This window comes from Azolla caroliniana, unplaced genomic scaffold (genome assembly GCF_043228905.1).
Source record: "Azolla caroliniana isolate FFs.n. ecotype wild unplaced genomic scaffold, voAzoCaro1.0.p SCAF_4, whole genome shotgun sequence".
Classification (NCBI taxonomy): domain Eukaryota; kingdom Viridiplantae; phylum Streptophyta; class Polypodiopsida; order Salviniales; family Salviniaceae; genus Azolla; species Azolla caroliniana.
In genome coordinates, this window is record NW_028230439.1 from 4377952 (window position 1) to 4450040 (window position 72089).

At 41.6% G+C, this 72089-nt stretch overlaps 20 non-coding genes across 20 annotated transcripts; all 20 read right to left on the reverse strand.

Annotated features, from left to right (window-relative positions):
* Positions 1-21174: 21174 nt before the first annotated feature.
* TRNAS-AGA (transfer RNA serine (anticodon AGA)) lies at positions 21175-21255 on the reverse strand. Its single transcript has one exon. It is a non-coding gene; the product is annotated as a tRNA-Ser (tRNA).
* Positions 21256-23087: 1832 nt separating this feature from the next.
* On the reverse strand, positions 23088-23168 carry TRNAS-AGA (transfer RNA serine (anticodon AGA)). Its single transcript has one exon. It is a non-coding gene; the product is annotated as a tRNA-Ser (tRNA).
* A 320-nt stretch (positions 23169-23488) lies between these two features.
* On the reverse strand, positions 23489-23569 carry TRNAS-AGA (transfer RNA serine (anticodon AGA)). Its single transcript has one exon. It is a non-coding gene; the product is annotated as a tRNA-Ser (tRNA).
* Positions 23570-24181: 612 nt separating this feature from the next.
* Positions 24182-24262, reverse strand: TRNAS-AGA (transfer RNA serine (anticodon AGA)). The gene has a single exon. It is a non-coding gene; the product is annotated as a tRNA-Ser (tRNA).
* A 389-nt stretch (positions 24263-24651) lies between these two features.
* On the reverse strand, positions 24652-24732 carry TRNAS-AGA (transfer RNA serine (anticodon AGA)). Its single transcript has one exon. It is a non-coding gene; the product is annotated as a tRNA-Ser (tRNA).
* A 1009-nt stretch (positions 24733-25741) lies between these two features.
* Positions 25742-25822, reverse strand: TRNAS-AGA (transfer RNA serine (anticodon AGA)). Its single transcript has one exon. It is a non-coding gene; the product is annotated as a tRNA-Ser (tRNA).
* A 411-nt stretch (positions 25823-26233) lies between these two features.
* TRNAS-AGA (transfer RNA serine (anticodon AGA)) lies at positions 26234-26314 on the reverse strand. The gene has a single exon. It is a non-coding gene; the product is annotated as a tRNA-Ser (tRNA).
* A 950-nt stretch (positions 26315-27264) lies between these two features.
* Positions 27265-27345, reverse strand: TRNAS-AGA (transfer RNA serine (anticodon AGA)). Its single transcript has one exon. It is a non-coding gene; the product is annotated as a tRNA-Ser (tRNA).
* Positions 27346-28022: 677 nt separating this feature from the next.
* Positions 28023-28103, reverse strand: TRNAS-AGA (transfer RNA serine (anticodon AGA)). The gene has a single exon. It is a non-coding gene; the product is annotated as a tRNA-Ser (tRNA).
* Positions 28104-28540: 437 nt separating this feature from the next.
* On the reverse strand, positions 28541-28621 carry TRNAS-AGA (transfer RNA serine (anticodon AGA)). The gene has a single exon. It is a non-coding gene; the product is annotated as a tRNA-Ser (tRNA).
* A 641-nt stretch (positions 28622-29262) lies between these two features.
* Positions 29263-29343, reverse strand: TRNAS-AGA (transfer RNA serine (anticodon AGA)). The gene has a single exon. It is a non-coding gene; the product is annotated as a tRNA-Ser (tRNA).
* Positions 29344-29750: 407 nt separating this feature from the next.
* Positions 29751-29831, reverse strand: TRNAS-AGA (transfer RNA serine (anticodon AGA)). Its single transcript has one exon. It is a non-coding gene; the product is annotated as a tRNA-Ser (tRNA).
* A 1817-nt stretch (positions 29832-31648) lies between these two features.
* On the reverse strand, positions 31649-31729 carry TRNAS-AGA (transfer RNA serine (anticodon AGA)). The gene has a single exon. It is a non-coding gene; the product is annotated as a tRNA-Ser (tRNA).
* Positions 31730-39237: 7508 nt separating this feature from the next.
* On the reverse strand, positions 39238-39318 carry TRNAS-AGA (transfer RNA serine (anticodon AGA)). The gene has a single exon. It is a non-coding gene; the product is annotated as a tRNA-Ser (tRNA).
* Positions 39319-39630: 312 nt separating this feature from the next.
* TRNAS-AGA (transfer RNA serine (anticodon AGA)) lies at positions 39631-39711 on the reverse strand. The gene has a single exon. It is a non-coding gene; the product is annotated as a tRNA-Ser (tRNA).
* Positions 39712-47411: 7700 nt separating this feature from the next.
* Positions 47412-47492, reverse strand: TRNAS-AGA (transfer RNA serine (anticodon AGA)). Its single transcript has one exon. It is a non-coding gene; the product is annotated as a tRNA-Ser (tRNA).
* A 1429-nt stretch (positions 47493-48921) lies between these two features.
* On the reverse strand, positions 48922-49002 carry TRNAS-AGA (transfer RNA serine (anticodon AGA)). The gene has a single exon. It is a non-coding gene; the product is annotated as a tRNA-Ser (tRNA).
* A 1330-nt stretch (positions 49003-50332) lies between these two features.
* TRNAS-AGA (transfer RNA serine (anticodon AGA)) lies at positions 50333-50413 on the reverse strand. The gene has a single exon. It is a non-coding gene; the product is annotated as a tRNA-Ser (tRNA).
* A 387-nt stretch (positions 50414-50800) lies between these two features.
* TRNAS-AGA (transfer RNA serine (anticodon AGA)) lies at positions 50801-50881 on the reverse strand. Its single transcript has one exon. It is a non-coding gene; the product is annotated as a tRNA-Ser (tRNA).
* A 413-nt stretch (positions 50882-51294) lies between these two features.
* TRNAS-AGA (transfer RNA serine (anticodon AGA)) lies at positions 51295-51375 on the reverse strand. Its single transcript has one exon. It is a non-coding gene; the product is annotated as a tRNA-Ser (tRNA).
* Positions 51376-72089: the final 20714 nt, after the last annotated feature.

Below are 72089 nucleotides of genomic sequence, written 5' to 3' on the forward strand. Positions count from 1 at the left end.
CTTGCTCCAATCCGGAGGCTGCACGACGGGTGCTTGCGACAAAAGTACCTTCAGGGCATTGTATGCCTTATCCTCCGTATCCGTCCATTGGAACGGTGTCTGATGTACCGCGGCGTGTAATGGTGTAGCCAAGTGACGGAGCATCCGGCTGTGCCACCGGATCTGCCCTAAGAATCGGCTTAGTGCTTTGGCTGTTTTCGGCGCCGGTGCCCCTAGTATGGCGTTTACTTTGTCCGGGTCGACCGCAATGCCCTCCTTACTTACAATGTGTCCCAGCAATATTCCACTTGAAACCCCAAAGATGCATTTTGCTGGGTTTAAGCTTAGCCGGTATAACCTACACTTTTCAAGGCATAACCGTAGGTGCTGCAAATGGTCTTTTCCCCGGCTATAGACTGCAAAATCATCCAGGAAAACTTGCATGAAGGCAGGAATGTATTCGCCGAAGATCTCCATGATGATTCGCTGGAACGTTGCTGGTGCCGTTTTTAGGCCGAACATCATGACTTCGGCCACAAACACCCCCCATTCGGTGACGAACGCGGTCTTCTCCTGGTCGTCCGGGTGCATCCGGATTTGATTGTACCCGCTGAACCCGTCTAGAAAGCTATAAACTTCATGACCGGCGACGGCATCCAGTACTCTGTCCGTGAACGGAAGAGGGAATGCATCCGTAATTGTGGCGGCATTTAGTTTCCTGTAATCAACACACACACGGATTTTACCGTTCTTCTTGGGGACGACGACGATGGGGCTCAGCCACGTCGCTTTCTTTACCGGCCGGATGAAGCCCACTCTTAGGAGTTTGTCGATTTCCTCCTTCACTTTGGCGGCGTAGTTGGGGTTCATTCGGTAACGTCGTTGCGCCACTGGTTTCGCGTCCTTGCCTAAGTGGATCTGATGCTGATATAATTGAGGGTCCAGCCCTCGCATGTCCTCGTATGACCAGGCGAATACGTCGCGAAACTCCGTGAGGAGTTTGATCATCACCGCTTTATCTTCCGGCTTCATTTCTTTGGCGATGTGAACCGGCTTTGATTCGTCCTTGTTTCCTAGGTTCACTTCGTCGAGCTGGGATGCTTTTACCCGTTGGGAAACGGCCATTTCCCGTTCCAATGCTTCCTGTGCTTATTCGCTTAGCCGGACAAGGCCTAACACAAGGTGTCACGGAGACACTTCACCAAAGGGTGATTACGGCATAGGATTAAGATTCAACGATTACACCGACTTACGTAGGTTACACGATTAGATTGCTTTGGTTAATTACACGCGTAAGATATAACAGTGATTACAGAACGGAAATCAAGACAGAAGTATAAACATCATAAGCTCTATTAATTATCCGCTGTGATTACAATGGGGTCCGGGCCTTTAAATAGGTTTCCGGCCCGTAGTACAAAACGGTGCCTCTCGCACCTATTCGGAATCCGTCCGGATCTGGAACGGCATACCGTTTCCAGTCCGTCCGTCCACACTATGCTTATTACAACCATACTTAATTAGTTCCTTCACTCCGTATTTTGGACTCCTTGCCGGCCGGTAACACATGGCACGCCCGTGGGACAGTACCTTGTACGTCGAACCCTTCTCGGCCCCTTCATTGTTCACCCAAATTGTCCAAAATACTTTGTTCAAGAATTTCCCCTTGTTCTTCCGGTTGTGGTTGCTGCGGCTGTGCTTGCTGCTGCTGCTGTGGTTGCGGTTGGGACTGAGGCTGCTCCGGCTGCTCTGCTTGCTGCTGCTGCTCCGTTTGTTTCGCTGACTCCGGCTGCTCCGTTTGTCTCTCTGGCTCCGGCATCTCCGTTTGACTGCTTCCGGTCCGGTCTCCTTCCAGTAACGGTTCCTCATCACTGAGGTTGACCGTAACTGGTTCTCGTTCTTTCTCTCCCCGGATCCGGGACCTCTCGTAGCTTTCAAACTAGATCTGCGCCTCCAGCCTGTCGTCGTCCAGCTGAGCTACAAGTTGCCGGACTTGCTCTAGTTGGTCCTCTGCCAAGGCTTGAAAGTCTTCGGCCAGCTCATCTCTTATGCCGGTGAAGTCTTCGGAATTCAGCATATAGCAATCATCTCCCTCCTTCCGCCGGTTCTCTACGTCAGCCCGGAGCAATTGGAGTTCCGCCGCGTTCGTGGCCCACTTGGTCCACCATTTGACGGACCCGTTGTCAATCAAGCTCTTGGTCTGGTTCAACCAGGCCCGCATTATATCCTGGATGCGACTTGCTCCCATTTGCGCTCTGCTTTCCACCACTTGTCGCTCCTCCTTCAACTGCTTGATTGTACCCGCTGAACCCGTCTAGAAAGCTATAAACTTCATGACCGGCGACGGCATCCAGTACTCCGTCCGTGAATGAAAGAGGGAATGCATCCGTAATTGTGGCGGCATTTAGTTTCCTGTAATCAACACACACACGGATTTTACCGTTCTTCTTGGGGACGACGACGATGGGGCTCAGCCACGTCGCTTTCTTTACCGGCCGGATGAAGCCCACTCTTAGGAGTTTGTCGATTTCCTCCTTCACTTTGGCGGCGTAGTTGGGGTTCATTCGGTAACGTCGTTGCGCCACTGGTTTCACGTCCTTGCCTAAGTGGATCTGATGCTGATATAATTGAGGGTCCAGCCCTCGCATGTCCTCGTATGACCAGGCGAATACGTCGCGAAACTCCGTGAGAAGTTTGATCATCGCCGCTTTATCTTCCGGCTTCATTTCTTTGGCGATGTGAACCGGCTTTGATTCGTCCTTGTTTCCTAGGTTCACTTCGTCGAGCTGGGATGCTTTTACCCGTTGGGAAACGGCCATTTCCCGTTCCAATGCTTCCTGTGCTTGCCGTAATTCCCGAATCGCATCTTTGTCTGGTTCGGCTTCGGTGTCGTCCCGCTGCGGCAAGTATGGCGCTACGGCTTCAGCTACGTCAATCTCGAAGAGTGGTACGATCTTCGGGTGTTCCTCCAAGTACTGGGCTTCTTCGTCGTCTGCCAATCCTTCAAGCATGTTCACACATTCCGCATACAACGGTGTGCATTCCTTACCGTTGCTCGTCCGTGGTTGTGTCGGAACCCGGACCTTGGCTTTTCCGCGCCGGAAGGTAATCATATTTTTCCGCCAATTTTGCTTGATGTGTGTTGTTTTCAACCATGGTCTGCCCAGCAACAGTGGGTACGCGCCTTGCGCCTGTAGCTGCAGCACTACAGCCGAGATGTGAAATGTGTGGCCTCCTATGGTGACTTCCAATTTCCGTATTAAGCCCGTCGGCCGTACAGAGCTCGTATCCGCCATCCGTAGCCAGAACGGACATGGCTCCCATTCATGTATACCCAAGGCATCACACGTGCGGAGGCTTATTACGTTCACTCCGGAACCTCCATCGATTACTGTGCCGGGAAGTTCGTGCCCTTTGACAATAGCTGTGATCACCGGACTACTAGTGTCCACCACCGTCGGTCCCTCCTCCGGATTCGAGAAGAGGACTGGTGCCGGTTGGGCTATACCGTCTGTCATGACCGTTTTTAGTCCTTCTGTGAATCGCGGCACGAGCTGCAAGAGTCTTCCTAATGGTAACGTGATCTGACATTCTTGCAGTGCTTGCCATGTCTCGTTTTCTGGGTGGCTACCGCCGGCACTCCCTATGGTATTCGCCTTTTGCCGTTCCGCGTCCGCGACGTTCCTTTCGTTGGCTTCCTTCACCCATTCCGTCGCCTGCTTTCGTATGGCCTCTTGTGTTTCCCACTCTTTGGCTATGCCTTTCGACCGTGTGGTTACTTGCTGTAAATCCGCCACTTCCAGAACCACCATATTAACTGCTGGTCGTTTCTCGTAGCTCTTTACCGGGCATTGGTTACTGTAGTGGCCTTCCTGCCTGCAGTAGTAGCAGTACTCTTTACGGGTATTACTGGATTCAGCATTGCTGGTAGCCGGAGTCGGTCCCGTAGCGAGTGGTGCGTTCTGTGCCGGTTGGCTCCTTGGGGTTCCATGTTCCGGGTCCCTCGGGTGACCACCTTTCTTGAAATTACGTTTCTTATTATTCTTATGTTTATTTCGGTAGTCCGGTCGTGGTGGATCGTAAAATCGGCCGTAGTCCTCCTGGTGCCTTCGGTAACCAGGGGAATGGTCTCTGTCGTATTGCTCGTGTCGCCTGTTGGGCTCCCGATAACGGTCCGATCGCTCATACCGGTCGTAGTTATCACGCCGATTCCCGTACCGGCCATCATTCTCTTGCCTGTCTCCGTACCGGACATCCTGTGCCGGTCGGTACCGGTTCATTTTTTGCCAACGATCTTCATCTTCGTCTTGGTTGCTTCTTGGCTCGATCCGTCGGACGGGTGGTGCTTGTCGGTTTAACAGGTTATACTCGCACCGGTCCGTTGTATGACTCTTGGATTGACAAATCACACACTGAGTGCGCATGGTGCACTCTACTGCCGAGTGTCCGGCATTCAAGCAGATTGTGCATTGAATTGCCTGCCGGAACCGGAGATCTTCCTCGGTGGGTAACGCCCGTTGCAGTGTTCCCAGCGTAAGCCATGAGCTTGTCTTTTCCATTTCTCTGACCCGGTCAATGACCTGATCGATGGTGCATCCTCGAAAGTCGATCACCGTACACACCGTGCGTAACGGTTCCCGGAGTGCGTTTAAAAATATCGTCCGTAATTCCTCCTCCAGGGGTGCACGGGCAAGCTGGCTATGCATTCGTTGGAAACGGATGACGAATTGGGGAATGCTTTCCCCTGCCTCCTGTCGGATCGTATAAAACAGGCCCACCATTGTCGTCTGGTCGACCTCCTTGTGGAAAAAATGCAAGAATTTTGCTTTTAATTCTGCAAATGTTGTGATGGTCGCCGGGTCCTGCGACCGCCGCCATCGTGTTGCTGGTCCCTCCAACGTGACTCCGAATTCCGCTATCTTCGAGCGTTCTTCTTCCTCCGGTGTCATTCGCTGGGACGTGTGATTTGCTTCCCATGTCTGCTCGAAGTCATCAACATGCGCTTCCGCGTCCGGATCATCGCGATACTTTGAGTATTGGAACGGCATGTCGTCGTCCAGTATTAGGCCGCGGTTTAGTGGCGTTTGTTGATATCTTTCCGGTTTTCTCGCCGGTTCCACTTCCGGTTCTTGTGCCGCCGCTTTTTCCGGTTCCTTTGCCGGCTCTTTCGTTGGTGTCGGTGGCTTTGCTTCTTCCACTTCCGGTGTTGGTGGGTTGACGGCTTCCGTTTGTGGTTCCGGATAGCCCTGGTTGAGCGGTTCCAGTTCTGGAGTCGGCACGTTATCCGACCCGTCGTCCTCCGGGCCGCCGGGGGTATCGTTGCTGCTCCGGTAGTTCGTGTGTACGTTGTATCCCCCTTCGGAATCCGATTCGTAGGCTGAAAAGGCTTCTGCCTCGTTTTCTCCGCTTGCCAGCGCCTCTAGCAGGCGTTCGGTTTCCCGGAGACTACTTAGACTGCTTCCGTCGTCCTGGTCGCGAGTTTGCCGTAACCGAAGAGATTCCTCCGCGACTCTCCGGATCTCGTTGGAGAACGAACGATCCGAGCGAATTGCTTGCGCTGCTTCTTGGAAGGTCTCCCGCCGTCTTTGCCGTTCGGCGAGGCGTCGAGCTCGGTCTGTAACTAAGTCGTGCGTTGGTCTAGTCATCCATTACCGTCGTTCGCTGCGAGAAAGCAGGAATCGTGGTCGCCAAAACTGGGTTATTCGCTTAGCCGGACAAGGCCTAACACAAGGTGTCACGGAGACACTTCACCAAAGGGTGATTACGGCATAGGATTAAGATTCAACGATTACACCGACTTACGTAGGTTACACGATTAGATTGCTTTGGTTAATTACACGCGTAAGATATAACAATGATTACAGAACGGAAATCAAGACAGAAGTATAAACATCATAAGCTCTATTAATTATCCGCTGTGATTACAATGGGGTCCGGGCCTTTAAATAGGTTTCCGGCCCGTAGTACAAAACGGTGCCTCTCGCACCTATTCGGAATCCGTCCGGATCTGGAACGGCATACCGTTTCCAGTCCGTCCGTCCACACTATGCTTATTACAACCATACTTAATTAGTTCCTTCACTCCGTATTTTGGACTCCTTGCCGGCCGGTAACAACTCTCTCCCGTTCGCTAAACTTACCCACTCCCCCCGTGGTCTCAAGACATACGCGATCCCCAAATTCCTCCCTCCTCGCTTTCTTGATTCCTTGGTTCGAGACCCATGTGGTCTTGCCCGACTCCACGCATCCGTGAGGATAACCTCGACAACGCGCGGGCAGAAGTATTGATAAGGAGTACATAATTAGTGTTAGGATTTCGGTCCCTCTAGATGGGATATGAGTACCCGGCAAAGAAGACCCGGTGTGAACTGGATGACCAGGCCCAGTGAGAACCTCTCACCGGATGAAGGGACATATATGTAAATATGCTCCTGTTAGCCCATCGTGGCTATATTTGTAAATAGCCCGAAAGTCATATTAGTATAAATATGAGGTCTAGGGCAAACAAAGTTGTGTGCATGGTTATCATTGTATAGAGTTATTGGTGTAACTGTTGTATAGAGAGTAACAGAGAGAGAGATATCTCTGAATAGTCTCTGTTGTATCCGCTTATTGGCCAAGATTGAGAGCATGAGGTCGTTGCCTCTGTGCTCCTCCTGTTGTATTCTTTTAGACATAGTGATAGCTTAGAGCTAGTGTGCTGCCGTGGTTTTTACCGTTTAGGATTTTCCACGAAAACATCCTGTGCACTCTCTCTTGCTCCATTGTCTGTGTGTATACGCGCATTTCTTCCTATTCCCATCTTTCTGTGGTTAATTCTAAGACTCGGTTGTGGCCGAGCAATATTCCGCACATATTCTCGACAATCTGGTATCAGAGTGAAACGACACAAAAAATGGAAGAATCCTACGGCGGCATGTTCAAGCTCACCAGCTCCAACTACTTAGTGTGGAAGTCCAAGATGAGGGACATGCTCGTGGTGAAAGATCTTTGGTTGCCGGTTCAGTTCGGGGACAAGAGACCGGACAAGATCGACGCGATGGTGTGGGAGGTGATGCACATGAAGACAACGACGTACATACGGTGCTTCATTAACATGAGCCTGTACAACAACTTTAATGAGGAGAGTAAGGCACATGAGCTCTGGGAGAAGATTGGCATTATGTTTCAGAACAAAAATGTTGTTAATTGCGTTTCAGTATTCCGGAAGCTAGTGAGGCTCCGGTACCAAGATGGCTCCACCATGGCGGAGCACATGAATGCCTTCCAGGGGCAGATTCACCAGGCAACATCATTGGAAGTACCTCTCGCCGATGAGGTACTTGCTCTACTCCTGCTCGGTTCCCTCCCGGACAGCTAGGAGACGTTAGTTGTCACATTGGGCAATGCCGGGCCGGAAGGAAAACATTTATCCAGGCTACCAAGAGTCAAGTTGAGCTTGCTAGATGAGGAGGCACGTCGGAAAGACAAGGATACGAGCTCCGACGCCAAAGCACTCCTTACCGAATCGGAACGCAGAAGACAAAGGAACTGTAGTCCCCAGAATTGGGAAAAGTCGGGGACACGGTCAAAGTCAAGGGGGAGGCCCATTTGCTTCTATTGCGGCAAGCCGGGGCACTTCCAGAAGAACTGTCGGCCTTTCCGGAAAGAGAAGGAAACCAACAGTATTGATTCGAAGTGGTTACCGGACCGGAACGGTAAAGACTGGAGGGGACTGGACCGGAAAGGAACAACGACAATCGCGGCAACTGAAGAGGAGTTGATGCTCATCACCGAGGAGAGTGAGTTGAGCCTTGCCAGCGACGAGACAACGTGGGTTGTCGATTCCGGAGCGTTGTTCCACCTGACCCGGACCGGAAATGCTTCTCATCCTATACCGCCGGTGAGCACGGCTGTGTCCGGATGGGGAATGAAGGTATGTGCCGAATTATCGGCATAGGAGACGTGTGGTTGACAAGATGTTGCTGAAGGATGTCCAACGCATTCCGGAGGTTCGACTGAACCTGATATCAGCCGATCGGCTAGATGACGAAGGCTACACGGGTAGCATCCGGAACGGTGTTATGAAGTTCAGCAAAGGGAGCCTCATAGTGGCTAGGGCCCGGAAACTCAACACATTGTACCAGGTCCTAATGAATGCCCGGTTATGCTTGGAAGAAGTGAACGTGGCGTCTGACACTGCCGGTGAGTTGTGGCACAGGAGACTGTGTCACATGAGCGAGAAGGAGATGAAGAGGCTTGCCGATGACAACCTCATTCCGGTGAAGAACGTGCATCTTGAGAGGTGCACCGACTGCCTAGCCAGTAAGCAAAACCGGACCTCCTTTTGCTCAAGGCCACCGATGAGACGTAATGCACCACTAGAGTTGGTGCATACCGATGTGTGTCAAGTGGACACGAAGTCACATGCCGGATTGCAGTACTTCGTGACGTTAATAGACGACAACAACCGGAAGCTGTGGGCCACACCGTTGAAGACGAAGGATCAGGTGTTATCCGTTTTCAAGGAGCTCCACGCGAGAGTGGAAAGAGAAGTGGCCAGAAGCTGAAGGCGGTTCGAGCAGATAAAGGAGGCGAATACTAGGGGCAGTTCGAGGAGTACTGCCGCTCGAAGGGAATCCAACTCGAATTTACCATGCCGAAGACGCCGAAACTAAACGGGCTGGCCGAGAGGATGAACCAGACCATAATGGAGAGGGTCTGGAGTATGCTGCACATGCAAAGCTACCCAAGACGTTTTGGGTTGAGGCGTTGTCGACAGCGACGTATGTGATAAACAGATCACCCTCAGTGCCCTTGGACGGAGACACGCTGCAAAGAGTGTGGACCGGTAAGGAAGTGTCTTACTAGCATCTGAAGGTGTTCGGGTGTCTCGCTTACGTGCATGTTGCAAAGGACTGGAGAGAAAAGTTGGATCCAAAGTCCTAGCCTTGCATATTCCTCGGATACGGCGATGATGAGTTCAACTACTAAGTGTGGGACCCCGTCGACAAGAAGGTTTTCCAGAGTCGAGATATTATCTTCATGGAGGGCAAGACCCTTGCTGACTGGGAGTCGGAGAAGAAGATAATGAGCTTCGAGTCGACCGGTAAGGTTCGGTTCAATGAGATACGGACCTACCCGGCTAAGAGCCGGTTGACACTCGAAGAACCGGCCGGTTACAATGAGGATACCGAACTGGCAAAAGGAGAGGAAGCTAAAATCAGAACCGGACAAGACCCCGAATCGGATTTGGATGAAGAACAAACACAGGAACCGGTTACCTAAAACAGAGAATGGAGATATCGTCTCCGGGAAAGAAGAGCCCCCCGGAGATTTCCGGATGCAGAGCATGTGTTGCTGACCGATGAGGGGGAGTCGAAGAGCTTCGAAGAAGCAAGGGAGGACACCAATAGCCGCAAGTGGTTGAGTGCCATGCAGGACGACATGGATTCCCTGCATGAGAACCACACATATGAATTGGTAGAGTTGCCAAAAGGAAAGCGGGCACTTCGAAACAAGTGGGTGTACAAGCTGAAACCGGGAGATGCCGGCAACCCCTCGACATACAAAGCCAGGATCGTGGTGAAGGGGTTCCAACAGAAGAAGGGGGTGGACTTTAAGGAGATATTTGCCCCAGTAGGAAAGATAACTTCCATCCAGACGGTGTTGAGCATAGCCACAAGCATGGACCTCGAGGTAGAGCAGTTAGACGTGAAGACGACATTCCTCGACAACGACCTTGAAGAGGAGATCTACATGCAGCAACCGGAGGGATTTGTGAAGAAAGGGAAGGAGCACCTGGTTTTCCGGTTGATGAAGAGCCTCTACGGTTTGAAGCAGGCTCCCCGGCAGTGGTACTGGAAGTTCGACTCCTTCATGACCGATCAAGGGTACCACAAGACACAGGCCGATCACTGCGTATTTGTGAAGAAGTTCAAAGGGGAAGACTTCCTGATACTCCTCCTGTACGTAGATGACATGTTGATCGTCGGACGAGACCAAGTCAAGATACAGATGCTGAAGAAGGCTTTGAACCGGACCTTCTCAATGAAAGACTTGGGCCCGCAAGACAGATAATGGGGATGCATATCATCGGAAACCCGTTAAAGAAGCAATTATGGCTATCACAGGAGAGGTACGTGACAAAGGTGCTTCAGCAGTTCAACATGTCAGATGCGAAACTGGTCGGATCAACACTCCCGGCAAACTACAGGTTATCCGGTAAGCAAAGCCCGAAGTCGAAGGCAGAGAAGGCGGATATGATGAAGATACCATATGCCTCTATCGTCGGGAGCTTAATGTACGCAATAGTGTGTACCCAACCAGATATCGAATACACAGTCGGAGTGGTGAACCGGTTTATGAGCAATCCCGGCAAGGAGCACTGGAATGCGGTAAAATGGATACTTCGGTACTTGAAAGGAACCTCAACTATGTGTCTCCAATTCGGCTCCGGTATACCCCCAACTTGACGGTTTCACCGATTCGAATATGTCGGCTGATGCGGATACTAGCCGGTCAACATCCGGATATGTCATGACATATGTAGGGGGAGCTGTTTCGTGGCAGTCGAGGTTGCAGAAGATGGTTGTGTTGTAAACCACGGAGGCGGAGTCTATGGCAGTTGTGGAAGCTGACAAGGAAATATTATGGATGAAGGATTTCATCAGAGAGCTTGGGATCCGGCAAGAGGAATACCGGCTCTATTGCAACAGTCAAAGTGCCATCCACCTTGAGAAGAATGTGGCATATCATTCCAGGACGAAGCACATCCAACGGAGGTACCACTGGATCCGTGAGAGAGTTGAAGATCGAGAGTTCGTGGTGACGAAGATCCACACGAAGGAGAATGGGTCGGATATGCTGACCAAAGTGTTAACACCTAACAAGTTGGACGCATGCCGGAAGCGGATCGTATTGACGAGGCATCCCATGTCGGAGTGAAGGGGGAGTTTGTTAGGATTTCGGTCCGCCTGGATGGGATATGAGTACCCGGCAAGGAAGACCTGGTGTGAACCGGATGACGTAGGCCTGGTGAGAACCTCTCACTGGATGAAGGGACATATATGTAAATATGCTCCTGTTAACCCATCATGGCTACATTTCTAAATAGCCCGAAAGTCATATTAGTATAAACATGACCTAGGGCAAACAGAGTTGTGTGCGTGGTTATCATTGTATAGAGTTATTGGTGTAACTGTTGTATAGAGTGTAACAGAGTGAGAGAGAGAGAGAGAGAGAGAGAGATCTGAATCGTCTCTCTTGTACCCGCCTGTTGGCGAAGATTGAGAGCACGAGGTCGTTGCCTCTGTGCTCCTCCTGTTGTATTCTTCTAGACATAGTGATAGCTTGGAGTTAGCGGGCTCCCGTGGTTCTTCCCGTTTAGGGTTTTCCACGTAAACATCCTGTGCACTCTCTCTTGCTCCATTGTCTATGTGTATACGTGCATTTCTTCCTATTCTCATCTTTCTGTGGTTGATTCTAAGACTCGGTTGTGGCCGAGCAATATTCTGCACATATTCTCGACAATTAGAAATAGATAGGCTGATGAAAATATACTAGGTAGTACAGATTTATTAGCTAGGAAATCGATGTGTATCTCTGTCCGAAGGGACAGAGAATAAAGATGAAGTATTCGGGATGTGACGACCCTCCTCGGCGGCCTAAAAAAGGACAGGGGAGATTGTTAAAAGGGGTATCGCGTTTTGGCGAGGACGAGGTGTTGTCGGACTGGGAACCGAGCTCTCTCCTCTATCGTTGTTCTCTATGGGTTTTGGGTCCATTGCCTCCGCTTTGAGGAAAGCCCTAGTGCTTCTGGCAAAGGATCCACTGTGTGTGTGTGTGGGTGTGTTTTCACTTGTGTTGGGTCTGTTACTAGCTTGCCAGTTGTAATCTTGTAATCGTTGTAATTATTATTATTGTTGGAATAGATTCTCCTATTTTCCGTCTCTTGGTGTTTTCCTGCGTGATTCCCTTGCATTATCGGGTGCACGTGCATCTCTCTTTGTTCTGCATACGCGGTAGTGTTGCATTCAGCCGGTAAGTGCTGCTTGCCGGAATGGGTATTCACCGGCCGGACTCTCTCTCTTCGATCTCTTGCACTCCTTTGTCCAAGGCCCATGTGATCCCGCCCTAGTTTCTCACGTGTAAGCGAAACAACATGACATATATTTGGTGACCCCGACATGAAGCAAGGCGGCAGAGGAGTCCAAGATGAGGGGATCGGAGCTTGCCGAAGCCATGGCGGCAGCCGTTGATCGCATAGTAAGTGCTCGTGAGGGCACAAGCACCCTCGATAGGGCCATTGCAGTGATTGTCTGCACAATAGGCTGATCCGGTGGGAAGGACGCCACGAGCTACTTGGAGGCCTACAAAGCCGAGATGGTGATGAGGGACATTCGGGAGGATAGGCGTTTGGATGGGTTCCCTCGGGTGGCGACACCGGGCATCTACGCATAGGTGCTCAAGGTACAGGCTGGATGTCGGACCTAGGGGGATTTCGAAGCGCGGCTCCTTGAAAGGTACGAGCTTGATGACGTGCTTCAGTTATCGAAGTGGGACTTCATGGAGTGGGTGGAGACTCCCGGAAAGGGGAGGAACGGGTCGGTGCTCCTCCGAGAGTTCGAAGAACGCTTCGCACGGCTCTCGGCATTAGACATGACCATGTTAGACATGAGCCGTGTCTTGTTGTTCGTCAAAGCGGTGGACGTGTGGGATCAGGATCAAGTGGGTCTCTTGCTAAAGACAGATGATGAGTTTACGAGTGACTGGGCCATGGTTAAAAGAGTCTGCAGCCGTTTCGACAAGCGGCGTGAGTGGGACGACGAAGGTTCGTCGGCAGCGAGACCCGTTACGGCAAGGAAGGTCGAGGAAGCTTCGTCGGCATGAAAGGAGGAGACCCAGGATTGGCTCGAGATGGGCTTGACCTCGACCGACGTTGTCAAGGGCCCATCCAGAGGAGCGGCTCTAGAAGAGCTAACGCAAATGGTGCGTGATCTCCAGATCGCGTAGGCCCGAAGAGACAACGGCGAACAGTCCCGTGACCGGAGGCCTCCGGTTCGGCAACAGTGCATGTGGTGTGATGCGGTCGGCTACGCCCAGAAAGAGTGCGTGGATTTTGCAGACACACTTGGAAGCAATGTGGTATACCTGTGGAACGGGCGGGTGCACACTGGTGAAACCCGGAGACCCTTAGAGACGAATTTCAGGCGCAACAGAATGAAGAGGTTGATGGAAGAAGCAGCGGCGCGCCATGCAGAGGTTGTCCATTATTCAGCGTTAGCCGGAATCCGGGTCGGAAGCGATGAAGGCCGAAAGACGGAAGACTCCGGATTCTGGCCGTTGGTGATAGAAGGCCTCACCGGCGTATGACTGAGGAAGGAAGAAGCGAACCGTGCGGAGAAGCGGATCCGAGAGGTTACTGGATGGGACGACCCAGTCGAGGAGAAAACCGGATTCGTGGAAGCAGCGTGCCAGAACTACGAGGTTCTGGTAGAAGGCAAGCGTGCTGGAAAAGCCAGAGGGGCTGGACCCTACCAGCGGTATGAGACCCGGTTTGGGACGAAGTAGAATGATGCCGATACCCGCAGCGCACTGGATAGAACAAAGCAGGCCGGTTACTGGCTGAGCACGGAGATTGAGAGGATGACGGACTTGCGAAAGGTCCTTGAGGAGCGTATTCTCAACAACAAGGTGGAGTTGTCGCTAAGGGAGGTTCTCGGGATCACCAAGAAGGAGTTCCACGATTCTTTCATGGACTTGGTGAAGCGTAAATGGCTCTCGACGGAGCCGGAGCTGGAGTAGCCGATGGAGGTGCAAACGACACACCTGGAGAACGTGGCCATGGAAGACGAGTTGGCGGAGAGCCACTATGGAGACCCTCGTTCGGGTCGGAGACGTCCAGGAGCCGGTGGTGGCATTGATAGACCACGGTTTGGAGATTAACATGATGTCCATGGACTTCTATAAGAAAGGGAAGTGGCCGATCAACACCAAGCACGGGTGGAAGATATGCGTGGTGACACGCGCTACAGAAGAGTTGCACGGGGCGTGCCCGAACGTACGCGTGAAGATTGGAGATGTCGAGATCAACCAACACTTTTTCGTGCAGGAGACGTCCTCACACCCGGTGATACTCGGCCAACCATACATTATGGCGGCACGCATGGAGACCAAGGTGTTGGACAACGGTCCGGCGTACACGCGCGTCAAGAGCCAAGATGGACGACACTCTGTCCAATTCCTGACCGTGCAACCGAACCACGAGCATAACCGCGAAACTCTCGGTAGCGATAGCCGAGGGGATTTTTACACAAGGCTATCAAGGCGTGGGGCCACACGTGTACTATAGGTAGGTAAATTTGGTTCTCTGACAACGGAGGTTGTACAATATCTGACATCGGTGGCCGGGAGAAGAAGAAGGTAGAGGAGCATCTCTGGGTGTGTGGAACCCTCAGCCTCGGCGAAGGGATTGGCGGCGCCGTGGAGAGTTAGGGCGGGTGGTTAAAGAAGGCCTCAGTCAAGATCGGGTTGTCCCGGTTATTTCCGTAGGGGTATACGAAGTCATTGCCGACTTCAGGGAGAGGGTCAGGTCGGATCGGACGGCCTGCGTAGATACGAAGTACAAGATTGTGGACCGGAAGGTGAGGCCAGTCGCGGAAAAAAGGGGTCGCGTCGGACCCAAGTTTACGGAATCCGGCCAGGATAGGACACTGGTTCACCGACATAATGCTACGGGAGCTCAAGGTCGGTGGGGGTGGCTTCCTACTGCCGGCGGAGGAGGACTGGTTTCGGAGAATGCTCGGAAGGCACGGGAGGGCCTTCACATTCGCGCCGGGGGAGATCGGGTGCGTAGAACCGACGATCGTGGAACCAATGGTGATTTTCATGGTACCGCATGTGCCGTGGAATCTCAAGCCGATTCCGGTACCCAGAGCTCACATTCCGAAGTTGATGGAGTTGTTGAAGTAGAAGGTGAAGATAGGCATCCTCGAGCCATCGAGTGCCCCATATTCGAGTCGGTCGTTTACCATGCCAAAGAAGAATGGCACGCTGCGCTTCATTCAGGACCTACAATCGGTCAACAAGGTGACCATCCAGAACGCGGGTATCAGACTGACCATTGACGAGTTCACGGAGGCCCTCATCGGAAGGTCGATCTATTCGGTCGGGGGATCTGTACTCAGGGTACGATAAGTTCGAATTAGCCGTGGAGAGCAGGGACATTACGACGATGTGAACTTCTCTCGGCTTAGTGCGGATGTGTACCCTGCCGGTTTCGTCCTCCTAATTGACCACCCATCCTATCCTGGTTGGGCTCGTGTCTACGGTAACATTACGACGATGTGAACTTCTCTCGGCTTAGTGCGGATGTGTACCCTGCCGCAAGGAGGTGTAATCGAGACGGACTGCCTACCGATCCTTGGTATGGTTTTCGGATGCGCGACGCCGGACTTGGCGATGCTCTGGTCAATCGCGTACATCAAGTCCCTGAATCTGGAAATTCGGCACATTTCCGAGAAAGACAACACCATGGCCGACATGCTTTCTAGAGCATGGTATGACGACGAGGACGGCATGGTTTCGGAGGACGAAGAAGTCAGCGTGAACTTCTTCGAGTTGGCCTACGTGACAATGAGGGCAGGGAGCACCCTGGCGCTTAACGAGTTCGACGAAGGCGAGTACGACGGGGAGTGGCTCTGGATTAGTAGGTTCTTAAAGACGATGACTCCGGACGCAGCATGGATGAAAGAAGAAGCTAACCTGATACGGAAGAAGGCGTACCGATTCTTCCTGCGGGACGGGATTATACGGAGGAACCCAAATAAGCGAGGCGGCGTTCCACTCCACGTAGTGGCAGGGAAGGAAGAGCGAGAGGTGTTGCTGACGGCGTATCACGAGAGTCCTTGGGCTGGATACCGCAGGACATGGGCCACATTTGAAAGGCTAAAGGACAAGTATTGGTGGTCGGGGTTGTACCGGGATGTGCACCAGTTCGTAATAATGTGCAAGAGCTTCCAAGTGCACTCCACGATCCAACATTGGGATGAGCTGCACCCAACCTACTCACCGACCGTCCACTTCAAGTGGATGGTGGACTTAGTGACGATGCCGATGGGGGTAGGGCAGATGCGATACTTGGTGCTTGCGCGAGAGGACTTGATGAATCAAGTGGAGGGCCGTGCATTGCCGAACAAGACGACTGTAGTTGTGTGTCGTTTCCCGATCGAAGAGGTGGTATGCGGGTATGGGTGTGTAGGGAAGATCATGGCTGACCGGGGAGAGTTGGATGCGAAGGAAGCCGAAGAGTTGTTCGACCCATTAGGGGTTAAGCTCTTCCTCACTACGGTGTACAACCCGGAGGCTAACGGGAAAGTAGAGCGCAGGCACGGACCGATTGTGAAGGCATTAGTACGCGCATGTGAAGGTCAAGTCGGGGGTTGGTCGCGGCTCCTACCTTACGCACTATGGGCGGACTGAACTACGCACAGTTCGGTGACCGGGTTCATGCAGGCGGAGCTGATGTACGGGTAGAAGCCGATCATGCCGATTGAACGGACGATCTCCTCATGGGCCACAGTGGACTAGAGAGACGAGATGAGTTGGGAAGATCTGTTAGAAGTGCGGATGCGATAATTCGAGCGAAGACCAAGACATGGAAGGGGCTAAGGCGAAGCTGCACGCGATGAGGGCGAGGAACAAGGGCCGGTTTGACTGAATGCACTAGTTATGGCCGAAGGAGATCGAGCAAGGAGATTGGGTGTTGGTTTACGACAGCAGCCTCGACAATCAGCACAAGGCGACGCGGAAGTTTGCGAGGAGGTGGTTCGGGCCCGTAACAAGCACAAACGACAACGGTACTTACCACCTTGCAGAGCTCTACGGGATGCGGATAGCGCTGCCAGTAGCCCGGAAGAGGATCAAGGCCTTCAAGAAGTGGCATGAAGACGAGCCAGACTGGAGAAACGAGGACGACGATAACAACCAATTCAGAGTGGATGAAGTTTCGGAGTACGACAGGTGAACGCGAGCTGGTTTTCTCCAGCATTTGTCCCTCTCTGGCACATGCCGGTGGATGCAAGGTTTGGTGGGGGTGGATGTCGTGAAGAAAACCGGCCTTAGGCGGAATCGGTGAAAAAAGGCACGTGAACCAGCCCTTACACGCGGGCACAAGTATTGGTAAGGAGTACATAATTAGCAATAGGTAGGCTGATGAAAATATACTAGGTAGTACAGATTTATTAGCTAGGAAATCAATGCGTATCTTTGCCCGAAAGGACAGAGAATAAGATGAAGTATTCAGGATGTGACGGCCCTCCTCAGCGGCCTATAAAAGGAAAGGGGAGATGGCTAAAAGGGGTATCACGTTTTGGCGAGGATGAGGTGTTGTTGGATTGGGAACCGAGCTCTCTCCTCTATCATTGTTCTCTATGGGTTTTGGGTTGATTGCCTATGCTTTGAAAAAAGCCCTACTGCTTCTGGTAGAGGCTCCACTGTGTGCGAGCATGGGTGTGTTGTCACCTATGTTGGGTCTGTTACTAGCTTGCCGGTTGTAATCTTGCAATCGCTGTAATTATTGTTATTGTTGGAATAGATTCTCTTGTTTTCCATCTCTCACTGTTGTCCTTCGTGATTCCCTTTCATTATAGGGTGCGCGCACGTCTCTCTTTGTTCTGCATACGCGGTACTGGTTCATTCGGCCGGTAAGTGCTACATGCCGGAGCGGGTATTCACCGACCCGACTCTCTCTCTTCGATCACTTGCACTCGTCGGTCCAAGGCCCCTGCTGTCCCGCCCTAGTTTCTCATGCGTAAGCAAAACAAAACGACACCGTACCATCCCTCCGCCAACAACCGACGTCCACTCCCCGTTGCGCTCCAACCGCACAATAACTTTTTTTTACAAGGAGAAACTGTGGTATAACTAGGGATTGGCAACGGCTCGGCTCAAGCCTAAACCGTTTGGCTTAGCCGGCTTGAAAACGGCTTAGCGGCTTAGCGGCTCGGCTCGGCTCGGTTTAGGCTTGAACTTGCCTTAACGGTTTGAGCTCGGCTCGGCTTGGCTTGAGCCTCGCCAAACCGGCTCAAGCCGGCTAAGCCGGATAAACCGTTTAAGCCGTTTATAAACTTTAGAGAGGGGGAGAGAGACAACAAACAAGGGGAAAGAGAGAGAGAGAGTAAGGGAGGGAGAACTACATAGACGAGGAGAGAGAGACAGAGGGAGGGAGACAACATATAAGGAGAGAGAGGGAGAGAGACTACACAAACGAGGAGAGAGAGAGAAAGAGACTACACAAACGAGGAGAGAGAGAGAGAGGGAGGGAGACAACATATAAGGAGAGAGAGAGAGAGAGAGGAACTACATAGAGGGGAGAGACAGAGAGACTACACAGAGGGGAGAGAGAGAGAGAGAGGAACTACATAGAGGGGAGAGAGAGAGAGACTACATAGAGGGGAGAGAGAGAGAGAGATGAACTACATAGAGGGGAGAGAGAGAGAGAGGGAGGGAGAGTCGAGACCATAGACGTGAGAGAGAGAGAGAGAGAGGAACTACATAGAGGGGAGAGAGAGAGGATTTACATAGAGGGGAGAGAGAGGGAGAGGGAGAGAGAGTCGAGACCACAGAAGTGAGAGAGAGTGGGAGGGATCATCTGAGAGAGAGAGGGAGGTAGGGAGAGAGAGAGAGAGAGAGAGAGAGAGACAGAGGTTTCTAAACCGGTTTCCAAGCCGGTTTGGAAACCGGTTTACAAGCCGTTTACCAAGCCGGTTCACAAACTGGTTTAGCATAAACCGGTTTAGCCTAAACCGGTTTGTGAACCGGCTCGGCTCGGCTCGGCTCAGGTTTGAGATCCTGTAAACGGTTTAGGCTTAGCCGGTTTGGCTTGGATCAGGCCAAACCGGCTAAGCCTAAACCGAACCGTTGCCGATCCCTAGGTATTACCACGAATCCTAACAAAGGCCCCACCTAACCAGGGTCACATTGACCACACCCCAATTAGGCCCCTACCAAGTCCCGATAATAAGAAGAGCTAACTGGGGCGGGAAAACACCCACCACACTAAGATTAGCCAATAAGATATACTAAGAGTAGCCTATAAGATGTAACTTAGAACGTAATGGAAAGGGAGCTATTTTGAGAGCATTTCACAATATAAGGTGGTTTTTTATTACGTTAGATATTGGGGGATGTGGTTTAATTGGACCATGAGAAATGAGTTCTTGTTTGATGGTATTCATGGGATAACAAAACAAATCCGTAGGATGAAAGGGAAATTGATTTGGCAATTTTCACAACTATGTTGTATGGGGATCTTGTCCCAAGAGGAGATAGAGTTATGTCCTCTAGTTTTACAACACTTAAGAGGAAACTACAACAGTTGAGAGGGTTTCCCTTGCACTATCACTATTTATGAAGTAGTGAAGATAGCAAGGGGTATATTATCATTTTGTTTTAATAACAAACATTGATTTACAATAAAGAGAGAGAGAGAGAGAGAGAGAGAGAGAGAGAGAGAGATAGATTATATTATCGTCTTCGGAGGTCAAGTATGACCTATGATACCAAAAATATTACATTTTATGTGATACGTGTGAAAGTGAGTAGTGACTCTCGATGTTCAAGAACTTTACCAATGAATGTTGCAATCGAGAGTGCACATTGTGGTTGTGAGAGGAATTCATGCAAAGATTGGGCTCGATCAAAGAGATGTGGAAAGCATGGTCGAATATGATCAAAGGCAGAGCATTGTATCAAAGTGTGATACTCAGACTCGCGAACTTGTTTAGGGCACAGTGTGCATAGCCGACCACTCTCATCACTTGTGCCCCAACGCCCTGTTTCACATCGCAATGCATGTGAGCTAAGTTGCATGGAAGCAATGGTTTGAATGGCAAATAACGGTATGGGCTCTAACATGTATGGATGTGTACGATTTCCCTGGTCCGCAAAGAATATGGTTTTGTAGTTAGGTGCAACATGTGTAGTATAATGTGTGAAGCGTGAACCTCCACATTTGTCCCATGTCATGATACATTGGCATTCCAAAAATGCCTCATTTACAGAAGAATCTAATGATGCATCATGAAGCAAGTGTCTCGCATCCCATCTACCAAACCATTTTTCTATATCTTGCATCTAACTGGAACACAAAATTTTGCTTTTATGCGTCTTTTGGATCTTTTTTCTTGCTTTCCACACAATTCTAGGAAGTCGATGTGAGGGACTTTTTTGAACTTTAAGCATGTATTCAACAACCCTTTCAATGGCCATGATCTCAATGGGAAGCGATCACATCTCAAGGAGGAGGAGGGTGTAGGGCATTTGTTTCTTAACTTGTAGAAACTTGGTAAGAAAATGCTTTTGGACATTTTCAAACTTTTTCCACATAGATTTAGGGATGCTACCACCCCATACTTCCATCCCATAGAGAAGAACCGGTGTCACCAAAGTGTCAAAAAGATATTTCTTGAGGACCCAACACTTAATATCTCCAAGATTGCATGTGTTCTCAAATGCATAGTATGCTCGCTTACCCGCCTCTAAGCGGCGTATAGCACATTCATTCCATCTATGATTTGAAGGAACTTCAAGGCCAAGATACTTGAAGCTTTCCACACATTCAAGTGGCTCATTGTTGTACATAATGCATGGTTTATCTCTTTTTTGGCTCTTCACAAACATAATCTTTGTTTTAGAGCTATTGACACTTAATTTAGTATGCATGCAAAATTTTTCCAATGCCTTCATAAGCTTTTGTGCATCTCCTAAAGTATTTGCAAAAAGCACTACATCATCTGCATATAGCAAAAGCATAATCACAACATTCCCAATGGCAACTTCTTCAACACATTCTTCCTTTGCAAACTTAGTAACCATTTCTTCCAATTCATCAATGCATAGACCAAATAGTGTTGGTGAGAGTGGGCATCATTGCTTAACACCAATAGTGCTTTTGAAAAAATCTGAAAGTTTATCTCTCATGCGCACACAACATATAACCTTCTCATAAATTCGGGAAATTGCAAGCATATATTCACTTGGCACCTCAAGTTCTTCCATTCGCCTCCAAAGATGCTCATGAGGTATATAAAGAGAGAGAGAAGATATATTACCAGGAGATAAAATTAAATCCACCTTGTGACTAAGTTACAAAAGGTTTGTTTAAATATGATCTAATCTAAGATATATCCGCTAGTAGGTCTTTTGCATGATCTTTGTGGATGGTAGGATTCGAACCTACACGGGCGAACCCACATGATTTCTAGTCATGCCCGATAACCACTACGGCACATCCACGTCAGGTGAAATGACATTCAATTTAATAGAAAATATCATGTATCATTGGTTTACGATGTAAATAAATGGGAAACGTAGGTGATGTTATGTAGCGGAAGTGACTAGTGTGTCTGTTTGTCAGTAAGGCAATTAGGAGAGAGAGAGAGAGAGAGAGAGAGAGAGAGAGAGAGAGCTTTGAATAAGAAGATTTTTTAGCAGGAGATGAAATTACATCCACCTAGTGATTTAGTTACAAAAGCTTTGTTTAAATACCATCCAGCCAAAGGCAACATCCCGTTCCAGTTTTTACAACACTAATCTAGAAAATATCATGTATTATTTGTTTAAGATTATAAATAAATGGGAAGTGTAGGTAATGTTGTCTAGCGGAAGTAACTAGTGTGTCTATGTGTAAGTAAGGCAATCATGAGAGAGAGAGAGAGCTTTGAACAAGAAGATTTATTAGGAGGTGATAAAATTAAATGCACCTAGTGATTTAGTTAGAAAAGGTTGATTTCCGAAAACCACTTCGGCACATCCACGTGAGCTGAAACGAAATTGACAATAGACAATCTCATGTATTAAAGAAAAATCTTTGACTTCGATATGGTTTAACTTCATCTTCTTGAATATTATATTATTGGTTTAAGATTGTAAAGAAACAGGAAGGGTAGCTGATGTTATGCAGAGGAAATGAGTCGTTCGTGTGTGTGTGCGTATGTAAGGCAAGCAGGACAACGAGAGAGGGCAAGAGAGAGAGAGAGAGAGAGCTTGGAACTAGAGGATATATTTGCAGGAGATAAAATTACATCCACCTAGTGGCTACGTTACAAATTGTTTCTTTAAATACAATATATCTAAGGCAACATCCCTTTCTAGTTTTTCCAAAAATAACCTAGTATATCCGATAGTAGGTCTTTTACATGATCTTCGTGGATAGTAGGATTCGATCCTACGCGAGCGAACCCACATGATTTCTAGTCATGCTCGATAACCACTTTGGCACATCCACGTGAGGTCAAGCAACATTGAAAATAGACAATCTAATGTATTAAAAAAAATCGTGGACTTCAAAATGGTTTAAATGGATCTTCTTGAATATTCTATCATTGGGTAAGATTGAAAAGAAATAGGAAGGGTAATTGATGTTGTGCAGAGGAAACAAATCGTGTGTGTGTGTGTGTGTGTGCATAAGGCAAGCAGGAAAGAGACAGAGAAAGAGAGAGAGAGCTTGGAGGACACAGAGAGAGGGAGAGAGAGACAGAGAGACAGGGAGAGCTCAGGACCAGAAGATATACTAGCAAGAGATAAAATTACATCCACCTAGTGACTCAGTTACAAAAGGTTTGTTTGAATATGATCTAATCTAAGAGACCATCCCTTTCTAGTTTTTACAACAATAGTCTAGTATATCCGACAACAAGTCTTTGACATGATCTTCGTAGATGGTAGGATTCGAACCTATGCGAGCGAACCCACATGATTTCTAGTCCTGCCCGATAACCACTCCGGCACATCCACATGGGCCCCAACAACATTGAAAATAGATAATATCATGTATCATTGGTTTAGGATGAAAATAAATGGGAAGCGTACGTGAGGTTGTGTAGTTGAAGTGACTAGTGTGTCTGTGTGTAAGTAAGCCAATCAATAGAGAGAGAGAGAGAGAGAGAGAGAGAGAGCTTTGAACAAGAAGATTTATTAGCATCCCGTTCTAGTTTTTACAACACTAGTCTAGTATGTGTAGCAATAGTCCTTCTACATGGTCTTTGTGGATGGTAGCATTCGAACCCACATGATTTTGAGGCATAACGAGCCTAATATATGTGCCAATTGTCCTTATACAAGACCTTCGTGGATGGTAGGATTCGAACCTACGCGGGCGAACCCACAGGATTTCTAGTCATGCCCGATAACCACTCCGGCACATCCACAAGAGGTCAAATGATATTGAAAATTGAAAATATTGTGTATTAAAAAAAATCGTTGACTTCCAAATGGTTTAATTTCAACTTCTCGAATATCCTATCATTGTTTCATTATCGTATAGAAATGGGAAGCGTAGGTGATGTTGTGCGGAGGAACTAAATTAACTATGTGTCCGTAAGATAAACAGGAGAGAGAGAGAGAGAGAGCTTGGAACCAGAAGATATATTAGTAGGAGAAAGAGATATCCAATGTAAGGCAACATCCCACTCTAGTTTTTACAACAAGTAGCCTAGTATATTTGACATTAGGTCTTTTACATCATGTTCGTGGGTGGTAGGATTCGAACCTACGCGGGCGAACCCACATGATTTCTAGTCATGCCCGATAACCACTTCGGAACATCCACATGAGGCCCAATAACATTGAAAATAGAAAATATCATGTATCATTGGTTTAAGATTGTTAATAAATGGGAAGTGGAGGTGTTGTTGTGCAGCGGAAGTAAGTAGTGTGTCTATGTGTAAGTAAGGAAATCATGAGAGAGAGAGAGAGCTTTGAACAAGAAGATTTATTAGGAGGTGATGAAATTAAATGCACCTAGTAATTTAGTTAGAAAGGGTTGATTTCCGATAACCACTTCGGCACATCCACGTGAGCTGAAACGAAATTGAAAATAGACAATCTCATGTATTAAAGAAAAATCCTTGACTTCGAAATGGTTTAACCTCATCTTCTTGAATATTCTATTATTGGTTTAAGATTGTTAAGAAACGGGAAGGCTAGCTAATGTTGTGCAGAGGAGATGAGTCGTCCGTGTGTGTGCGTACGTAAGACAAGCAGGACAACAAGAGAGGGAGAGAGAGAGAGAGAGAGAGAGAGAGAGCTCAGAACTAGAAGATATATTTGCAAGAGATAAAATTACATCCACCTAGTGACTATATTACAAACTGTTTGTTTAAATACAATATAATCTAAGGCAACATCCCTTTCTAGCTTTTACAAAAATAGCCATGATCTTCGTGGATGGTAGGATTCGAACCTACGCGGGCAAACCCACATGATTTCTAGTCATGCCCGATAACCACTCCGGCACATCCACATGAGGCCCAACAACATTGAAAATAGATATATATCATGTATCATTGGTTTAGGATGAAAATAAATGGGAAGCATACGCGATGTTGTGCAGCTGAAGTGACTAGTGTGTCTGTGTGTAAGTAAGGCAATTAACAAAGAGACATAGCTTTGAACAAGAAGATCTATTAGCAAGTGATAAAAATACGTACACCAAGTGATTTAGTTACGAAAGGTTGGTTTAAATACCATGTAACCTAAGACAACATCCCGTTCTAGTTTTTACAACACTAGTCTAGTATGTGTGACAATAGTCCTTGTACATGGTCTTTGTGGATGGTAGCATTCAAACCCACATGATTTCGAGGCATAACTAGCCTAATATATATGACAATTGTCCATATACAAGACCTTCGTGCATGGTAGGATTCGAACCTACGCGGGCGAACCCACATGATTTCTAGTCATGCCCGATAACCACTCCGGCACATCCACGTGAGGTCAAATAACATTGAAAATAGAAAATATTGTGTATTAAAGAAAAATCATTGACTTCCAAATGGTTGAACTTCATCTTCTCGAATATCCTATCATTGTTACAAGATCATAAAGAAATGGGAAGCGTAGGTGATGTTGTGCAGAGGAAGTACTATATGTACGTAAGATAAGCAGGAGAGAGAGAGAGTGCTTTTAACCAGAAAATATATTAGTAGGAGAAAGAGATATCCAATGAAAGGCAACATCCGTCTCTAGTTTTTACAACAAGTAGCCTAGTATATTTGACATTAGGTCTTTTACACAATGTTGGTGGGTGGTAGGATTCGAACCTACGCAGACGAACCCACATGATTTGTAGCCATGCCTGAGAACCACTACGGCACATCCACATGAGGCCCAATAACATTGAAAATAGAAAATATCAAGTATCATTTGTTTAAGATTGTTAATAAATGGGAAGTGTAGGTGATGGTATGCAGCAGAAGTAAGTAGTGTTTCTATGTGTAAGTAAGGAAATCATGAGAGAGAGAGAGAGCTTTGAACAAGAAGATTTATTAGGAGGTGATGAAATTAAATGCACCTAGTGATTTAGTTAGAAAAGGTTGATTTCCGATAACCGCTTCGGCACATCCACGTGAGCTGAAACGAAATTGAAAATAGAGAATCTCATGTATTAAAGAAAAATCGTTGACTCCGAAATGGTTTAACTTCATCTTCTTGAATATTCTATTATTGGTTTAAGATAGCAAAGAAACGGGAAGGGTAGCTGATGTTGTGCAGAGGAAATGAGTCGTCCGTGTGTGTGCGTACGTAAGGCAAGCAGGAAAACGAGAGAGGGAGAGAGAGAGAGAGAGAGCTTAGAACTAGAAGATATATTTGCAGGAGATAAAATTACATCGACCTAGTGACTATGTTACAAACTGTTTGTTTAAATACAATATCATCTAAGGCAATATCCCTTTCTAGCTTTTACAAAAATAGCCTTGTAGGTCTTCTACATGATCTTTGTGGATGGTAGGATTCGTACCTACGCGGGTGAACCCACATGATTTCTAGTCATGCCCGATAACCACTCCTGCACATCCACATGAGGCCCAACAACATTGAAAATAGATATATATAATGTATCATTGGTTTAGGATGAAAATAAATGGGAAGCGTACGTGATGTTGTGCAGTTGAAGTGACTAGTGTGTCTGTGTGTAAGTAAGCCAATCAATAGAGAGAGAGAGAGAGAGAGAGAGAGAGAGAGAGCTTTGAACAAGAAGATCTATTAGCAAGTGGTAAAAATACGTCCACCTAGTGATTTAGTTACAAAACGTTGGTTTAAATACCATGTAATCTAAGACAACATCCCGTTCTAGTTTTTACAACACTAGTCTAGTATGTGTGACAATAGTTCTTCTACATGGTCTTTGTGGATGGTAGCATTCGAACCCATATGATTTCGAGGCATAACTAGCCTAATATATATGACAATTGTCCATATACAAGACCTTCGTGGATGGTAGGATTCGAACCTACGCGGGCGAACCCACATGATTTCTAGTCATGCCCGATAACCACTCCGGCACATCCACGTGAGGTCAAATAACATTGAAAATAGAAAATATCATGTATCATTGTTTTAAGATTGTTAATAAATGGGAAATGTAGGTGATGTTATGCAACGTAACAAAGTAGTGTGTCTATGTGTAAGTAAGGAAATCAAGGGAGAGAGAGAGAACTTTGAACAAGAAGATTTATTAGGAGGTGATGAAATTAAATGCACCTAGTGATTTAGTTAGAAAAGGTTGATTTCCGATAACCACTTCAGCGTACGGGATGTTGTGCAGGAAAACGAGAGAGGGAGAGAGAGAGAGAGAGAGCTCAGAACTAGAAGATATATTTGCAGGAGATAAAATTACATCGACCTAGTGACTATGTTACAAACTGTTTGTTTAAATACAATATCATCTAAGGCAATATCCCTTTCTAGCTTTTACAAAAATAGCCTTGTAGGTCTTCTACATGATCTTTGTGGATGGTAGGATTCGTACCTACGCGGGTGAACCCACATGATTTCTAGAGAGGCCCGATAACCACTCCGGCACATCCACATGAGGCCCAACAACATTGAAAATAGATATATATCATGTATCATTGGTTTAGGATGAAAATAAATGGGAAGCGTACGGGATGTTGTGCAGTTGAAGTGACTAGTGTGTCTGTGTGTAAGGCAATCAATAGAGAGAGAGAGGGAGAGAGAGAGAGAGAGAGAGAGAGAGAGAGAGAGAGAGAGAGAGCTTTGAACAAGAAGATCTATTAGCAAGTGGTAAAAATACGTCCACCTAGTGATTTAGTTACAAAACGTTGGTTTAAATACCATGTAATCTAAGACAACATCCCGTTCTAGTTTTTACAACACTAGTCTAGTATGTGTGACAATAGTTCTTCTACATGGTCTTTGTGGATGGTAGCATTCGAACCCATATGATTTCGAGGTATAACTAGCCTAATATATATGACAATTGTCCATATACAAGACCTTCGTGGATGGTAGGATTCGAACCTACGCGGGCGAACCCACATGATTTCTAGTCATGCCCGATAACCACTCCGGCACATCCACGTGAGGTCAAATAACATTGAAAATAGAAAATATCATGTATCATTGGTTTAAGATTGTTAATAAATGGGAAATGTAGGTGATGTTATGCAACGTAACAAAGTAGTGTGTCTATGTGTAAGTTAGGAAATCAAGAGAGAGAGAGAGAGCTCTAAACAAGAAGATTTATTAGGAGGTGATGAAATTAAATGCACCTAGTGATTTAGTTAGAAAAGGTTGATTTCGGATAACCACTTCAGCACATCCACGTGAGCTGAAACGAAATTGAAAATAGAGAATCTCATGTATTAAAGAAAAATCGTTGACTTCGAAATGGTTTAATTTCATCTTCTTCAATATTCTACTATTGGTTTAAGATTGTAAAGAAATGAGAAGGGCAGCTAATGTTGTGCAGAGGAAATGAGTCGTCCGTGTGTGTGCATACGTGACGTAAGCAGGACAACGAGAGAGGGAGAGAGAGAGAGAGAGAGAGAGGGAGAGAGAGAGAGAGAGAGAGAGAGAGAGAGAGAGAGGGATAGAGAGAGAGAGAGCTCGGAACTAGAAGATATATTTGCAGGAGATAAAATTACATCGACCTAGTGACTATGTTACAAACTGTTTGTTTAAATACAATATCATCTAAAGCAACATCCCTTTCTAGCTTTTACAAAAATAGCCTAGTAGGTCTTCTACATGATCTTCGTGGATGGTAGGATTCGAACCTACGCGGGTGAACCCACATGATTTCTAGTCATGCCCGATAACCACTCCGGCACATCCACATGAGGCCCAACAACATTGAAAATAGATATATATCATGTATCATTGGTTTAGGATGAAAATAAATGGGAAGCGTACGGGATGTTGTGCAGTTGAAGTGACTAGTGTGTCTGTGTGTAAGGCAATCAATAGAGAGAGAGAGGGAGAGAGAGAGAGAGAGAGAGAGAGAGAGAGAGAGAGAGAGAGAGAGAGAGCTTTGAACAAGAAGATCTATTAGCAAGTGGTAAAAATACGTCCACCTAGTGATTTAGTTACAAAACGTTGGTTTAAATACCATGTAATCTAAGATAACATCCCGTTCTAGTTTTTACAACACTAGTCTAGTATGTGTGACAATAGTTCTTCTACATGGTCTTTGTGGATGGTAGCATTCGAACCCATATGATTTCGAGGCATAACTAGCCTAATATATATGACAATTGTCCATATACAAGACCTTCGTGGATGGTAGGATTCGAACCTACGCGGGCGAACCCACATGATTTCTAGTCATGCCCGATAACCACTCCGGCACATCCACGTGAGGTCAAATAACATTGAAAATAGAAAATATCATGTATCATTGGTTTAAGATTGTTGATAAATGGGAAATGTAGGTGATGTTATGCAACGTAACAAAGTAGTGTGTCTATGTGTAAGTTAGGAAATCAAGAGAGAGAGAGAGAGCTCTGAACAAGAAGATTTATTAGGAGGTGATGAAATTAAATGCACCTAGTGATTTAGTTAGAAAAGGTTGATTTCGGATAACCACTTCAGCACATCCACGTGAGCTGAAACGAAATTGAAAATAGAAAATCTCATGTGTTAAAGAAAAATCGTTGACTTCGAAATGGTTTAATTTCATCTTCTTCAATATTCTACTATTGGTTTAAGATTGTAAAGAAATGAGAAGGGTAGCTAATGTTGTGTAGAGGAAATGAGTCGTCCGTGTGTGTGCATACGTGACGTAAGCAGGACAACGAGAGAGGGAGAGAGAGAGAGAGAGAGAGAGAGAGATAGAGAGAGAGAGAGCTCGAAACTAGAAGATATATTTGCAGGAGATAAAATTACATCGACCTAGTGACTATGTTACAAACTGTTTGTTTAAATACAATATCATCTAAGGCAACATCCCTTTCTAGCTTTTACAAAAATAGCCTAGTAGGTCTTCTACATGATCTTCGTGGATGGTAGGATTCGAACCTACGCGGGTGAACCCACATGATTTCTAGTCATGCCCGATAACCACTCCGACACATCCACATGAGGCCCAACAACATTGAAAATAGATATATATCATGTATCATTGGTTTAGGATGAAAATAAATGGGAAGCGTACGTGATGTTGTGCAGTTGAAGTGACTAGTGTGTCTGTGTGTAAGAAAGGCAATTAAAAAAGAGAGAAATAGAGAGAGAGAGAGAGAGCTTTGAACAAGAAGATCTATTAGCAAGTGGTAAAAATACGTCCACCTAGTGATTTAGCTACAAAACGTTGGTTTAAATACCATGTAATCTAAGACAACATCCCGTTCTAGTTTTTACAACACTAGTCTAGTATGTGTGACAATAGTTCTTCTACATGGTCTTTGTGGATGGTAGCATTCGAACCCATATGATTTCGAGGCATAACTAGCCTAATATATATGACAATTGTCCATATACAAGACCTTCGTGGATGGTAGGATTCGAACCTACGCGGGCGAACCCACATGATTTCTAGTCATGCCCGATAACCACTCCGGCACATCCACGTGAGGTCAAATAACATTGAAAATAGAAAATATCATGTATCATTGTTTTAAGATTGTTAATAAATGGGAAATGTAGGTGATGTTATGCAACGTAACAAAGTAGTGTGTCTATGTGTAAGTAAGGAAATCAAGGGAGAGAGAGAGAACTTTGAACAAGAAGATTTATTAGGAGGTGATGAAATTAAATGCACCTAGTGATTTAGTTAGAAAAGGTTGATTTCGGATAACCTACATATACTTTCATCCCTACCGACTCCATTAGTACGGCCATTCTCAATCTCAAGTTGGTGAGATGATATTCTAAGTTGTCCAATGGCGACCCTTAGTGGATGTGGTAAGAATACATCTAGATATTTTGGGCCAGTGATAAAACCTAACTTAGAGAAGTGCATGAAGTGTTCCTTATAGTACAACATTTTAGATGGGAGTGGCTCTCGTGGGGTGATCCTTTTATACCGAGTGTAAATTTGCCATATGTCTTGGCGTATTACTTTATTGGTGTCCTCATGAGAGATTAATGTGTTATCAATCTTGTGGTTGTATCTAAGGGGAGGTAGGATATTAATGTCTAGACCATTTGCAAGTGGCCAACTCATCATCATGTCATACCATGAGCTAGTATAGCAGGACTCATACAATGATCGAGAGGCCTTAAAGGCTTGATGAGATATTCTATCATGTGGTTGGCTATGTATCCTATGAAGAAAGACTACAAGTTGGAAAAGTGCCTCTACTAACATTGGGGGTAACGTGAATTCAGACCTAATAATGTCATGTGGTACTGTCGATTTGTTTCGGAGTTGCCGTGATAACATCATCACCAATGGTCTCTCTAATTGCGTCCACATGGAAGATGGTAATCCTAGAGCCCAAACCGCTGATGTATACATGAGGGAGGGGGTCACTAATGAGTGAAAGAGCCACCCTTTAGTCCGTGGCTCTTGAAAGTATGCTAGGTGGCATTGTCTCTCTAGGAGTGAGAGGGATACATGTCGTCTCGTAAATCTATGCTTCGCAGCCTGTGTCATTGAAAATTTACCTGAACGAGCACTGAAAGTGACTCCGAGATAGATGTAGGATCCAACCACCTCAATTGGGTTATGGGAGATAGTTAGGTGACAATTAGCTTTAACATGGGCCGATGTGTGGAAGAGAGAGAGAGAGAGCACGAAACCAGAAGAAATATTAGCAGGAGATAAAATTACATCCACCTAGTGACTAAGTTACAGAATTATTTTTTTAATACGATCTAATTTAAAGGAATATCCCTTTCTAGCTTTTACAACAATAGCCTAGTATATCCGACAAGAGGTTTTTTACATGATCTTCGTGGATGGTATGATTCGAACCTACGCGAGTTAACCCACATGACTTCTAGTCATGCCCGATAACCACTCTGGCACATCCAAAAGACGCCCAACAACATTGAAAATACATAATATCATGTATCACTGGTTTAGGAGTAAATAAATGGCAAGCGTATATGATGTTGTGAAGCTGAAGTGACTATTGTGTCTGTGTGTAACTAAGGCAATCAGGAGAGAGAGAAACAAAGAGAGAGAGAGAGAGAACTTTGAACAAGAAGATTTATTAGCAAGTCATAAAATTACATCCACCTAGTGATTTAGTTACAAAAGGTTGGTTTAAATATCATGTAACCTAAGGCAACATCCCATTCTAGTCTTTACAACACTAGTCAAGTATGTGTGACAATAGTCCTTGTACGTGATCTTTGTGGATGGTAGCATTCAAACCCACATGATTTCAAGGCATAACTAGCCTAATATATCCAACAATTGTCCATAATACAAGATCATCGTGGATGGTAGGATTCGAACCTACGCGGGCGAACCCACATGATTTCTAGTCATGCCCGATAACCACTCCGGCACATCCACGTGAGATCAAATGATATTGAAAATAGAAAATATTGTGTATTAAAGAAAAATTGTTTTAACTTCATTTTCTCGAATATATTATCATTATTTTAAGATCGTAAAGAAATGTGAAGCGTAGGTGATGTTATGTAGAGGAAGCAAACCGACTATGTGTACGTAAGATAAGCACGAGAGAGAGAGTGAGTAAGAGATAGAGAGCTTGGAACCATATTAGTAGGAGAGAGACATATCCAATGTAATGGCAACATCCCTCTCTAGTTTAAATAACAATAGCCTAGTATATTCGACAGTAGGTCTTTTACATGATGTTCGTGGGTGGTAGGATTCGAACCTACCCAGGCGAACCCACATGATTTCTAGTCATGCTCGATAACCACTCCGGCAAATCCACATGAGGCCCAATAACATTGAAAATAGAAAATATCAATTATCATTGGTTTAAGATTTTAAATAAATGGGAAGTGTACGTGATGTTTTGCAACGGAAGTAACTAGTGTGTGTATTTGTAAGTAAGACAATCAGGAGAGAGAGAGAGAGAGAGATAGATAGATAGATTATATTATCGTCTTCGGAGATCAAATATGACCTATGAGACCAAAAATATTACATTTCACGTGATACGTGTGAAAGTGAGTAGTGACTCTCGATGTTCAAGAACTTTACCAATGAATGTTGCAATCGAGAGTGCACATTGTGGTTGTGAGAGGAATTCATGCAAAGATTGGGCTCGATCGAAGAGATGTGGAAAGCATGGTCGAATATGATCAAAGGCAGAGCATTGTATCAAAGTGTGATACTCAGACTCGCGAACTTGTTTAGGGCAAAGTGTGCATAGCCGACCACTCTCATCACTTGTACCCCAACGCCCTGTTTCACATCGCAATGCATGTGAGCTAAGTCGCATGGAAGCAATGGTTCGAATGGCAGATAACGGTATGCGCTCTAACATGTATGGATGTGTACGATTTCCCCGTTCCGCAAAGAATATGGTTTTGTAGTTAGGTGCAACATGTGTAGTATAATGTGTGAAGCGTGAGCCTCCACATTTGTCCCATGTCATGATACATTGGCGTTGCAAAAATGCCTCATTTACAGAGGAATCTAATGATGCATCATGAAGCAAGTGTCTCGCATCCCATCTACCAAACCATTTTTCTATATCTTGCATCCAACCGGAACACAAAATTTTGCTTTTATGCGTCTTTTGGATCTTTTTGCTTGGTTCCCACGCAATTCTAGGAAGTCGATGTGAGGGACTTTTTTGAACCTTAAGCATGTATTCAACAACCCTTTCCATGGCCACGATCTCAATGGGAAGCGATCCCGTCTCAAGGAGGAGCAGGGTGTAGGGCGTTTGTTTCTTAACTTGTAGAAACTTGGTAAGAAAATGCTTTTGGACATTTTCAAACTCTTTCCACATAGACTTAGGGATGCTACCGCCCCATACTTCCACCCCATAGAGAAGAACTGGTGTCACCAAAGTGTCAAAAAGATATTTCTTGATGACCCAACACTTAATATCTCCAAGATTGCATGTGTTCTCAAATGCATAGTATGCTCGTTTGCCCGCCTCTAAGCGGCGTGTAGCACATTCATTCCATCTATGATTTGAAGGAACTTCAAGGCCAAGATATTTGAAGCTTTCCACACATTCAAGTGGCTCATTGTTGTACATAATGCATGGTTTATCTCTTTTTTGGCTCTTCACAAGCATAATCTTTGTTTTAGAGCTATTGACACTTAATTTAGTATGCATGCAAAATTTTTCCAATGCCTTCATAAGCTTTTGTGCATCTCCTAAAGTATTTGCAAAAAGCACTACGTCATCTGCATATAGCAAAAGCATAATCACAACATTCCCAATGGCAACTTCTTCAACACATTCTTCCTTTGCAAACTTGGTAACCATTTCTTCCAATTCATCAATGCATAGACCAAATAGTGTTGGTGAGAGTGGGCATCCTTGCTTAACACCAATAGTGCTTTTGAAAAAATCTGAAAGTTTATCTTTCATGCGCACACAACATATAACCTTCTCATAAATTCGGGAAATTGCAAGCATATATTCACTTGGCACCTCAAGTTCTTCCATTCGCCTCCAAAGATGCTCACGAGGTACCATATCAAAAGCTTTCTTGAAGTCTACAAAGCAACAATATAAACCTTTACCTCTAAGGCGACTTTCCTCCATTAATACTCGGAGGGTGATAAGGTGATCAATGGTGCTATGGTGTTTCCGAAAGCCAGCTTGTCCATAAGCTCTCTTACCACTTTTTTCAGCCCATACACTTATCTTTGATTCCATTATACATCCAAATAGTTTTGCCATTAATGAGCCAACCATGATGGTTCGATAGTTGTTTACATTATTTATATCTCCACCTTTATGTAAAGGTTTGATCCAATTTGTAGTCCAATCGTACGGCATACCATTTTGCAATGCATCATTAAACATATCGCTTATCCATATATGTGCTTCCTTTCCCGTCCATTTGAGCATTTCAGCCTTTATACATTGAAGATCGCTTGCCTTTCGAGAGGCCAATTTCTTAAGTCCTATGCATATATCTTCAATTGTAAAGAAGGAAGGCATATGTGAAAGAGAACCATAACACATCATCTTTCCGGCAAGAGATAACTCATATAAATTCTTACAATGCATAGACAAGTCGTGAAGAGTTAAGTCACCATAACTCTCAACACGTTTTCCCTTTAGATTTCCCCAAAATTTAGCACATGCATGTGCTTTCTCTTGCGTTTGGATAAATTGTTGAGTAACTTCCCATATTCTTCTCTTTCTTTGAATAAGCCTTTTATACTCATGCAAATGCTTTTGGTAATTCTCTTTATCCTTAACTACATCCAAAACCATAAGGCACTTTCGAGCTTCACGACATTCTTTATCAAACCATTTTTTCCTAAGTTTCTTGGTGCATTTCCAAGATGTGCGGTTGGTCGAAAAACATTTGTTTGTACATGAGAGAATGACTTTCTTGAAAGCTTCCCATTTGCATTCTAGTGTGGCACCATGTTGTATCTTTGTCATTTGTAACATATCCTCAACCATCTTGGAATACATGGGTGCTCGCTTAAGGTTCATGCTCAAGTGCGGTTGTTTATTATCTTCAATAGCCTTCTCACAATCAAACCTATGCATACATTTGAGATCAATACATAAAGGCCTATGATCTGATTCCGGTGTCCATTCACCAAGTGAGAATTTATGTATACGATCCAAAATACCTTCGGAAAGTAGCACATAATCAATCACACTATTTCCGTTGTATTTTCTACATGTAAAACCATTAGTGTTGGGCCATAAGGAAATACCATTTACAATAAGCAATCCGGTACTATTGCACATTTGTAGGAGTAACTTCCCAAATTGGTTCGGATCTTTTTCATCGCTAGAAGAGCGGTTATACATTTGCATATCCTCTTGCATCCTTGAGATATGTGGCATGAAAGATTCTTTTGAATCAAGTTGGAAACTTCTTGTACGAGCATTCATGTCACCAAAGACAATAACTTCCCCTTTGGATTTGAAATAAGCAATATCATCTTCTAGATTGGCAAACGGTTGATCTTTATCCAAACAAGCATAAAAGTTAGAATCTTGATGAGGAATGTAACATCCAACAACAAAAGTGGGCAAATCATTAGGTGTTTCTATTTTGAGCCATATGTAGCATTTATTTTCATCATTTTTTATGATTGACACATATTTCTCTATTTCCTTCTTAATCAAACATGCCACCCCTCCTTGTCCTCTTCTTTGTCTTGGATTTTTCTTCCATATCAAAGAGTGTACATTATAGTTTCCTAAACCTTGAATCCTTTGAGTATCATGCTCCCATGTTTCAACAAGAAGTGTGATATCCGAGTCATTGGTGAACTCCTCTATGCCAAATCCCGCATTCCATGGGTATCCATTGCAATTCCAAAAGCATAGTCGTAAAAGGCGTGGGTTAGTCTCATAGATCACGTGTCCCTATTTGCCTACATTTCCATCTTTAGGCACATCCTTAACCTTGTTTTTCAATCTTTCTTCATATGCTTTACGACGAGCATTTTGTTGTGAGATAGTACGATCTTCACTCACAAAGCATTGTGTACCTTTGAGGTATACCCAACTATTTTCGAGTATGATCCGCCGCTTTGTATCATCTGTCATTGTGCATACAATAGGCCTTTCTCCGGAGCGAGTAACACCATGTTTCCCAACTCGGTGTGCCCCATATACATTCACATCTGACATCCCATAATGCATGCTAAAAAATTCACCAATGGCCTTTCCAAGGGATGCGGGTGTTTCCATACTCTCTTCTTTAATCCCACGGACGACAATGTTCTTTGATCGTCGTTCGCGTTCTTTCAATTCTCGGACATCTATGCTTTCTATATTCTTCTCTTGATGCATCACATGCATATTAGATGAGTTTGATAACACATCCCCACCACATACATCGGCCCATGACTTCGTTGTACATACATTTTTCATCTCACTTACATCCCGCCTCATCGTATCCAATTTTTCTTCTTTTAATGCTTCCTTTAACTCAATCTTGTTAAGGCGCTCATTTGTTTCAAATGAAGCTCTTTTACATTCTTGAATCTCTTCTTGAAGTTTTGCAACCACTTGTTTAAGACTTTCATTCTCAATGACAACACTTTGGAGCTTAGTATTCTCTTTCATTAACATCCTAATCTCTTCACCTTGCTTTTTTATGGTTTCTTGAAGAGAAATCAAGTGACTCATAAGCATTTTGTCCGTTGCATTAGAATCGAGATTTGTTGGTGATCTCGGCTCATTATCAATCATACCCCCAAACTTTGCGGCGGTTTTACGAGTATTTGCCATTGTAGGGATAAACCGTACGGGAAAAGAGAGACAAAGAGGGAAGGAGAGAGAATGTACCTTTCACTCGATTTAGGGCTTCAAAATCTACCTTCCGTTTGAGGAACCGTGGGGCAAAGATGGCTCCGGATGAAAATGCTCATAACTTCTCGCCACGGTAATGGAATTCAGTAAATGAACATTCTTTAGAAAGCTCTCTCAAAGAGCTTTCCAACGAGCTATAGAACGTAGAAAACGATGAGAGAGAGAGAGAGAGAGAGAGAGAGAGAGAGAGAGAGAGAGAGAGAGAGAAAGAAAGAAAGAAAGATATATTAACGTCTTCTAAGGCCAAATTTGGCCCATGAGACATTGTCAATTGGTTTACAACAAAAATGAGTGTTTATCCAATAATCAAAACTAAAATAAAAGAAAATAGCTTAAGCTAAGAGAGTTCTAGTAGTGTACAAAAACTAAGCGTAATCTCATTTCCACCCAAGTCTTGTGAAAAGAAGTGGGAGGTCAAAAGTTTTTTTATGCGTGTGACCCATGGTCCCGATACATAGAGTGCCCTAGCCATGGCTTCTAGGCCGTGTAGTTCATGGTGCAGGTCTGTTGACATTCATTGCCTCCCCCTGTTCCTGAAAAACTTGATTTATTACATGTTGGTAAACATTAGCAACATTATTATCAACGTTTTGTAACTTATTCTCTTTGTGTTGTTTCAATTCTAAGATGTCTCTACCTAATTTCTTTATATCTAGTGTATCTAATAGTTTAGGTAGGGTGGGAGAGGAACCAAGTATGTCTTGGTATTTTGCCCTTATCTCGGCATAGGTGGGGCATTTGCATGTAAAATGGTACTCATCCTCTATCTCTAAGTGGCATAACCTACATATCCTTTCCTCCCTAGGGACTCCATTAGTACGTTCATTCTCAATCTCAAGTTGGTGAGATGATATTCCAAGTTGACCAATGGCAACCCTTAGTGCATGTGGTAAGAATACATCTAGATATCTTGGTCGCGTGATAAAACCTAACTTAGAGAAGTGCATAAAGTGTTCCTTATAGTACGGCATTTTAGATTGGAGTGGCTCTAGTGGGGTGATCCATTTATACCGAGTATAAATTTGCCATATTTCTTGGCGTATTACTTTATTACAGTCCTCATGAGAGATTAAAGTGTTATCAGTCGTGTGGTTGTACTTAAGGGGGGGGAGGTTATTAATGTCTAGACCATTGGCAAGAAGCCAACTCACCATCATGCCATACCATGAGCTAGTATAGCCGGACTCATAAAGTGCTCCAGAAGCCTTAAAGGCTTGGTGGGATATTCTATCAAGTGGTTGGTTATGTATCCTGTGGATAAAGACTACAAGTTGAAAAAGTGCTTCTACTAACATAGGGGGTAGAGTGAACTCAGCCCTAATAATGTCATGTGGGACTGACGATTTGCTTCGGAGTTGGCGTGATAAAATCATCACCAATGGTCTCTCTAATTGCGTCCACATGAAAGATGGTAGTGCTGGAGCCCAAACCACTGATGCATACATGAGAGAGGGAGTCACTAATGAGTCAAAGAGCCACCCTTTAGTTTGTGGCTCTTGGAAGTATACTTGGTGGCATTGTCTCTCGAGGAGTGAGAGGGATGCATGTCCTCTTGTAAGTCTATCCTTCGCTGCTTGTTCCTTCAAAAATTTACCTAAGCGGGCACTGAAAGTGACTCTGAGATAGACATATGATCCAACCACCTCAATTGGGCTATGGGAGAGAGGAAGCTTTGAACAAGAAGATTTATTAGCAGGTAATAAAATTAAATCCACCTAGTGATTTCGTTACAAAAGGTTGATTTCTAGACATGCCCGATAACCGCTCCGGCACATCCACGTGAGGTCAAATGAAATTGAAAATAGACCATCTCATGTATTAAAGAAAAATCGTTGACTTCGAAATGGTTTAACTTCATCTTCCTGAATATTCTATTATTGGTTTAAGATTGTAAAGAAATGGGAAGGGTAATTGATGTTGTGCAGAGGAAATGAATCGTCTGTGTGTGTACGTAAGGCGAGCAAGAGAGAGAGAGAGAGAGAGAGAGAGAGAGAACTAGAAGATATATTAGCAGGAGATAAAAGCACATCCATCTAGTTACTGAGTTACAGAAGGTTTGTTTTAATATGATCTAATTGAAGGGTACATTCCTTTCTAGTTTTTACAACAATAGCCTAGTATATCCGACCAGAGGTGTTTTACATGATCTTCGTGGATGGTAGTATTTGAACCAACGCGAGCGAACCCACATGATTTCTAGTTATGCCCAATAACCACTCCCACACATCCACATGAGGCCCAACAACATTGAAAATACATAATATCATGTATCATTGGTTTAGGAGGTAAATAAATGGGAAGCGTACGTGATGTTGTGCAGCTGAAGTGACTAGTGTGTCTGTGTGTAAGTAAGGCAATCAGGAGAGAAAGAAACAGAGACACAGAGAGAGAGAGCTTTGAACAAGAAGATTTATTAACAAGTCATAAAATTACATCCACCTAGTGATTTAGTTACAAAGGGTTGGTTTAAATACGATGTAACCTAAATGAACATCACTTTCTAGATTTTACAACACTAGTCTAGTATGTGTGATGGGTTTTTACAATTGTCCTTATACAAGACCTTCGTGGATGGTAGGATTCGAACCTACGCGGGCGAACCCACATGATTTCTAGTCATGCCCGATAACCACTCCGGCACATCCACGTCAGGTCAAATGAGATTGAAAATAGAAAATATTGTGCATTAAAGAAAAATCGTTGACTTCCAAATTGTTTAATTTCATCTTCTCGAATATCCTATCATTGTTTTAAGTTCGTAAAGAAATGGGAAACGTACGTGATGTTATGCAGAGGAAGTAAACCGACTATGTGTACGTAAGATAAGCAGGAGAGAGAGAGCTTGGAACTAGAAGATATATTAGAAGGAGAGAGACATATGCAATGTAAGGCAACATCCCTCTCTAGTTTTTACAACAATAGCCTAGTATATTCGACATTAGGTCTTTTACATGATGTTCGTGGGTGGTAGGATTCGAACCTACGTGGGCGAACCCACATGATTTCTAGTCATGCCCGATAACCACTCCGGCACATCCACATGAGGCTCAATAACATTGAGAATAGAAAACATCATGTATCATTGGTTTAAGATTGTAAGTAAATGGGAAGTGTACCTGATGTTGTGCAACGGAAGTAACTAGTATTTGTATATGTAAGTAAGGCAATTAGGAGGGAGAGAAAGAGAGAGAGAGATAGAGAGAGAGGGAGGGAGAGAGGGAGGTTTGAACAAGAAGATTTATTAGCAGGTGATGAAATTACATCCACCTAGTGATTTAGTCAGAAAAGGTTGATTTCTAGTCATGCCCGATAACCACTCCGGCACATCCATGTGAGGTCAAATGAAATTGAAAATAGAGAATCTCATGTGTTAAAGAAAAATCGTTGACTTCGAAATGGTTTAACTTCATCTTCTTGAATATTCTATGATTGGTTTAAGATTGTAAAGAAATGGGAAGGGTAGTTGATATTGTGCAGAGGAAATGAATCGTCCATGTGTGTGCATACGTAAGGCAAGAAGGACAGAGAGAGAGAGAGAGAGAGAGAGAGAGAGAGAGAGCTTCGAACCAGAAGATATATTAGGAGGAGATAAAATTACATCAACCTATTGACTAAGTTACAAAAGGTTTGTTTAAATACAATCCAATCTACGGCAACATAGCTTTCTAGTTTTTACAAAAATAGCCTAGTATATCCAACAATAGGTCTTTTCCATGATCTTCGTGAATAGTAGGATTCGAACCTACGCGGGTGAACCCACATGGTTTCTAGTCATGCCCAATAACCACTTTGTCACATCCACGTCAAGTTAAAGGACATTGAAAATAGAGAATCTCATGTATTAAAGAAAAATCGTTGACTTCAAAATGGTTTAACTTCATCTTCTTGAATACTCTATCATTGGTTTAAGATTGAAAAGAAATGGGAAGGGTAATTGATGTTGTGCAGAGGAAATGAATCGTCCGTGTTTGTGTGTATGTAAGGCAAGCAGGACAGAGACAAAGTGAGAGAGAGAGAGAGAGATTATCAACATACTAGACTACATCGTCTAGGACAAGAAGTGGATGATGTTAATTGTCAATCACAGATGTTTGTTCATGACCTTCATGAATCACATGGACGACATAATGTGTTAAGGTTAGAGGAAATTGGTATCACGTGTTCCAATCCTCAAGAAATTGTGAAGAAATGCATAGACTATTATACACAATTGTTGGATGTATAAGTTTGTATCGATTATAATGTTAAAAAGGATAGAGATGTATTTTTTAATGGAGTGAAAAATCATGTATCGTATAATGTGGCACAATTATTAGATGCTAATATTTCAAAGGATGAGGTGGAACATGTCATGTCACATCTTGCTAATGATAAGAGTCCTAGGTGGGATGGATTAACAAATAAACTATTTAAGAAATATGTGATTAAGTTAAAGGGGCCTTTTACGGTTTTATTTCAGAAGGTGTGGACATCAGGGGAAATGCCTCATTCTTGGAAGATTGGTTTGATAAAACTTTTGCCAAAGGTGCCTTCTCCATCTTCCTTTGCTCAATGGAGGCCTATTTCATTGATGGGGGGAATGTACAAGATTTTTGCAAAAGTGATAGCCAATAGGTTGCATAAGGTTTTACCTTCTATTATTCATAATGCTCAATCTGGGTTTTTAGCAAAAAGAGACATTTTAAATAATATTTTAAATGTTCAAATGGCAATTGACTATGCAAAGAATTCGAAGCAAGAATTGGTGTTGCCACAATTGGATATCAAGAAAGCCTATGATAATGTGGACTGGTCGTTTATAAATCAATTGATGTCTCATATGGGTTTTCGTGATCGTATGTCTAAGTTGATATACACATTAGGGGAGGGTTCAGTTTCACATGTGATGTTTAATGGAGGAGTAACACAACCAATTTCTATTCGGAGGTCAATTAGACAAGGATGCCCGGTAAGTCCTTTACTATTCACTATTGTGACACATCCTATTCTTGTTAAGTTACACAATATGGCTATGGAGGAAGAATTGCTTGGACTAAGGTTGCCATCAGGGAAGCCATGTATTGTTCAAGCTCTAGCAGATGACCATATTATGTTTTTGGCACGTAATCGGGAAAATATTAGTAAGACAAGAGATGTGTGGGAATTGTTTTCAAATGCTTCAGGGTTGAGAATTAATATACATAAATCTGTCCTCATTTCATGTACAGAACAAGATGTGTTGGGGTTGGGATGGTCAGGAAGGATAGTACATCATGGTATGATTTTTCGTCACCTTGGATATTCAATTGGGGTGGAAGTTTCTCATGTGAAACTTATTGAGTGGGTGTCCAAAAGGTTGGAGGATAAGTTTATGTATTGGAGGTCTCAAATTTGGCCTTTTCACGTACAACTTAAGGTGGTCCAATCGATTATGGTCTCTATGGTATCTTATTATCTTCCTTTGCTCCCATGGTCAAAGGAATCTCTTGAAATATTGACACGCTCAATGCGAATGTTGTTATGGAAAAGAAAAGGGAAAAGTGCCTTGTCGTGGTTGGCATGGGATCATCTTTGTACTCCGAAGCGTCTTGGCAGGGTATCAATATTAAATCTATATGAGCATATGGTGGCTCGTCGATTTACTTTCATTCGATTTATGTTTGAAGGTGTACAACCTTGGATAGAAATGGTGGCGTACTTTATAGAAAAGAACGGAATACAGCTTGGAAACATGAAGGTTGAAGCAAATTGGTGGAATGTAATTAATTCTGATAGGGATGTCAAATGTGCAGGGTCTATGACAGTTGATCATTTGTTTACATAATGGCAATGTATGTTAGATTTTGCGGAATGGCATCCCCCACAAGAAAGGGTATGTGCCAATTCATTACAAATGGAGGTTTTGGCGACATCAAGGTTGTTGAAGTGGGGAAGGTAAGAAAATTTTTAACCTTCAATTTAATTGGATGGCTAGATTGGGATTGGTAACAATTAAGGATGCTATGTTGGTGTCACAAAGAAATTTAATGGCTTTTCGAACAATTAGATCAACATTTCGTATCCCAAAAGGTTATACCTTTATTTGGGATAAGTTGCAACAAATACTATCTTCGTATGAGCCAATTCCTTATTTAGATGGGCGATCTCAAGAGCTTGATTGGAGGTTCGTTGGAAATAACAGATTGACTATGATCTCAACAAATGTTTCTTATCACACGTTGATTAACAAACATAAGTGGTTGGAAGAAAGGGTTATAAAGATATGGGGGTTTCATAAGCCCATTACTTGGTGGCTTCATGTGATCAAGGCAGGTTGGTGTTCTCAATTAATGCTACGAGCCAAGGTATTTGTTTGGAGAGTTATGATTGGAGCTTTACCATTGGGAGATGCATTAAAAAATAGAAACATTACTAAAGGATTGTGTTTCTTTTGTTCGGTAGAATTGGAACATAGTAGGCATCGATTTATTTCCTGCCCGATGGCAAGGATGGTTTGGAGGTGTATCAGTTTAGTGTGGATGTCTCTAACCGGAGTACGTCTATCTTCCTTCAATTGGGTTTTTGCACATATGGAGAACAATGAACCAATGCCTCATTCTCAAATTATTTTTGAGTTCTTGAGGTATTGGGGGCTATGGTTCAATTGGAATATGCAGAATGCCTTCATTTTTTATCCGCAAGTGGGGGTGAGAAAATATGTTCTAAAGTTAAAAGGACTTTTTTTGTGGCAATTGACTGTGCTAGAGAAGTCACGAAATCTCAACCAGGAAGAGAGAGAACTCTGCAAGGTCACATATCATCATATTCGCCATTTGAATTGGTGTGTAGGGTGGCATTGAGTTTGGTGTCGTAGTTTTCTTTAGATCCCTAGATAGAAGGGGTTCTATAGTTTGTTGTAAGTTAGTCATGGTGGTGTTTTTTCTTTCGTAAGGAAAACCATTATTTACGAAAAGAGAGAGAGAGAGAGAGAAAGAATGAAAGAAAGATATATTAACGTCTTTTAAGGCCAAAATTGGCCCATGAGACAGTTGGTTTACAACAAAAATGAGTGTTTATCCAATCATCAAAACTAAAATAAAAGAAAATAACTTAAGCTAAAAGACTTCTAGTAGTGTACAAAACTTTGCACTAAGCCTAATTTCATTTCCACCCAAGACTCTCAAAAAGAAGTGGGAGGTCAAAAGTTTTTGGTGTGGGTGTGACCCATGGTTCCGGTCTATAGAGTGCCCCCGCCATTGCTTCTAGGCGGTGTAGCTCACGTTCCCTTATTTTCTTTATTGCTTCGACATCTTGTCGGGTTGCTTTGAAACCTAACATCCGAGGGAGTTTGGTTCTTCTTTGATTTTCTGCTTCATCAAGGAAAACCCCGAGTGGTGCAGGTGTGTCGACATTCATTGTCTCCCCATGTTCCTGAAAAACTTCATTTGTTATATGTTGGTAAACATATCAATGTTTTGTAACTTATTCTCTCTGTGTTGTTTCAATTCTAAGATGTCTCTACCTAATTTCTTTATATCTAGTGTATCTAATAGTTTAGGGAGGGTGGGAGAGGAACCAAGTATGTCTTGGTATTTTGCCCTTATCTCGGCATAGGTGGGGCATTTGCATGTAAAATGGTACTCATCCTCTATCTCTATGTGGCATAACCTACATATCCTTTCCTCCCTAGGGACTCCATTAGTACGTCCATTCTCAATCTCAAGTTGGTGAGATGATATTCCAAGTTGACCAATGGCAACCCTTAGTGCATGTGGTAAGAATACATCTAGATATCTTGACCGCGTAATAAAACCATACTTAGAGAAGTGCATAAAGTGTTCCTTATAGTACGACATTTTAGATGGGAGTGACTCTAGTGGGGTGATCCATTTATACCGAGTATAAATTTGCCATATTTCTTGGCGTATTACTTTATTACGGTCCTCATGAGAGATTAAAGTGTTATCAGTCGTGTGGTTGTACTTAAGGGGGGGGAGGTTATTAATGTCTAGACCGTTGGCAAGAAGCCAACTCACCATCATGCCATACCATGAGCTAGTATAGCCGGACTCATAAAGTGCTCCAGAAGCCTTAAAGGCTTGATGGGATATTCTATCAAGTGGTTGGTTATGTATCCTGTGGATAAAGACTACAAGTTGAGAAGTGCTTCTACTAACATAGGGGGTAGAGTGAACTTAGCCCTAATAATGTCATGTGGGACTGACGATTTGCTTCGGAGTTGGCGTGATAACATCATCACCAATGGTCTCTCTAATTGTGTCCACATGAATGATGGTAGTCCTGGAGCCCAAACCGCTGATGCATACATGAGAGAGGGAGTCACTATGAGTCAAGGAGCCACCCTTTTGGTTCGTGGCTCTTGGAAGTATGCTTGATGACATTGTCTCTCGAGGAGCGAGAGGGATGCATGTCCTCTCGTAATTCTATCCTTCGTTGCTTGTGTCATTGAAAATTTACCTAAGCGGGCATTGAAAGTGACTCTGAGATAGACATATGTTCCAACCACCTCAACTGGGCTATGGGAGATAGTTAGGAGACACTTAGCTCTAACTTGGGCCGACGTGTGGAAGATAAGGACTTTAGTTTTCCCTAGATTCACTACCAATCCTCGTTGTATGCAAATGTCATCTAAGGCATTAAGGTGCCTTTGTAGGTCGTGTTCAGATTCAGAGAGCAAAACTATGTCGTCGGTAGTAGGATACACACCTGTGTATCCCCAAGGACTACTGCATTGCCTCCCTTACGAGCAATAAAATTTGTGATCTCATCAATGTAGATCCCAAAAAGAGTCGGAGATAGGGGGCAACCTTGTTTTACACCAATAGTGCTAGTGAAACTATCGGATAGGCCACTTGGGCATTGAACACACCCGGACACCTGTTCATATAGTGCGTAGATGGCCCAAACCATGTCATCTGGTATCCTGAAGCTCTTAAGCCTATCAAACAACTGCTCTCTAGGGATTGTGTCTGAAGCTTTGCGGAAGTCCACAAAACAACAATATAGTTTCTTCTTGCGAGCCTTAGTTTGGTCAATTAAGCATCTAAGTGTGAAGATATGATCAATAGTGGCAAAGGCTCGTCTAAAGCCAGCCTGTTCAGGTGCACAAAGATTTAAGGTCTCCATATAATCACTAGTCTAGTATGTGTGACAATACTCATTCTACATGATATTTGTGGATGGTAGCATTCGAACCCACATGATTTCGAGTCATAACTAGCCTAATATATCAGACAGTTGTCCTTATCCAAGATCTTCATGGATTGTAGGATTCGAACCTAGTAATTGAAGAAGAAGATTTATTAGTAGATGATGAAATTACATCCACCTACTGATTTAGTCAGAAAAGGTTGATTTCTAGTCATGCCCGATAACCACTACGGTATATCCACATGAGGTCAAACGAAATTGAAAATAGAGAATCTCATGTATTAAAGAAAAATCGTTGACTTCGAAATGGTTTAACTTCATCTTCTTGAATATTCTATGATTGGTTTAAGATTGTAACGAAAGGGGAAGGGTAGTTGATGTTGTGCACAGGAAATGAATCGCCATGTGTGTGCATACCGTAAGGCAAGAAGGACAGAGAGAGAGGGAGAAAGAGAGAGAGGGAGAAAGAGAGAGAGAGAGAGAGAGAGAGCTTGGAACCAGAAAATATATTAGCAGGAGATAAAATTACATCCGCCTAGTGATTAAGTTACAAAGGGTTTGTCTAAATACGATCTAATCTAAGGCAACATTCCTTTCTAGTTTTTACAAAAATACGATCTAATCTACGGCAACATCCCTTTCTAGTTTTTACAAAAATAGCCTAGTATTCTCACACATACTAGTCTAGTATGTGTGAGAATAGTCCTTCTACATGATCTTTGTGGATAGCAGCATTCGAACCCACATGATTTCGAGTCATGCCTTGCGTAATATAGGCCCACAATATTCCTTGTACAGGATCTTCGTGGATGGTAGGATTCGAACCTACGCAGACGAACCCACATGATTTCTAGGCCTTCCCAATAACCACTCCGGCACATCAACATGAGGCAAAACGATATTGAAAATAGAACATATTGTGTATTAAAGAAAAATCGTTGACTTCCAAATCGTTTAACTTCATCTTCTCGAATATCATATCATTGTTTTAAGATCGTAAAGAAATGGGAAGCATAGGTGATGTTGTGCAGGGGAACTGAATCATCCATGTGTGTGCGTACATAAGGCAAGCAGGACAGAGAGAGAGAGAGAGAGAGAGAGAGAGAGAGAGAGAGAAAGAAAGAAACTTACGCACGCACACACATGGAGCATGTGTTTTGAATTCTTATGATTTCTATAAAATCGTTTCTTATCAAATAACATTGGTTCTAAAGTTTGTGATATAAATTGAGAATGTAACTTTTTGAAATTCCTTTGTTTTTATTTACTTCTAAATCATGAAAATAGTGGATTTTTAACTTTTTGTATAGTATATTTGAACATGTATGATACTGGTATCAATGTGATTTGTAAAATCATTCAAAAAGCCCTAAAATAAACCAAAATATTCCTTATCCTTCCATTTATGCTCAATCCTTCCACTTGTGAATGCGAATGTGTTGAGAGAACTCTGGAACTAGAAGATATATTAGCAGGAGATAAAATTACATCCACCTAGTGACTAAGTTACAAAAGGTTTGTTTAAATACAATCTAATGTAAGGCAACATCCCTTTCCACTTTTGACAACAATATCCTAGTATATCTGCTAGTAGGTCTTTTACATGATCTTCGTGGATGGTAGGATTCGAACCTACACGGGTAAACCCACAAGATTTCTAGTCATGCACGATAACCACTCCGACACATCCACATGAGGCCCAACAACATTGAAAATAGATAATATCATGTATCATTGGTTTAGGATGTAAACAAATGGGAATCGTACGTGATGCTGTGCAGCTGAAGTGACTAGTGTGTTTGTGTGTAAGGCAATCAGGAGAGAGAAACACAGAGAGAGAGAGAGAGAGAGCTTTGAACAAGAAAATTTGTTAGCAGGTTTTAAAAGTACATCCACCTAGTGATTTAGTGACAAAAGGTTGGTTTAAATACCATGTAACCTAAGGCAACATCCCGTTCTAGTGTTTACAACACTGGTCTACTATCTGTGACAATAGTCTGTCTACATGATCTTTGTGAATCGCAACATTCGAACCCACATGATTTCAAGTCATACCTAGCCTAATATATCCGACAATTGTCCTTGTACATGATCTTCGTGGATGGTAGGATCCAAACCTACGCGGGCGAACCCACATGATTTCTAGTCATGCCCGATAACCACTCTAGCACATCCACGGGATGTCAAACGACATTGAACATAGACAATCTTGTGTATTAAAGAAAAATCGTTGACTTCGAAATGGTCTAACTTCATCTTCTTGAAGCGTAAGTGATATTGTACAGCGGAACTGAATAGTGTGTCTGAGTGTACGTAACGCAAGCAAGACAGAGAGAGATTTATTAGAAGGAGATAAAATTACGTCCACCTAATGATTAAGTTTTAAAATTTTGGTTTAAATACCAGCTAACCTATGTCAACTTCCCTTTCTACTATTTACAACACTAGCCTAGTAATTCCAACAATAGTCCTTGTACATGATTTTTGTTGAAGGTAGTACTTGAACCTATGCGAGCGAACCCACATGATTTCTAGTATTCTCTAGCCTAGTATGTCCGATAATAGGTCTTGTACATGATGTTTGTGGATGGTAGGATTGGAACCTACGGGGGCGAACCCACATGATTTCTAGTCATGCCAGATAACTACTCCAGCACATCCACATGAGGTAAAATGATATTGAAAATAGAACATATTGTGTGTTAAAGAAAAATTGTTGACTTCCAAATGGTTTAACTTCATCTTCTCGAATATCCTATCATTGTTTTAAGATCGTAAGGAAATGGGAAGCGTAGGTGATGTTGTGGAGAGGAGGTGAATCGACTCTATGTACATAAGATAAGCAGGAGAGAGAGAGAGCGAGAGAGAGAGAGAGACCTTGGAATCAGAAGATTGAACCGACTATGTGTACGTAAGATAGGCAGGAGAGAGAGAGAGCGAGAGAGAGAGAGCTTGGAATCAGAAGATATATTAGCAGGAGAGAGATATATCCAACATAAGGCAACCTCCCTTTCTAGTTTTTACAACAATAGCCTACTATATCCAATGTAAGGCAACCTCCTTTTCTAGGTTTTACAACAATGACCTACTATATCTGACAATAGGTCTTCTACATGATGTTTGTGGGTGGTAGGATTCGAACCTACGCAAGCAAACCCACATGATTTCTAGTCATGCCCGATAACCACTCTGGCACATCCACATGAGGCCCAACAACATTGAAAATAAAAAATATCATGTATGATTGGCTTAAGATTGTAAATAAATGGGAAGTGTACGTGATGTTGTGCAGTGGAAGTAACTAGTGTATCTATGTGTAAGTAAGGCAAACAGGAGAGAGAGAGAGAGAGAGAGAGAGAGAGAGAGCTTTGAACAAGAGGATTTATTAGCAGGTGATGAAATTACATCCACTTAGTGATTTAGTTAGAAAAGGTTGGTTTAAATACCATCCAACCTAAGGCAACATCCTGTTCTAGGCCTGACAACACTAGTCTAGCATGTGTCACAATAGTTCGTCTACATGATCTTGGTGAATGGTAGCATTTGAACCCACATGATTTCGAGTCATGCCTAGCCTAATATATACAACAATTTTCCTTGTACAGGATCTTCGAAGTTATGCAGGCGGAACCACATGATTTCTAGTCATGCCGATAACCACTTCGGCACATCCACGTGAGGTCAAACGAAATTGAAACTAGACAATCTCATATATTAACGAAAAATCATTGACTTCGAAATGGTTTAACTTCAACATCTTGAATATTCTATCATTGGTTTAAGATTGTAAAGAAATGGGAAGGGTAGCTGATGTGATGTAGAGGAAATGAATCGTCCGTGTGTGTACGTACGTAAAGCAAGCAGGGAAGAGAGAGAAAGAGAGACAGAGAGAGCTTGGAACCAAAAAATATATTAGCAGGAGATAAAATTACATCCACCTAGTGACTAAGTTACAAAAGGTTTGTTTAAATACGATCTAATCTAACGCAACATCCCTTTTCAGTTTTTACAACGATAGCCTAGTATATATAACAATAGGTCTTTTACATGAACTTCCGTGGATGGTAGGATTCGAACCTACGCGGGCGAACCCATATGATTTCTAGTCATGCCCGATAACCACTATGTCACATCCACATGAAGCCCAAAAACATTGAAAATAGAAAATATCATGTATCATTGGTTTAAGATTGTAAATACATGGGAAGCGTACGTGATGTTGTGCAGCGGAAGTTACTATTGTGTCTATGTGTAAGTAAGCAAATCAGGAGAGAGAGAGAGAGAGAGCTTTGAACAAGAAGATTTATTAGCAGGCGATGAAATTACATCCACCTAGTGATTTACTTATAAAAGGTTGGTTTAAATACGATGTAACCTCAAGCAACATCGCGTTCTAGTTTGTACAACACTAGTCTAGTATTTACGACAATAGTCCTTCTACATGATCTTTCTGGATGGCAGGATTCGAACCCACATGATTTCTAGTCATGCCTAGCCTAGTATATCCGACAGTTCTCCTTTTATAGGATCGTTGTGGATAGTAGGATTCGAACCTACGTGGGCGAACCCACATGATTTCTAGTCAGGCCCAATAACCACTCCGGCACATCCACGTTAGGACAAACGACATTAAAAATAGACAATCTCATGTATTAAAGAAAAATAGTTGACTTCCAAATGGTTTAACTTCATCTTCTTGAATATCCTATCATTGATTTAAGATTGTAAAGAAATGGGAAACGTAGCTGATGTTGTGATGTTGTGTAGAGGCATTGAATCGTCCATGTGTGTGCGTACGTAAAGCAAGCAGGGAAGAGAGAGAAAGAGAGACAGAGAGAGCTTGGAACCATAAGATATATTAGCAGGAGATAAAATTACATCACCTAGTGAATAAGTTACAAAAGGTTTGTTTAAATACGATCTAATCTAACGCAACATCCCTTTTCAGTTTTTATAACGATAGCCTAGTATATATAACAATAGGTCTTTTACATGAACTTCGTGGATGGTAGGATTCGAACCTACGCGGGCGAACCCATATGATTTCTAGTCATGCTCGATAACCTCTACGGCACATCCACATGAAGCCCAACAACATTGAAAATAAAAAATATCATGTATCATTGGTTTAAGATTGTAAATAAATGGGAAGCATACGTGATGTTGTGCAGCGGAAGTGACTATTGTGTTTGTGTGTAAGTAAGCCAATCAGGAGAGAGAGAGAGAGAGAGAGAGAGAGAGAGAGAGAGCTTTGAACAAGAAGATTTATTAGCAAGTGATGAATTTAAATCCACCTAGTGATTTACTTATAAAAGGTTGGTTTAAATACAATCTAACCTAGGGCAACATCGCGTTCTAGTTTTTACAACACTAGTCTAGTATTTATGACAATAGTCCTTCTACATGATCTTTTTGGATGGTAGGATTCGAACCCACATGATTTCTAGTCATGCCTAGCCTAGTATATCCGACAATTGTCCTTTCATAGGATCGTTGTGGATGGTAGGATTCGAACCTACGTGGGTGAACCCACATGATTTCTAGTCAGGCCCAATAACCACTCCGGCACATCCATGTTAGGACAAACGACATTGAAAATAGACAATCTCATGTATTAAAGAAAAATAGTTGACTTCCAAATGGTTTAACTTCATCTTCTTGAATATCCTATCATTGATTTAAGATTGTAAAGAAATGGGAAACGTAGTTGATGTTGTGCAGAGGAAATGAACCGTCCGTGTGCGTACGTACGTAAGGCAAGCAGGACAGAGAATAAGAGAGAGAGAGAGAGAGAGAGAGAGAGAGAGATATTGGAAGAAGAAGATATATTAGCAGGAGATAAAATCACATCCACCTAGTGACTAGGTTACAAAAGGCTAGTTTAAATACTATCTAACCTAAATCAACTTCGCTTTTTACTATTTACAACACTAGCCTAGTATATCCGAAAATAGTCCTTGTACATGATATTCGTGGATGGTAGCATTTGAACCTACGTGGGAGAACCCAAATGATTTCTAGTCATGCCCGATAACCACTACAACATATCCACATAAGGCCCAACAACATTGAAAATAGAAAATATTATCTATTAAAGAATAATCGTTGACTTCCAAATGGTATAACTTCTTGTTCTCGAATATCCTATCATTGTTTTCATATTTTAATGAAATGGGAAGTGTAGATGATATTGTGTAGCGGAAGTGAATCTTCTATGTGTACGTAAACCAAGCAGAAGAGAGAGAGAGAGAGAGAGAGAGAGAGAGAGAGAGAGAGAGAGAGAGAGAGCTTGGAACTAGAAGTTAAATTACATCCACCTAGTGAGTAAGTTAGAAAAGGTTGGTTTAAATACTATCTAATCTAAGGCAATATCCATTTCTAGTTTTTACAACAATAGCCCTTGGACATGATCTTCGTGGATGGTAGGATTAGAACCTACGAGGGTGAACCCACATGATTTCTAGTCATGCCTAGCCTAGTATGTCCGAAAATAAACCTTGTACATGATCTTCGTCAATGGCAGGATTCAAAGCTAGGCGGGCGAACCCACAAGATCTCTTGTCATGCCCGATAACCACTCTGGTGGTGTTGTGCAGCAGATGTGAACCGTCTGTGTGTACGTAAGTCAAGCAAGAGAGAGAGGGAGAGCTTGGAACCAGACGATAAAATTACATCCACCTAGTGACTAAGTTACAAAAGGTTTGTTTAAATACCATCTACTGTAAAGCAAAATCCCGTTCTAGATTTTACAACAATAGCCTAGTATGTCTGACAATAGTCCTTGTACATGATTTTCGTGGATGGTAGGATTCCAACCTACGAGGGTGAACCCACATAATTTCTAGTCATGGCTCGCCTATTATGTTTGACAATAGTCCTTGTACATGATTTTTTTGGATTGTAGGATTCGAATCTACGCAAGTGAACCCACATGATTTCTAGTCCTTGTACATGATCTTCGTGGATGGTGGTAGGATTCGAATCTATGCGGGTGAACCCACATGATTTCTAGTCCTGCCTCACCTCGTATGTCTAACAATAGTGCTTGTACATGATCTTCGTGGATGGTAGGATTCGAACCTACGCAGGTGAACCCACATGATTTCTAGTCATGCCTCGCCTAGTATGTCTAACAATAGTCCTTGCACATGATCTTTGTGGATGGTAGGATTCAAACCTACACGGGTGAATCCACATTATTTCTAGTCATGCCCAATAACCACTCCGGCACATCCACATGGGGCCAACAACATTGAAAATAGAAAATATCATCTATGATTGGTTTACGATTGTAAATAAATGGAAAGTGTAGGTGATGTTGTGCAATGGAAGTGACTAGTGTGTCTGTGTGTGTATGTAAGGCAAGTAGGAGAGAGAGAGAGAGAGAGAGAGAGAGAGAGAGAGAGAGAGAGAGTGCTCCGAACAAGAAGATCTATTAGCGGGAGATGAAATTACATCCACCTAGTGACTAAGCTACAAAAGGTTGGTTTAAATACCATCCAACCTAAGGCAACATCCCATTCTAGTTTTTACAACACTAGCCTAGTCTGTGTGACAATAGTCGTTCTAGTTTTTACAACACTAGCCTAGTATGTGTGACAATAGTCCTTGTACATGATCATTGTGGATGGTAGGATTCGAACCGACATGATTTCTAGTTATGCCTAGCCTAGTATATCCAACAATTCTCCTTGTAAAGGATCTTCGTGGATAGTATGATTTGAAACTACGTGGGCAAACCCACATGATATCTAGTCATGCCCGATAACCACTCTGACACATCCACATGAGGTCAAATGACATTGAAAATAGACAATCTCAAGTATTAAAGAAAAATTGTTGACTTCAAATGGTTTAACTTCATCTTCTTGAATATGCTATCATTGGTTTAAGATTGTAAAGAAATCGGAAGCGTAGCTGATGTTGTGCAGCGGAAATGAACTATCTGTATGTGTGTATATAAGGGAAGTAGGACTGAGAGTGAGAGGGAGAGAGAGAGAGAGAGAGAGAGAGAGGTTGGAAGAAGAAGATATAGTAGCAGGAGATAAAATCACATCCACCTAGTGACTAGGTTACAAAAGGTTGGTTTTAATACCATCTAACCTGAGTCAACTCCCATTTTACTATTTACAACACTAGCCAAGTATATACGACAATAGTCCTTGTACATGATCTTCGTGGATTGGTCAAAAATAGAAAATATCATTCACATCCACATAGGCCCAACAACATTGAAAATAGAAAATATGATTTATTAAAGAGAAACCGTTGACTTCGAAATGGTTTAACGTCACCTTCTAGAATACCCTATAATTGGTTTAAGATTGTAAATAAATGGGAAGCGTAGGTGATGTTGTGCATTGGAAGTGAACAGTGTGGATGTGTTTACGTAAGGCCAGCAGGAGAGTGAGAGAGAGAAAGAGAGAGCTTGGAACATCATTCTGTTCTTTTATTCAGTATAATGGGTATCATGTCTGCTATGCGGGTGTCTTTTATTCAGGTGTAATTCTTATTGTTAAAGATATCTTGCAACCAGCGGTGGTTAAAAGTGATATACATGGTCGGGACATAGTGGTTGAGATAAATTATGAAGTGCAAAGGATTTGGATTGTTGGTATTTATGCACCAAATGAAGTCTCTCAACGTATTGAACTTTGGCAACGTTTGAATGAAGTTCTTAGTAATGGAAATCCAGGATTTTTATTTGGTGATTTCAATATGTGTTTAGAGGTGGGGCAATCTACTTCGATGTATAGTTTGATGGATGCTCTAGAAAGAGCGGTTTGGGACTTATTTGCAATAGAGGTTTTGAAGTATGATGCATGGCTTTGGATTAATGGAACAAATTCTGGGTATACTTTTCAATCCACACAATTCAGATAAACATGGAGTAGGTTGGATCACATAATATAATGCATGATGAAAGGTTTTTGCCAGAAGTGTTGATTATGCAGGTATATAGAGGTATTACATCTTCTGATCATTTTCTAGTTATCTTGGAATGCACACATCAAGGGGTGGATGGTTTTAAAGCTTTATTGGGAAGAAAATCACTTAGATTTAATTCTTCTTTTCTTGAGCATGAACGTTTCAGGCATGCTATGGGGCAGCTAGTGGGAGAATTTAGAAGACAAGTTAATATTGGTGGTGCTTCTTCATGGGATGTTTTCCTTTCTAATATTCAATGGTTTGCTCGACATTATGGGATTTCTCAAGCAATTGTCCGTAAACGAAAAGTGAGAGCACTCCAACAATTATTACGCAGGTGTAATGCTTTGTTGGTCTTGAGCCCGGTGGATGATGTATTATGGGATATTCAAGTTACATTGAATCAAGTACTACAAGATCTTGAGGTCATAAGTTATCAACAGTTTCAAATGAGGGACAAGAAACAAGAGGTACATGATCATAACTTTGTTTCACATAAATTCTTTCATGGGTTACGTGCATCTCATGCCAGAATGAATGTGGTACGCATAGAAGTTGATGGAACTTTGAGTACAAATCCACAAGTAATTATTGATAATTGTATTCAACATTTTACAAAACTTCTAGGTCATGAAAGTATTCTAGATAATGATATGACAGAAGCACAAGCAATGTTTTCTCAATCCAGCAAGGGCCATGTTAGGAAACAGGTTGTGATGAGTATAGAAGAGGACATAAGAGAAGAAGAGGTGGAGTACGTCTTATCACATCTTGTGCAAACAAAAGTGCGGAATATTGCTTGGCCACAACCGAGCCTTGAATCACAGAAATGGGAAGTAGAGAGTACATAGAATATTTACGTGGAAAACTTTAATAGGGTACAAAACCACGGGAGCCCACAAACTCCAAACTATCACTATATGAGAAAATTACAATCAGAGACTCGGAGGCAATGACCTCGAGCTCTGTTTCTTCGTAGAGCGGCGGTTACAACAGAGTATCACTCTGTATCTCTCTCTCTCTCTCTCTCTCTCTCTCTCTCTCTCTCTCTCTCTCTCTCTCTCTCTCTCTATACGGCAGTTATACACATACAAAATATGACAACAACTACCAATGCACAAAAGTGATTGCCCTAAGTCATATATATACTTATATGAACTTAGGGCTATTTACAAATATAGCCTCAATAGGCTTACTCAAAACATATTTACAAGTATGTCTTCTCTTCCGGTTCTCACCGGGTCCATCCGATCCGGTTTCCGAATCTCTTCTGGTTCTCACCTACTCCTCTTCATTCATAACCGGACCCCATCCGGAGGGACCGATTTCCCAACAATCTCCCCCTTCACTCCGGCATGGGATGTCTCGCAAGCCCGATCCTCTTTTGGCATGCGTCCAGTTTGTCGGCTGTCAACACCTTGGTCAGCATATCTGACCCGTTCTCCTCCGTGTGGATCTTGGTCAGCACGAACTCTTGATCTTCTACTCTTTCTCAAATCTAGTGATACCTCCGTTGGATATGTTTCGTCCGAGAATGGTAGGCCGCATTCTTTGCAAGGTGGATGACACTTTGACTGTCGCAGTAGAGCCGGTATTCCTCCTATTGGATCCCTAGCTCTCCGATGAAGTCCTTCATCCAGATTATCTCTTTGCCGGCTTCTACAGCTGCCATGTACTCCGCCCCCATGGTTGACAATGCAACAGTCTTCTACAGCCTCCACTATCATGAAACAACTCCCCCTGCATAAGTCATGACATATCTGAATGTCGACCGGTTGGTATCCCCATTAGCTGACACATCTGAATCCGTGAAACCATCGAGTTGAGGTTTTCCGGAGCCAAACCGGAGGCACATACTTGAGGTGCCTTTTAGATACCAGAGTATCCACTTGACCGCGTTCCAGTGCTCTCTTCTGGGATTGCTCATGAACCGGCTCACCACTCCAACTGCATATCTGATATCCGGCCGGGTACATATCATCGCGTACATCAAGCTCCCGATGGCAGAGGCATATGGTATCTTCATCATATCCGTCTTCTCCGCCTTTGTCCTCGGGCTTTGTTCTCCAGATAGCTTGCAGTTTTCCAGAAGTGTCGATCCGACCGGTTTCGCCTTCAACATGTTGAACTGTTGAAGCACCTTGTCACGTAATTCTCCTGTGACAACCACAACAGCTTCTTCGACCGGTCCCAGATGATGTGCATTCCCAATATCTATCTTGTCGGCCCCAAGTCTTTCATTGAGAAGGTGTAGTTTAGAGCCTTCTTCAACATCCGAATCTTGCCTTGGTCTCGTTCGACAATCAGCATATCATCCACATATAGGAGGAGTATTGGGAAATCTCCTCCATCAAATTTCTTCACAAACGCGCTAACACATTTGCGTTCACAAGTGGAAGGATCACACATAAATGGAAGGATAAGGAATATTTTGGTTGATTTTAGTACTTTTTCAATGATTTTACAAAACACATTGATACCAATATCATACATGTTCAAATATACTATGAAAAAGGTTAAAAATCCACTATTTTCGTGATTTAGAAATAAATGAAAAAAGAGGAATTTCAAAAAGTTACATTCTCAATTTATATCACAAACTTTACAACCAATGTTATTTTATAAGAAACTATTTTTTAGAAATTATAAGAATTCAAAACAAATGTTTTTATATTACTTGATTTGTTACAAGTGGAATGTAGTTACACTTAATAGCCAAAAATACATTCATGATCACTCCTTTACGAAGAATCACTACTATAACTAAAATACAATCACGACCTCGGATGTACCAATCAGTGCATTATCTTTGTCATAAACCAAATGGTTTGACTCTAGATTATATGTAGCTAATCTCGTTTGCCTTCGACTCGAGCCACCTTGTAGACCTGGTAATTTTTCTTTTATTATATCTATTGTTGACTTCCTTAATCGTTTGGCTTTTGTAAGCGTGAAGTTGTACACAATGATATCCACATCAGAGATATCAAGGGTCGAGGTGTTACGAATGTTTCGCTTCCTCTTCCTACCTCCCCTTGTCATTGGGCATTCAATCATCTCTAATGTATACTTACCTATAAAAAGCATTTGCACTTCTAGTGTTGTACCAATGAACATTTATAGACTTGATCGTGTTTTCTATTTCATACATTAGCACTTCTAGAATTTTACCAACCCAAAATTGGTGGCCATGTGAGTTCTCATCAGCCGGCGTTGCAATCAACATCCTCGTTGTGAGCTCTTGCAAATTGCCTTGCCATCTAGTTTCGGCTGCTTTGGTCATCCTTGGTCCCACATAAATGTCTCTTTGTTGTGGATGGACCAAATTGTCCTTAATCGCATTTGCTGGTTGCTCCAGAGTTTTATTTACACGATCATGTTGTAGCGACCATGTGAATGGCGTTTCCAAATTCCAATCATCACCAAATACACAATTGTCTATAATTCCTTTCGGATCACTAAAAATTACATCCCACCATGACGTGTCTTGTTGTGCGGCATATTTCTTGGCGGCCTCAATATGCTTTCTTTTTTCTTCTAAGGCTTGGAGCCATAACAGTTTTTGTTCCGATACCAAGTCACTATGCAACTGTCCTTTCTTCTCAATTGGCGTTTGTTTAGCTCCATGGACAATTGTACTCGGCATACAAAGTAATAACTGGCAACCACCTTCAAGTTCCCATGTTGTAGAAGATGAATATTTATTAGCATACAAAAGCGTCGAACCACTTATTTCATTTTTCTTTATCATAAAAATGTGATTGAAGCTTATATTGTTTAACTGGGCAAGCACTTTAACATTCCCAACACCCCCATCTGATATATATCTCTTAAAGTCATATAGCTCCTTCAAGTGTAACACTTTTGGGCGTGGTGTGTATGCATCACAAATGACATCAAATAGTTTTGGTAATGTGAAAGCATCATGCCGAGACAACTGTCTGGAGAATGTGCTAAACATTTGATCTATATGATCATGTGTGTGGCCAACCAAAAGAGAATTGACTTTCACTTTTCTAAACAATCCTTGGTTGACCAACATACTTAGATAGCCAAACATAGTTGAATTTTTGTTCTCTCTAGCAGTATTGTCCAATTGAATGTATAAAACAACGGGGAACGGTTGGCCCCAAGACATCAAAACTCGGTTAATCATTGTAACTATTAAGTTAGGGTCATTGTGAACATTGGGGTAGGTAATGAAGACGTGAGGTCCAATTGACCTATTATAAGCCAAGCATCCCACCAAGTGCATTTGAACAAGGCACTCATCATTGACGTCTTTCAGGAGCCTCCGCATATGCGGCAAGCACGTCTTCTTCTGATCCATGCCATCTATCATTAAGCACATGTATTGTTTGGGTCTCTTCAAACACTTCTCTCTATGATGCATCGCCTTCTTTCATTCTAACAATTGTGCCTCACGATGCTCCTGTAGTAACTTCTTACTCATATCCTTTTCCATTGATGTCTTTGCACCTTTAGCCAAACTTTTAAGATTTGCACAAATGGAGCAATACCCCATGCATACTTTACGTGGAATGATAACATTTGACAACAGAGCTCTCCATAATCTTGTGAATTGGCTATATGTGATAGATTTATTACGTGAGCCCACCATATCAGATCGATACACATCATAAACTTCCCAACGTGTGTAATTATCAGAGAGGTGCATCCTACCTGTAGTGGGCATTACTTCACAATTTAACTGAAAGTAATTTTTCATCCAACCAATAGCATGTCTTCCAATTGCACCTTTCATACTTGGAACCTCTTTACAATTGAGCATCTGATCCCCACTAAGTAGACGTTGTTGTACTATATGTAGCCGCATGTTACTAACACATAACACAATTTTGAATGCAACTCTACATATCTGTTGCGCATGGAAGATATAATACTCGAATGATACTTTGATCCCCATACATTTGTCAGACACTAGTTGCATATGTGACCCGAGGTAAGTGTCTTGCTCATCACCAGTCATCGAAAAATTGTATCGCCTTAATTCTCACAACTTTGATTTTCCAATCATAGACATACAACCACGGGCACACCATACTTTGTTGACATCAAATCCAATCTGCTTATCTGATGTTACCAAGTTAAATCTAGCTAGACGAATTCTACGTGGGATTCTTCTAATATGCATAGGGCTTCCAGATTTCTCTTCCTGCATAGAAGTTGGTGTAACCTTGTTACAATCCAATTCTTTGTTGTGACCATTGCCCATGATATTCGATGTTTCATTGGCACTACCTTCATTCTCCGTATCTTTATTAATATCATATTCTTCAATAGAGAACTCTTCACATGTGTCATTATTCACATGTGTTGTAGGTGAAGATGAGCTCAGACAATACTCTTCGATAGAAATGGGTGAGTCTATCGACAAAAAATATTCTTCGATAGAAAATGGTGAGTCTGTCGACAGACAATACTCTTCAGTAGAAAACGAAGAGTTTGATGACAAACAATATTCTTCAACCGAGAACGGTGAGTCTTCACTCATGGCTTAAGGTCCACACAGAGCTCTTTAAGTTATGTGCTTGGGCTAATATAAAAAACTGATAAGCTCCTCTCTAAACATAAACTCCTCTCTAAACAGAAGCTCCCTCAATATAATGTCTATATTATTTAATATTATATTAATACAATAAATAAATATATTATTTTTAATATAATAATTTTATTCAACATATTAATAATTACTTAAACTAGTCAGTATAAAGTTGAAACAATTATATTTGATACCTTATTAATCCTATAATATATCATTTAAATTAAATTTACTTTAGCCATGAGGTATAATATAATTACAATCATTACCAAGCCATATATATGTTGGTTTAAAGTTAAAATCATTGGTTAATTAATGGCACCCATATTTAATATAGAACTTCTCAATCATTGGTTCATTCATGCCCACCATTTTAAATATAAGCCTTTTCAATCACTGGTTCATTCATGGCCACATCTTTAATACAAAACATTAGAGAGTCATAAAAATGTTGCTTTGAGTATTCAATCATTGGTTCATTCATGAACCTCTATCATTGTTTCCTTCATGACCTTCAAAGTCATTGTATGTTAGTTTGAGTATAAAATAATCATTAATACGTTACTTTGAGTATAAAATAATCATTGACGCATTTATAAGCATCATTTAATTCAAATCCATTAGAGAGTGATTGGTACATTCAAGATTATGTACTAAATAAAGTAACTCTTTCTTAGGTCTAACTAACTAACCTTTAGCTTACCAACCCTGGTTAAAGTGATTGTGGTTACTTTAACCACTGTGGTCAATCCCTATAAATAAGAAAACCTCCTCATTTCTCAATCACTCACGCGTAGAACAAAGCACAAAGAGCCCATAGCACGCAGCACCAAATATTCATCTCCCCCTAAGCATCGACAATGTGAATCATGTCTTCGAAGAAAATCAAGTGCCAAGAATCCAAGTAAGCGTCAGGTAGTCCGGACATTTTTGTAAATATGTTTTAGCACTCAAGAACTCGATACGGCATACCGAGTTCCTGTTTAAAGTTTGTCTTTTATACAAGAACTCGATATGCCGTATCGAGTTCCTGTTTAAAGTTTGTGTTTCATACAGGAACTCAATACGTCGTATCGAGTTCTTGTTTAAATTTTGTGTTTCGAGTTCCTGTTTAAAGTTTGTGTTTTATGGGTGAGAGCAAGCTACGGTGTACCAACTTTTGGCCAAAATTTTAGTACTATTTCGATAAAGCGAAAAATACTATAATTTAAAATAAATCCAAAAACAAGTGACTAAAACTTTTATCATCACTTATTAAAAAAATAAAAGTCACATTTAATGGGCTCAAAATTTAAAAGAACAATAAACCCACACATCCTTCCAATGTTACATCTCTGTCCAAGTGTCCCTTGTGTAATAAATTCCACTTGAGGTTGAAGGTGCATATGTCGAGGTAAACATATACAATGTCTTTAATTTTTGAAGTTGAGTGAGTGAGTGAGTCTCTCTCTCTCTCTCTCTCTCTCTCTCTCTCTCTCTCTCTCTTTCTCAAATTTGTCTCTCCCTCTCTCAGATCTGTCTCTTTGTCTCTCCCTCTCTAAGATCTGTCTCTCTCTCTCTCTCTCCTTCTCCTACCTCATGTAAGTGGATGTTCAAGTTTCTCTCTCTCTCTCTCTCTCTCTCAAATTTGTCTCTCCCTCTCTCAGATCTATCTCTCTATCTCTCCCTTTCTAAGATCTGTCTGTCTGTCTCTCTCTCTCTCTCAAATCTCCATCTCTCACAAATCTCTCTTTGCTTCTCTTGCATTCACAGGTGTTCAAGTTGTGGTGATGCTTTAGACCGTCTGTGCTTCCAGGCAACAACCACGTTCTGTGTTCTCTTTGACCCTTTTGCAACCTCAAGGCGCTCTTTGCTCACTATGTCCCCACCATCTCTAATTGATGTTGCTTGTTGTGTCTCATCATCTAGAACAAACAAGATATCTCTGCTCTTTGTTGTTGTGATTCCTCTACGGTGTATCAGGCATTCTTTGCTCACCCTGTCACCTTTGCTCGTTGTGTTCATACCATCTCTACTCGATGTCCTTCTTGTGACCCTTCTACAACAAACATGCAACGACCTCTTCAAACAACACAAAATCTAGGTCTCCTCCTATTGTGGGTTTTGCTGCATGATCTACAAGTTGTGGGCAAAAAACTTGTGACTCTACCACATTTTATTGAGAAGTTTCAACTATTCGAGAAGAGGTATATTCTTGTTGATTTTGTTTGTAAATGTTCTTGTTATGTCTGGTTTTTCAAATGTGCTCATTTGAGAGTTTTGTATAGAAATATGCTTGAGTCTTGTACATGCTCATTACGGTAAGGGGGTGTTGTGACTATACGATGCTATTTATATATTATCTTCCTCAACATGCTCTTGTTGAGCATGTTTGTTTTTGTTCCTGCTCTTCATTTGTCTTGTTTTTCAAATGCATTCATTTGAGAGTCTTGTACAAAAATATGGTTGAGTCTTGTACATGTTCACATATGGTAAGGGGGCATTATGATGTTTTATTTGTTATCTCCCTCAACGTGTTCTTGTTGAGTATGTTTGTCATCTTATTTTTCAAATGTGTTCATTTGAGAGTCTTGTAACATGTACATGGTTGAGTCTTGTACATGTTCACATATGGTAAGGGGGCATTATGATGATATGATGTTTTATTTGTTATCTTCCTCAACATGTTCTTGTTGAGTATGTTTGTCATCTTATTTTTCAAATGTGTTCATTTGAGAGTCTTGTAACATGTACATGGTTGAGTCTTGTACATGTTCACATATGGAAAGGGGTGCTATGTTGATATGGTCCTATGTCTACGTTATGTTCCTCAACATGTTCTTGTTGAGTATGTTTGGTGATGTTCTTGCTCTTGTTCTATCTATTGTTCTTGTTATTGTTGTTATTGTTCTTGTTTTCTCTAGTGTTAATCGAAGAGCTGAGATATGAATCTTGCACTTGTTGAGGCTTAGACAAGGGTGCCTCATTTAGTACTATTGTGATGACATGTCCAAGAAGTGCTTTGTTCTTGATTTGGACGACTATGTCATGTTCTTGTTGTTTTTGTTGATTTTGTTGAAATTGTTGTTCCTTTTCTTTCCAGATTCATTTGCGAGTCGCGATTTAGTAATTCTGTGATGAAAAGTATATGATTTGTTATTTTTGGACCAGACTATTATGGCATGTTCTTGTTGTTGGTAGAGGTGTTATTGTTTTTGCAAATTCAAGCATATACATGTTCATTTGAGGGTTGAGATATGCTTGAATCTTATACATGTATATGCTTGAATTTGCTTTGCTTCTTCTTCTTCTTGTTGGAAAGGGGGATGCTTGACTTAGTACCACTATGTTGAATAGTTGTTTTCTTGTTGTTATTCTTCTTGCTCTTGTTGATTTAGTATTGTTGTCTAGACATATTTATAATGTGGTAATGTACTACATGATCTAGGAATGGTATTCTACTATGTATATTGATGTGTGAAGTACTAGTTTATAGCTATGTAAGGGAGTTAATACTATGTTGTGGAAGTTGTTTTAGAAGGAGAGTGAGAACTAGAAAAATGGCAAAGAAGACACCCGAGAAGAAGGCTCTAGTCAAAGACGAAGTGATGACACCCACAAAGGAAAGAATGTGGACCCCTCATCAAAGAAAGTAAATAGACAAAGACCAAAGAAAGGGTGAAGCGCATGTGTTTTTGCATGTGAAGTTCAAATAACATTGAAGTTGACCAGGAAGAATTTACTCGTCACCAATCATCACATTATAGAGAGTCCTCCAATACAAACATTGGCTTGAAGTCTGAGGATGCCTCCAAGGATATCTCTCCTTCTACCTTCTACGGTTTATATTTTTCTCCTTTAGCTATTATGTTGTAGTTTGTGTCTCCAAGTGCAGGTGTAGATTCTGTGGCTTTGGATTCAAGCTCGAGGCTATGGATGTTGTGATTACATCGTGTTTGCACACATATCATATGCTATGTGCTAAGTACCACTTTGAGAAAATAAATACATGTATGCATTGTAAAAGTACTGTTGGAGATTAATAGTACTTAGCTATGAGTTTCAAAGTTCACTCCACTGGTATGTGATACTACTATTATGTTTTTCTGTATTTTCTAATTCCATTTTATAGTTGCTTTAGTATAGGTTTAGTCCACAATTCATACTAGAAAATAGAAAATTCATGGTTTAGTACTGGTTTCGCTCCATATACTATATGTTGCATCAATATTTATGTCATTTAGTTCTTGTGCATTCATCATAACTAATTTTACATGTTTGTGTATAGATGTTGTAGTACTAAACATGCTACTTTGACTGAATCCCATTCTATATTTAGATGGGCTAATACTAACATAGTACACACTTCACGACACCTTTAGGTGTACAATTGGTGGAGTACTAAAATCCATCTTATACTTAGGTGGGCTAGTACTAACATAGTACGCACTTCATTCAGTAAGTAGTTGTACAATTGGTTTCGTACTAGGATCTATTCTATATTTACGTGGGCTAGTACTAGCATATTCACACTTCAGGAGACCTTTAGGTGTATAGTTGGTGTAGTACTAGAATCCATCCTATATTTAGGTGAGCTAGTACGAATATAGTACAAACTTCAATATGCAATTAATTATACAATTGGTTTAGTACTAGAATCCATTCTATATTTAGGTGGGTTAGGATAGGCATAGTACACACTTCAGTAGACCTTTAGGTGTACAGTTGGTGTAGTACTAGAATCCATCCTCTATGTAGGTGAGCTAGTACTAACATAGTACACACTTCATTTTGGAAGTAGTTGTACAATTGGTTTAGTACTAGAATACATTCTATATTTAGGTGGGCTAGTACAAGCATAGGACAATTTTAGGAGACCTTTAGGTGTACAATTGGTGGAGTACTAAAATCCATCTTATACTTAGGTGGGCTAGTACTAACATAGTATGCGCTTCATTCAGTAAGTAGTTGTACAATTTGTTTAGTACTAGGATCTATTCTATATTTAGGTGGGCTAGTACTAGCATATTACACACTTTAGGAGACCTTTAGGTGTATAGTTGGTGTAGTACTAGAATCCATCCTATATTTAGGTGAACTAGTACGAATATAGTACAAACTTCAATATGCAATTAATTATACAATTGGTTTAGTACTAGAATCCATTCTATATTTAGGTGGGCTAGGATAGGCATATTACACACTTCAGTAGACCTTTAGGTGTACAATTGGTGTAGTACGAGAATCCATCTTATATGTAGGTGACCTAGTACTGACATAATACACACTTCATTTTGGAAGTAGTTGTGCAATTGGTTTAGTACTAGAATCCATTCTATATTTAGGTGGGCTAGTACAAGCATAGGACAATTTTAGGTGTACAATTGGTGTAGTACTAGAAATCATCCTATATTTAGGTGGTTTAGTTCTAAAAGCGAACACACTTCATTCTGCAATTACTTCTACAATTGGTTTAGTATTACATTATTGATTATGTTTGTGTTGATGTGAATTAATACTAATGTAGAGAAAAAGAGCATAAGGATCTTAGTTGTTTGGTTGTATTAGTACTAACATGGTTCCGAACATTGTATTTTTTGTGTTCCAAGTGATTGAGGACTGATGTAAAGCAAATGGACATGAAGGTCTTAGCAGTTTAGTTGTAACAATACTAACATTGTTCATTACCACCTAGGTTATTGTCTCTATCATATTTAGTATTGATGTAAAGCAAACGACAATTTGTGTTTTGGCCTCATATACAGATATTGAAGAAGGAATTTGGAATGATGAAGAGCACCAAAATGAGACTAGCACCATCCGTTGCACTATTGAGGAGTTGGATGCCATAGACAATCAGGGTGAGGAGGACATGACAAACACAACCACATGCAAAGAGTTGTCTACAGAAGTGGAGGATCACACCGATGTAACAGTAGGCAGGAGTGTGAACCTTTACCTTTTATGTTAATTGAGATTAGTATTGACACTGGTATTGTTGGGTGCATTCAGATTTAGTTGGACAAGAACTAGGAGATGAACAAATACATGAAGATGATTGAGGCACTATATGGAGCAGAGATGAAGATTCCGAGATTGTGACAATGCCTTGTACAAAAGATGACTCTAACAACACTACAACCACACATGAGGATTGTGAAGAAAACATCACATTCAATTTAGAAGAGGAGAACAACTATACAAAGAATGAGGTTTCTAGCATTGTCCACAAGGAGGACATGGGTACTAAGAAAGATGTGGACAACACCATCCAGGATGAGTTTGCAAAAAAGACAATTACCAGCCACGAAGAGGAGCACATGTGCACTAAGAAAGATGTGTATAACACCATTCTGGAGGAATCTACAAAAAACACCACTACCACTCATGAAGAGGAGCACATGGGTACTGCGAAAGATATGGATGACACCATCCGGATGAGTGTGTGAAAAACACAACTACCACCCATGAAGAGGAGCACATGGGTACTGCGAAAGATGTGGATAACACCATCCCGGATGTGTGTGAAAAACACAACTACCACCCATGAAGAGGAGTACATGGTTACTAAGAAAAATGTGTACAACGTCAGCTAGGATGAGTATCAGAAAATCACCACTACGACCCATGAAGCGGAGCCACACCAAATGTAGGACGGGGAATCCAGCGGCACCCAGGGGGTACATGAAGATACTGCTATCAACCGCATCTGATGTTGGTGTAAACAATGAAGTAGGAAACTCAAGGGGGGTGCCACCAGTCCGAGGAGGGGAACCATCTGATGTTGTCCTATTGGCCTCCAATGATGAAGTGCCACTTAGTAGTATGCAGAAGGGTGTAAAACCAATGAAGGAGATGATCAGTTCTCAATGCATTACAAGTACCAGAAAATACTAGTGCCAAAGATTTTATGGGTCATGGTTTGTACTTGTTATTGTCATATCGAAATGATATATATATTTTATACTTATTATGTGTCAAATTTATATGTTTGACATTGTTTTTGTTAGTCTCTCTCTAAGTATGAATGTGATGTTTTATGAGAAGATGAATGTAGAGTCCATTACAATCCAAAAATGTTTATGACATCATGTACCTCTTGAGGGACCTTGTAGACAATTTACTTCCCGGTCATAGTGCACTTGATTGCTATAATGGCCTCAACATAGATTATGGTGGTGGGTGCATCTTTTACTAAAGCATACATGTGGGAGGACCGTTGCAACTTTGCATAATAGTTGTTATAGTGAACAAAAGAGGATAGATACATGACTAGAAACAGTTAACACTATAAGAGCACCAAACACTTTATGAAAACCAACGAGGATATATACATTACTAGAAACAGTTAGCACTTTAAGAGCATCAAATACTTTATGAAAATCAAAGAGGATATATACTGTACTAGAAACAGTTAACACTATAAGGCACCAAACACTTTATGAAAACCAAAGAGGATTAGAAACATTTACCACTATAAGAGCACCAAACACTTAACGAACACCAAAGAGGATATATACATTACGAGAAACAGTTAACACTACAAGAGCACCAAACACTTTATGAAAACCAAAGATGATAATACATTACTAGAAACAATTCACACTATAAGAGCACCAAACACTTTATGAAAACCAAAGAGGATATTACATTACTAGAAACATTTAACACTATAAGAGCATCAAACACTTAACAAACACCAAAACGGATATATACATTACTAGATACAATTAACACTACAAGAGCAGCAATTGCTTTATGAAAACCAAAGAAGATAATACATTACTAGAAACATTTAACATTATATCAACACCAAACACTTCATGAAAACCAAAGCGGATAATATATTACTAGAAACATTTAACACTATATAAGCACCAATCACTTTATGCAAACCAAAGAGGATATATACATTACTAGAAACAGTTAACACTATAAGAGCAGCAAACACTTTATGAAAACCAAAGAGGATATATATTCATGAATTTGTCATCCCTAATTAGGATAACTTCTGAGTTACATATGAAATTGAAGATCACTTGCCATTCTACAAGGTTTCTACAATGTATTAACAGATAAAAGTCCAAGCATTAAACAGGGAGACCTCCCCAAATATGTGTTAATGTACATATTGAGGGACCTTGTAGATAGTTTTGTATCCCTTAATCTCGTGCTTTGCCTGAGTCATAGTGAGCTTGATTGGGATAATGACATCATCTAGATTATGGTAGTGGGTGCATCTTGCAATAATGCATACGTGTTATTGCATTGTGGCAACTTTGCATAATAGTTGCCACAAATGATAGACTCCCCAACATTGGACATGTTGCCTCAAACATCCCTCACCACTTCTTTCAATATTTTGTTTCCTTGCTTGCACACCACAATGTAGAGTAGTCTTCATTCAAAATCTTCATTTTGAGGAGATTTTAGCACTGCAAAAATGATCTCTAATAAAAGTGTACATAGATTGTGGTATACAATATTGTCTTTTTCATGGTTTTACAACCATATGATTTACTTCTATCCAACTTATTAGCAGGAATCTCAATAAACAATATATTCTTACCATCATTTGACATTTTCCATGTCAGCTACCTCACAACATTACGTGCATTTTGTAACTTAGCACCTTTATTATCCACCTTTTTGCTTATAAGAGCATGCTTGATCACAGCCTCCACCCCATCATGCTCTCCTTTTCCATGTCCAGACCTGAAGTAGTTCTATTGCATCCTAATGTTGGTCAGTGAGAAGTACTTGTGCATTTTGCATCACAAGTAGCCAACAAACATTAGTAACAGTACTAAGTTAGTACATCACATGTAGCCGAACAATACTTAACATGGCTTAAAACTTAATTAATATTGGTTCACGTGGGAGGACATTACTAAGTTGTAAATTAAGAATACTTAACATGTCTTAAAACAGAATTACTACTAATAGATGTGGGAGGATAGTACTAAGTTGTAAAAAAAGAATGTTTTACATGGCTTAAACCATAATCAGTACTTGTGCACGGGGGAGGACATTAGTAAGTTGTAAATTAAGAATACTTAATATGGCTTAAAACATAATTAGTACCGATTCATGTGAGAGAAAGTACCAAGTTGTAAATTAAGAATACTTAACATGGCTTAAAATAGAATTAGTATTGATAGACGTGGGAGGATAATACTAAGTTGTAAATTAAGAATATTTTACATGGCTTAAAACAAAATTAGTACTAATAGACGTGGGAGGACAGTATTAAGTTGTAAATTAAGAATATTTTACATGGCTTAAAACATAATTAGTACTTGTGCACATGGGAGGACAGTACTAAGTTGTAAATTAAGAATACTTCACATGTCTTAAAACGTAATTAGTATTGATTCATGTGAGAGGACAGTACTAAGTTGTAAATTAAGAGTACTTAACATGGCTTAAAATAGAATTAGTAATGATAAACATGGGAGGATAGTAGTGTGTTGTAAATTAAGAATATTTTACATGGTTTAAAACATAATTTGTATTCGTGCACATGGGAGGACAATACTAAGTTGTAAATTAAGGATAGTACTATGTTGTAAATTAGTTTTGATGCACATGGGAGGACAATACTATATTATTACATGTAGATACTAAGCATACATGAATAGACAATTAGTACTGATTCACATGGGAGGACAATCGTAAGTTTTTATTTATATTTATACTAAACACGTGAATAGACAATTAGTATTGATTCACATGGGAGGATAGTACTAAGTTGTTATTTAAAAATTCTAAACATAAGTGAGTAGAAAATTAGTACCGACACACATGGGAGGATAATACTAAGTTTTTATTTCAATATACTACATTTGGGTAAATATGCAATTAGTACTGATGCACATTGAAGGATTGTACTAAGTTTTTATTTAAAAATACTAAACTTAGGTAAATACACAATTAGTACTGATGCACATGGGAGGATAATACTAAGTTATATTTATAGATACTGAACATACGTGAGTAAAAAATTAGTATTGACACACATGGGGGAACGATGTTAAGTTTTTATTTAAAAATATTAAACCTAGGTGAATACACAATTAGTACCAATGCACATGGGAGGACAGTACTAAGTTATTATTTATAATTTATAGATATTAAACATAAGTGAGTAGAAAATCAGTACTAACACATATGGGAGAACAATACTAAGTAAACATGGGTAAACACATAATTAGTACTGATGCACATTTGATAGCAATATTAAGTTGTTATTCCGAATATTAAGCGTAGGTGAATAAACAATTAGTGATGATGCATATAGAACAACAATACTAAGTTGTTATATAAAAATACTAAATATAGGTAAATATACAATTAGCATTGATGCACATGGGAGGACAATACTACATTGTTATTTAAAAGTACTAAATATCAGTAAATACATAATTAGCATTGATGCATATTGGAGGCAGTACTAAGTTATTATTTAAATATACTAAACATGGATAAAAACATTATTAGTACTGATGCACATTGGAAGAAAAGTAGAAAGTTTTTATTGAACAACTCTAAATGTAGGAGATTAAACTAATATTGGTAATGTAGACAAGTTTGAATACAATTAGTTCTAAGTTTTCATTAAAGATTAGAAAGCATAGGAAACCAAAGTAATAGTTGAAGGCCTTTGAAGTATTAGTCGACTAGACTTAGAACTATATGTACTTAACGTAAAATAATCAATTTACCTTGCAGTAAAACAGAAGTATCATGAAGCCTTAGATTGTGAGGCTACACCATCGAATTAGACTTAATGTTGATTAAAGGTAAGACCAAAAAAGAATGAATCTACATGGTCAAGCTCAAACCAATGTTAAACAAAAAGCGGTTAATGCTTTTTATTATCTGAAATATAGATTATTAATTTGTTATGTAACAACTGTGGATTTTGCCCATAACTCCTAAATTTATGTGGAATGAACTCCTAGAGTTACTTTTGAAACTCTAAGACAAGCATAGTAACATATGTCTCCTTATATGCCCACTTAATATTTTTCCTAACTCGTCTATTCCCTATATTTTCTATTATATACCCTAAATTTGTTTCTATTTCACAATATGATAGTTACCACATCAAGCTCACTGTATCGAATATGGGTTGTGGGCAAAACCTACATCTTCCTAAAAGAAATGAAAGAGTGATTGATAGATCATTTTTTGAGCATTACACATAGTAAGTACCATCTATTGGTAAACAAGAATAGATCATTTTTTGAGCATTAATAGATCATTTTTTAAGAAATGAAAGATTGAGCATTAATAGATCATTTTTTGAGCATTACACATACTATATACTATCTATTGGTAAACAAGACATGTCAATCTAATTGATGACTACCATTTTCAATTATATGTATTACTTAAAAAAGAATACCAAGGAAAGTAATTAAAGCAATCAAGGTTGCAATTAGTTGTATACTAATATTACCAAATGGGACCTGCAAGCATAATAAATCAACAAGAGTTGTATTAGTATTTTCATAACCAATGATAACATGTTATCAAATATGAAAAGCAAGAAATAGAGGAAGAAAGATCAACACGCAACATAAAAAATTTGAATATGACAAGGAGTCAAATAAAAAATTTATATACAAGAAAACCATGGTTTTATATATTAAAATAATGAAATACACGAAGAAGGGTGAACATGCAAAAAATCTACATGACAAAGATGAACATGACAATATGAGAAAAATGATGAGCATGAAAATAATATACATGAGAAAGATGAATAGAAAAATACGAGAAGAAATATTAACAAGAAAAGAATCCACAAGAGA